Consider the following 72,089-nt stretch of genomic DNA (forward strand, 5'->3'; position numbering starts at 1 on the left):
ACCTTGGGTGATGAAAATGCTCCGGATCCACCGGTGAAATCTCAAGCAAATGGAGGGGATCTAGGGGGGGTTTGTGAGGGGGAGAGGGGCTGAGCACGGGGAAGAAGGTGAGTGGGGAAGAAGAGTGGTGGTGGGGCCCACAAACCATCCCCTCCCCGCCTTATCCAAATATCCAGGACCCTACCGCCAGCTCTTCTGGCGGTAGGACCTTTTCCACGTCAGCACGCGCCGACGGCCGTCAGTCGCCGTCAAAGGGCCTACCGCCAGAGCCTATGATGGTAGGACGTGCAAACCTACCACCACAACCCCTGGCGGTAGGCAAATGGGTCAGATCCCGAAATATTTTCAAACGAAGGTCAGATCCTGAAATTGTTAGCAAAAAGGATCAAAACACGAAATTTTGCCGTTATCTGTCGGGTGATCCCAATCATTTCGCTTTTCTTTTTGAATTTTTTAGATTGCTTAACACATGTGTCACGTGCACGTATCAAATTACGGACTATCTTATTAAACAGATGAAAAATAATTCCTAAGAAAAGAGTAAAAGATAAAACCGCCGCAAAAAATAAAAAAAATCACCAGGCGGGCATGATAAGACTTCCGACGCGATATACACACACATGATTAAATCGCTGGCGTTGGACTTTTTTTTAAGGAAAGGCCATCATGGCTAGCTTCATTGAATTAAAACACGCTTACATCATCCACGAGTTCCCTTATCAAGAAATCGGGAGGCTCGTCCAACCAACTAAAAGAGGACTTATTACGATAACTACGATTAGCTAGCACATGCGCTACATTATTACATGATCGTAAGCAATGCTTAAAGGTGGCCTTTCCAATAGATGAACCAATATCTATGCATTCTGCAAATAAGGCTGCAGCTTCATCCCACCATCTTGTATGTCCAGAGCAGAAATTAATGACTTGAAGGGAATCAGACTCCGCTTCTATCCTACTAAATCCAAGGGAATTAGCGAATAGTAATCAATCTCTCATGGCCATTGCCTCCGTGGTGATAGCATCGGCTGCAATAGCAATGAATTTGCAGTGAGCCGCAATAAAATTTCCCATGTTGTCTCTGAGAATAGCTGTAGTTGCACCAATGCCCTCATGTGCAAAAAAAACTGCATCAACATTAAGTTTTATGAATCTTGGGTCCGGTTTCCTCCATTTTGTTTCATGCAACTCGGTCATCCGGTTAGAGGCATTTTGGAAATTCCTCACAATGGACAGGACTGAGATAGGCCATCTCCATGAGGGTGGGTATGTTTCATTGTGTGTGGCCTGCCTCCTAATCCACCATAGGTACCACGCTCCCACCAAAATGGCCTGTTTAAAATTGATGTTCGGATGCATAGATAGATGACTGTCCGGAAGTGACAGTATATGCGCGACAATGATCGATCCCAATCTATCCACTGGCAATGACTGATTCACTAGTTCCAGCAAGCCTAGTCGGTCCCGCAAATCCTTTGCATGCGTGCACTGGAATAGAAGATGCTTGATGCCCTCCGCCCCCTGATGGCAGATTGGACAGGCTCCATTAGACCCGACATGCCTATTAGTGAGGATAGCTCGCAGCGGGATGATTCCTCATAACACCCTCCATCCAAACACTTGAACTTTACGTGGAATTGGAAGTTTCCAAAGTGTACTCCAGACTGCCAGAGGTGTGGATCCACCAGGGGTCTCCATCCTAGTTGCATGTGCTCGAAAAGTATGCATCTATTGCAAATGGTAAGCTGTGCGAACAGAGAAAATACCAGTCCGGCTTGGTTGCCACGCAATAAAATCATCAAAGGCGTGGAGATTGATAGGAATCTGTAGTATTCTATGGACATCTACAGGATAGAAAATATGTTGCAGTAAGTCCTCATCCCAAGTGCCCGTCATAGGATCAATTAACTCACACACTCGTGTCAACACTGTTTGGCCCCGAGGAGTGATAACCTTCAAATCAGAACTAGCTGGGATCCAAGGATCCTTCCATATATTCACTTCTTCCCCGGTCCCAATTCTCCAAATATACCCTTTCTTAAAAGTTTCCAGACCCTTAAGGATACTTTGCCAAGTAAAGGATGACCCATTCTTTGGAGTAGCAGTAAGAATGCTTCCATTGGGATAATATTTAGCTTTTAAAACTCTTGCCACCAAAGAATCTGGATTAGTGACGAGTCTCCAGCACTGTTTAGCCAACATAGCTAGATTAAAAGAATATAGGTTTCTAAAACCCATACCTCCTTCACTTTTTGGAATACAAAGCTTCCACCATGCCATCCAGTGCATTCTCCTATGATCTTCATCATCACCCCACCAAAACTGGGCAATAATATCTGTAATTTCTTTGCATATCCCCTTGGGCAAACTGAAGACAGACATAGCAAAAATAGGGATAGCTTGTGCCACCGCCTTTAACAAAATTTCTTTGCCCCCAATAGACAATTGTTTTTCCATCCATCCTAGTAATCTCTCCTTAATTCTTTCAACAAAATGCCTAAAACAATCACTCTTATCTGCACCAACTATAGCTGGTAGCCCAAGATATTTATCTGAAAGAGCTTCAGTGTCTATATGAAGAATTTGGCTAATTTCTGCCTTAGACACCACACTAGTATTAGGACTGAAAAATATACTTGATTTAGCCAGACTCACCATTTGCCCTGAACTTGCACAATAGGTATCCAGTACTTGCTGTAAGGAAGTTGCATTTAACACATCTGCTCTCATGAGAATTAGAGAATCATCAGCAAATAAAAGGTGTGATACCGATGGTGCATTCCTGCACACTCTAATTCCCTTCACGCCACCAACTTCTTCTTCAAACTGCAACATACTAGATAAACCTTCTGCACAAATGAGGAATAAATATGGGGAGAGAGGGTCTCCCTGTCTAATTCCCCTAGAAGGGGTAAAAATATCAGTTTCTTTAGAGTTGAATCTTACTTTATACCTCACTGATGAAACACAGGACATAATCATTTCAATCCAGAGGTCATGAAATCCAAGTTTTTCCATCATGTTTCTCAAGAAAATCCACTCCACACGGTCATAAGCTTTGTGCATATCCAGCTTCACAACACATAGTCCGGACTGCCCTGATCTCTTATTTTTTATTTTATGGACACACTCGTACGCAATAAGAACATTATCTATGATTAGTCTCCCAGGGACAAAGACACTCTGAGTGGGAGAGATAATTTCCGGCAATATTCCCTTTAGTCTGGCCGCCAACATCTTAGAGATTATTTTGTACAGTACATTACACAAACTTATGGGTCTGTATTGTGTAATTAACTCAGGAGAATCGGTTTTAGGAATAAGAACTATGCATGTATCATTCCACTCTGCAGGAATTTGTCTTGAGTTTATGGCAAAAAGAACCTCCTGGGATATGTCCTCTCCAATTATATGCCAAAATTTCTTGAAGAAAATAGCATGTAAACCATAAGGCCCAGGTGTTTTAAGATCACCAATACTAAAAATGGCCTTACGCACATCATCATGAGTATAAGGGGCCATCAACATCTCATTCTTTTGTTCAGTCACCTTACGTTGAACTTTATGGATAATAGATGGATCAACATGGTTCACCTCAGACGTGAACAAGTTATTAAAGTAATTCCAAATATGCGGTTTAAGAGCATCTGTACCTTCCATCTCATTGCCATTGCCATCTTTAAGCCTCTTAATAAGGTTTCTCTTTCGTCTAGCATTTGCATAGGCCTGAAAAAATCCCATATTACGATCACCACTCTTGAGCCATCCCGCTCTAGATCGCTGCATATAGTGTATTTCCTCCAGTTCAAGTAAATATTCAATTAGCTCGGATAACTCCTTTCTTTTCTCTTCTGAATCATCATTGATTGGTCCGGTCATGATTTTCTCGAGATCTTTCTATGCCTTCCTAAGCCTCTTCTTTGGTTTCTTAAGAACTCTCTGGTCCCAATCATGGAAAGAATTATGCATATTGTTTAACTCCTCCTGGAGAGTAGCAAGGGCTGGGTTAGACCGCGCCAAGTTCCATGCCTCTTAAACTATATCTGAGAACTCATGTTCCCGTAACCAGCGCGCTTCAAAACTCTGGTCCCAATCATGGAAAGAATTATGCATATTGTTTAACTCTCTGGTCACATGAGTAAAGTATTCTGTGTCCACACAGAGTGGACGGTGGTCAGAATGGTTATAGTGCATATTCTGTAGCGCAGCCGCTGGAAACATGTTTGCCCAGCCATCATTGATCAATCCTCGATCAAGTCTCTCCCGTATACGCCCCCTCTGCCAAGTAAATCGATCCCCAATGTAGCCCAAATCCCTCAGGCCACAGTCGTCAATGGCATTCTGGAACGCTTGCATGTATTGAGGTGGCCTAGGATTTCCCCCTTCTTTCTCACTAAGGAATTGGATTTCATTCAGATCCCCTACCAGTAGCCATGGTAGATTATTACTTTGGTGTATCTGACGCATTCTGTCCCAAGTTTTGTACTTGTTTTCCCATCTGAATTCACCATACATCCCAGTAAGCCTCCACTCATTATTCTGGCCCTCTACTCGCACATCAATGAACATGGGGTCAAGATGTAGTATGTGTATTTTCACCTCTTTCTTCCATAGCAAAAGCAGCCCTCCTTTTCTTCCATCGCCGGCACATACAAGTTTCCGATCCATCTTTAAACGTTTTCTCAAACACTCTGCCGGATAGCTTTCTAAGTGTGTCTCGGACAAAAACATGACATCTGGGTTACAACTCCGTTGGACGTCCAGTAGGGCACGGACTGCCGGGGCCTTCCGGAGGCCATTGCAATTCCATGCCAGTATCTTCATGGCAGTAAAAGAACGAAACAAAATACTCTCGGTCGACGGCGCCGCCGGAGGACAGCAAACCCTAGCTTAAAATTGCTAGGGGACGTCGATTCAGCGAGCCGGAGCCCCCTCACAGGAGGGTGTAGAACGCAGTCTAAAATTCTCAAAAAACTTCCAGGAAACAAACTTCTGATGTGATCATAACCAGTCAGGGAAGCACCTGATGCTACCTCCAGAGACCCACATCAGCCATCCTACTTGTCCGGAAGATGGTGGAGACCAACACCGACGCTCAAGCGCCGACGTGGGACAATAACGACGCCGGCCAGCGCGCCGCCGCCAAGGCGGCCGGCCGCGGACCAGCCGAAACCCTAATCGCCTGAGTACAGCCGATCTTCTTGTTCTTCTTTCTGTTGTGCGTAAACAATCGCTGGCGTTGGACTTGATGAAGACCTAAAAGTTCTATTTGTACTCCTTCGCCGAGGGTTAATCGATTTCATCATCAATAGTTTGGGAACCAGATCTGCCATCAGCCGGCACGGTGGCATGTCATCGTCGCGGTACCGGAGTCACAACCGCCCAGCGCCAGCGGCCTTGGCTACGCGCAACAGCACGCGCCGACAGGGCAGGGTCTCCGATGCCGACGCCGCCATCACCAGGGACGCATCCCCGTGGGCGTCGCTGCACCAGGAGCTATTGGACCTGATCGCGTGGCGGGTGTTGGCGGTCGACTTCCGGGGCTACGTCCGGTTCCACGCCGTGTGCGCGTACTGGCGCTCCAGCACCACTTGCCCGCGCGGTCGCGGCATCGTCGACCCGCGCTTCCACCCACCGCAGTGGATGATGCTGCCCGAGGGCCACGGCCTCTACCCGGGCCACGACAAGCTGCAGGGGCTCGTCCGCTTCTTCAACCTCTCAACCGGGGCGTTCGTCCGCGTCCACCTCCCGCTCTTGAGTGACCACAGCGTCCTCGACTCAATCGACGGTATCCTGCTGCTGCAGCGGGACCACGACACCGTCGTCCGCCTCCTCCACCCATTCACCGGCGACATCCTCGGCTTCCCGCCTCTCAAAACCCTCCTGAGTTCTGTGATCGGCTCGACATCGTTGGAAAGCAAGTGACACAAGTGGTGCAATAGTATCAAAAATATCAATGCTGCCGCCATGAACGTGGGCGCGGATGAAGTCGTCTCGCTCATGATTTTGGGGGCTTACGGTTGGAGTAATGTGGCCTTAGCTACCTCCGGGCAACGGCAATGGAGTGTATCAAGCTCGCTCAACCGCCGAAGCTGTAGTCCATTCTCGTTCCAAGGCAAGATATATACGGTGCGCTATAACAAAACTTTCACCGAATCAGAGGTCCTACAGATCGGCCCACCTCAGCTAGAAGGGGTGGAACCCTATCTGCCACCACCAAACGTGATTGCCATATGTCCGGCGAGCACACCCGGCACCACTTATTTGTACCATCTGGTAGAATGCGACCAAGTGATTCTGGTGGTCAGTATCTCTACTTTTAATTGAGCAGTTGGTAGTCTCGATTCCAGATTTTTTTTTCCGTCCCACCTCTCATGGTTTTTTGGTACCTCCTCCCACCTTTGCTGGTTTTTTTTCGTAGATTTATTTTCGTCCCCTCCCCCCGCTTCATCGGTTTATTTTTGCGTCACCCTCTCACACAACGAAAAAATCTGAACAAATCAGAGCTTTCCATACTGGCGCAAGTTATTTAGTAATGTAGAATCAATCACGAACAATCTCTAAAGATCAAATCTAAATTAATTAACCTTACCTTAAATCACTCAATCACATTAATTAGAAAATAAATAATTGATTTTCAGAAAAATCGCTCAATCACATTAACCTTACCTTAACTCACGGATGGTAATCTATATCCAAACAAAGAAACAATACATCCATGGAGCAGTAAATAAACTCCCTTTCTTATGACATGTATATGATCTTCCCTTCCCTCTCCGGTGTCGAGCGTTCTTGATTCTCGAGGCCGATGCTTGGGCTGTGTCACTGGGTCGCGACGGTGCCGGAGGACGAGGACAGCGAGGCCGGGTGCCGCGTTGGCCGCGGCCGGTGAAGGGGGCGAAGAAGGGTGTCTTCCCTGGCTGTGGCCATGGCCGTGACCCTGGGAGTTGGTGCGCTGGAAGCGGCACTTGAAGGACCCGGCATGGGTGGCCGGCACGCAGACGCACTTGGAAGCGGGCCCGTGGCCCGCGCCCGACGGCGCCGACGTCGACCCGAGCCACCTCCTCCGCGTATTCTTGGAGCTGTGGCTGACTGATTTACATGAAATTAATTTCCTCAATTGTGGTGGCAAATATAATACACATAATCCATATTGTTATGCACTAGCGTGTGTGTGTGTGTGAAATAGATGGATTATGGTCCCGTACCCAATAAGATGGATATGTGTGTGTGTTAGAGAGAGAGAGAGAGAGAGAGAGAGAGAGAGAGAGAGAGAGAGAGAGAGTGAGGAAGAGGAGGGAAAGAGTGTGTGTGAGAGGATTTGATGGTAAAAAAGATCGCCAATGTCACTTGATATGTATGAGAATATTAATATTGAATTCTTAAAGTTAATGTGACCCCGTTGCAACGCACGGGCGTTTTTCTAGTAAGCCATAATTATACTAAGAAGAGCCGTCCCGACGACATGCATTGGTGGCAACGCCCTCTTCATGGAAGGCAGGATGTTGTGCGTCAGTTCTAAGGCGTTTCCTACCATCATGGGTGACACCATTGTCTTTCTCGATTGTCAGAAACATTATCTTGCTCAATACCACCTCGGCAGCGGCACATTGTCGCCAGCAATAGATATATCTATGTATGATATGTCAGGTCCTTGTAGCATCATCTGTCATATATACATTCCACCATTATTCACCCTGATGATATCGTTCTTTTCCCCACAATATTTTGTGCTTCTAGGTAAACTCATTGTTTTCCCCTCTATCTATAGGAACAAAGGAGAAATAGCATGTCCGGGGCAGGAGGACAAGTGGCAGGTGAAGGAAAAGTGATGAATTGGGGTGATTGGTGAGACGCAGGAGGCCACAACCTCTTTTTTTTCATGTTTTTTTTGTCCTTTTTTACTTTTGTTTATACTTTCAAATGTTATACATAAATACATTACAAAAAAACACTTTACATGTTAAATGTATATAGAAAATACTTCTGATGTATACAAAAAATATACATTATGTGTGTAAAAAGTTGCGTAGGTACCGCTCATTCCGAGGGTTGTGCGAATCAAAAGGACCATATTAAAAAAAATCTTAATCAAGTACTTTAAAAAATGTTAATCAAGTATTTGAAAAATTACCAAATGACACATGTGGTAAGCAATCCAAAAAAAATCAAAAAAAAGTATTTGAAAAATGTTAATTGTGTATAGAAAAATTGCTGACCATGCATCCAAAAAATGTTAAACTTGTACCTGAAAAATGTTAATCCAACATTTGAGAAATGTTAAATGTATTTATATAAAAATGTTGACCATGTATTAAAAAAATGTTAAACTTGTAATTGAAAAAATGGGGAAAAGCATACATTCAGCCGGTGGATCAAACGCGAGCGATCCACCGCGTCCTCTGTATGACACGTGTCCTTTGTGTTTCCTCTTTTGTAATTTTTCCTACAACATCATGTGTGCTGCAAATTGTTTTCCGCAACAAGATCCATGTTGCAAAAAAATGAAGACGGAAAAAATTGTAAATATTTTCTGCAACATCATTTATGTTGCAACTTTTTTTTCACAACAATACCCATGTTGCAAAAATAGTGAAAAAATCGGCAATGTCACTTATGTTGTAAAAGGCTTTTACAACATAAGCTTTGTTGCAAAGAATTCTGCAACGCAATCCTTGTTGCAATGATGAGGACAGTGTTGGACACTAGATCTAACAACTATCCGCAAAAAAAAAACTATCAAGGCGATGGATCTTTAAAAAGCATCCGCCGACCGATGTGTAGATATTGTTGTGTCCCTTTTCCCCACTAATGCAACAAAGGCAGTGTTGTGGAACACTTTACAGCTGACCTTTTGTTGCAGAAACATTGCAACAGAGGTTCTATTGCAAAGTTTTTCGTCTTAACTTTTTTGGAACATGAGTGTTCTTGCGTAAGGACTTCTGCAACACAAATGATGTTGCAGAAATTTTTTCATCTTAACTTTTCTGCAACACAGATGATGTTGCAGGAAAATTGTCCAAGTGGCACAGGCACGCGTCAGAGGTTATGTGTTGTCAGATCAAACTCATATCTGGCGGTTGGGCGTGCGGCTGATCGGCCGGCAGATTGTAATCGTTTCCAAGGAAAATGCTTGGTTTCAGCCTGTGAATCGTACGCAAGCATCCGCCGTCTCTTCCGTGTGACGCGTGTCACTGATCCACTATAGCGAGTTTCTGCAACAATGTCTTTGTTGCAAAAAGAGGTGTAACAAGACATTTGTTACAAAAAAATTGGAACAAGATGTCTATTGTAAAAATAATAATAAATTGCAACAAGACCTCTGTTGCAAAAAAAAGACTATAATTAGACATTTGTTGCAAAAAAAATTGTAACAAGACATCTGTTGCAAAAAAAATCTACGACTTGACCTCTCTTGTAAAATTTTCTGCAACATGACTTCTGTTGCGGAGACTACTTGCAACACGCCCTGTGTTGCAATGATAGAAGGTGACGATTGGCGGCTCAATCAACCAAATCCGATGGCTCGCAAGGCAGCGTATCTTTTAAAAAGATCTGCCAACCGATGCATATCGGCGTCCAAAAAATGTAATCAAGCATTTATAAAATGTTAAATGTGTATACATTTTTTTTTGGTCATGTATTCAGAAAATGTTGATCATGTATTTAAAAAGTGTTAAATATTTGTTAGAAAAATATACTAGATATATATGCTAACAATGTGTATAAAAACAGTGAAAGATGAGAGAAAACAAAAAACCTTATAATACCAATAAAGAAACAAACAAAACCAAATTGAAACAAAGGAAAAAAAAGAAAGCACAAAAACCAAGAAAAGCAAAAACCAACAAATAAACAAAAAATAATATGATGAAAAGCTGTGATGAAACAAAGAAAATCGGTAAGAACCATGAAAATGTAAAAAAAACAATGAAAAACCAAAGAAAAACAGATAACCAAAGAAAGCTGTAAAGAAAATAACATAAAAGAAAAAAGAAAGGGAGAAATTTTTTTGGGAAGACAATCCCAGCGAACGGCACAACGAAATCTAGCGAACAGGAAAAAAACATTGCATATGGGCTGGACCAGTAGCTACAGGTGGGAGGGAATCCCCGAACAAACACTCACGTGTACCGAGATATAGTCGCCGCGCCGTGGGGTTACCTGTTGTTGCTTCCCCTAGGACCAGTCAGGAGCCAGAAGGCCATGCTAAAAGACTTTTTAGAGTTTTGAATATACCGATGTATATAGACGTATTTTAAAGTGTCGATTCACTCAATTTGCTCCATATGTAGTTCATATTGAAATCTCTAAAAGGTATTATATTTAGAAACTGAGGGAGTACATGATTTTATATACAAGTACACAAAAAAGAAAATACAATAGTAGATAGTAGACACATTGTTTGCCATTATATATAGACAACATTATTAATATGTTGCTCATGTTAAAGTATCTCCTAGTGAAACTTTACACATGTATAGAACATATCTATATACTGCATGTAAAATTATTATAGGAGCTTTTTCAAACTTTTAACTTTAATTTTTAAAAATCAGACTTACTGGAGCCCTCCAAATTGTTCACTCCATACATATGCCAGTGACCACTTGTGAGTGATTGCATATTCCTACGACGAGACAAAGATTTTGTATGTGCAAGTTATTGGAGACTAGATTGGTAAAAACATTAGAAAATAGTCTGACTCCTTCCACCCTTGAATCGAGAAATAAGAATGAGGAGGATCCTCCCGGCTCCGCAGCCGTTTCGATTCCTGGCCGTCGGATCTGGCTGCTTGATGCGAATCTGGCCGTCCGATCGAGAGGTGAAAGGAGTTGGGCCGTCGGATCAAAGTCGCGGCACTGTAGCAATGAACAGTTTCACCCCCCGCTGTAAAGATCTCGTGCCACCGCCGATATTCTGGTGCCCCCACGAGGGTATTTTCGTCATTTCACGTCTTAAGTCAACACGTGTCTTTCTCTGATTCGTTGCCTTCTCCCCAATCGGTGCTAGGGTTCGATCTCCTCGTTCCGATTCGCTGCCCCCTCAGTTCTCTCTCCCGCACATCTCTTCCTCTCAAGAGCCACCGCCGCCAGCCGCCTCCGCTCGCCTCCGCCTCCGCTCGCCCTCGCCGCCGCCGTCGCATGTTCTCCTCCTCCCCGCCCTCTCGGTGCTCCTACCAGGCAAGCGCGAGCGCGAGCAACCAGAGAGGAACGGCCACGGGCCTCTCCCTCAGCGGCGCCGGCGCCGGCGGCTCACTCTGCAGGCCCCCTGCCCCGTGGGCCTCATGGCCCCCTCCCTCCGCGGCGCCGGCGTCGGCGGCTCCCTCCTCTGCATGCTCCCTGCCTCATGGGGCCTCGCGGCCTCGCGCGCGGACGACTCGTCGCCGACGCCTCCTTCAACTAGATCCTGCGCGCCAAGAAGGCTGTTGCTGCCTCCTGCAAGGACGAACCAGACGCCGTCGCCCAGGTCCCTCCTCCCTCCTCCCAAACTTCTCCTCCACTCCATGTTGTACTTCAATCCCTCAACATTAGTAAATTTCTGTATATTTAGTTGATTATTGTTTCGTCTCCATTTATTTTTGATAGATGAGGACATGTTAGTGATGGATGTCGGGATGGTGGTGTACCCATACTTTCATGAACTTTTGTGTGATTAGTGGTTTGGAAAAGATGAATCACATGAATGATTGCTGGAAGTATATTGTCTGATGCTATATTGGTGATGTGGGTGAGCTGATTTGGACCTTTTCATCTTGGTCTGTGCAGAATTGGAGCCTTTGAAGTATTTAAATAAAGCATATGTATGCATTCTACGGTTCATCTTAGGTGAGTGCAAATCTTCAGCATCTGTCTCATGTCGCTTCTGGGAAAATGCTTTTAATTGTTTTATTATCGATGATATCAATTTGGTAGCAGCCTTTGAGTGGTGGCAAGATTATGTGCATAGTATACTTTCAGCACTGTAGGATCGAATAAATGGAGCGGCGGTTCACGCAGCACTCCCCGTCAATATGATGGAATTAGTCACAATGATGACTTGAACTGCCGATATTTGATCCGGGGATAGTTGCAGCTGCCACTAATGGTTTCTCCATCGGTAACAAGCTTGGCGAGGGTGGCTTTGGACCAGTATATAAGGTTAGCACTTTAGATGGCAGATCTATACAATATGCATATGGACGAAAGTATGAAACAATGAGTAGCATCAAGAACACTTTAATTCAAATGGAAGAGCATGGTTTCAACTGTTGAAATATGACTATTAGGGATTTCCTTTTCTTATTACCCCATGTGTTGCTTCAATAAATTAAGTCTATGTGCTTAGCTTGGTCTACTTAATTCGAGGTTACTATTTTTAGACCCGCGTGCAAATTTGCAGGTCAACAATAGGTATTTAGAATAGAATCCAATAGCTCATTCAGTTTCACTCCATGAACAAGCTTACTGTGGTTCCCCGACACAAAATGCAGCCGGCTTGCAGACAAGTATGCTTCTAGGCATGAATTCCCACACGTTTTCCCTGTTATGTTTCTGAAACATGTCACCATATTGTGTTTGGTTTCCTTATTATGTTTCTGAAACATGTCGCTATATTGTGTTCGTTCTTCGAATGTAATTTGTGGTAGTGAAGGAGGAAGTTGTCCATTTTAAGAAATGATCTTTTTTGTACCATGAGGTTCACTAGGCAATCTACCGCTGACTTTTTCTGTACCGTGAGATTCACTAGGCAATCAACCGCTCCTTGAAACATGGCAGTAGCTGCTATTGTTTTTGTGCTGCTTGGTGATGCATCTTTGTGGGTTCTTGCAGGTTAGATGTTCAACGAATTGATTCTTCGGCATCCAAGCTAGGTTTATGTGGCATCAAAGGCCACGGGCCCACGGTACATGCCGTACTGATATATATTCAGTCCATCGTAAATATTTACCCTCCATTTCTAGTGTAGATTTTTTTCTTCTCTTTTGAGGATATTCAGTTCAGAAAATTATTTACCATTATCTTGCAAAGTAGCATTACCATATGGACTAGGTATGCAAAGTTATTCCTCTGGTATGCTTTACTGTGGCCATACGACCTTTTATGTTTCATTCCTTTTGTGTTTCTGTCAACAAAAAATGTAGAGCCACACCTTAATTGTCATGGTGATGTTGGATGGCATGGCAGTTGTCCAGTTCTATTATTTAAGAAGTCGATGTGTGCATATCAATCAAAGTGATAATCACAGTAGACTCAAAATCTTAGAAGTAGAGTTTAAAAGAAAATTCAGAAGCATTGGAGGCTCATGCTTCTACTGTCGTGTTTTATGCTCCAGTTAGGAGTGGTGTTTCTAAAATATATATTATTGATTTTCACATATATAACCTGTGTTCATAGTAGCATTCCTATCTCATTCTTTCTTTTCCATTTTCTTCTCCCTCTAAATTGTAGAGCTCCTATTCAAATTAGTAATCTTTTCCATTAGTCACATCATTTCTGAATTCGGAATTGTGAAGGGTCCAATGAAAATCCAAGCAAGTTGTGGAGTGATATTATTGTTGTTTCTTGCAGGATGGGGATTGATAATTGGAATATTGAATGGGTACATTCACCGGACATGAGGGGTTGCCAATGTTATGGGCTTGATTGGTTTGTGAGTTGCACCAGGATTGTGCTTTGAAGGTATTATGCAAGAGCTATTTTTATTTATGAGAAAACTTGGTATTTCGGTTGCTGTTGGATCATTAGATTATTGCCGATGTAGTACATGATTTTACAGGTTAATTACTAGCATGTAGTTACATCAGGATTGTGCTTTGAAGGTATTATGCAAGAGCTATTTTTATTTATGAGAAAACTTGGTATTCGGTTGCTGTTGGATCATTATATTATTGCGGATGTAGTACACGATTTTACAGGTTAATTACTAGCATGTATACATTCATTGTTCTTTACAAAAAGAAACAAACGCTAAAACAGATCAGGGGAACATTCAGAGGAAAAAGATCAGTGATCCAAACCTAGCGAGTTAATGTTAACTAGGCTAAAACAAGTTTAATGAAGCTTTTGAGTTTTGATTGTTTCAAAATTAACACATCAAAGAAACTATTATATACCAGTGCCATTTATTTAGGGTGCTTAGAGAGTAAACAAGACTCTCCCTAAAAAAACAAAGATGATGTGGTTTCCTTTCAGTCCAGCAAATGCCAGTTTAACGAACCAGGATACTAACCAGGTGTCAATATAAAGAAAATTACTAACATGTATTAGTTCATTATTCCAAGTGAATGTTTGTCGAGCATCATTGCCTTTATCAAAAATCTTTTGTCTTCTTATGAACTGATAAAGCCCAAAAAGAATGTGTGCTGCTGTTGTGCTCACTGTCCAGAAAAAGAATCCATCCATAGTGAGGTGATCACAAATAGGAGTTGGGACAGAAAATTTTCCCTTGTATTTCTTCTTACGCGACTAGCCAATTTTTCGTTCATGCTGAGAGTCTTGCAGCTTGTCCTTCTTGCATGAACCAGCATTGCCTTCAAAACCGAATCGAGTTAACAGTAGATCCAACATATTTTTCTGTCATTTTGTTTGTCAAAAGGGTGCATGCCACATGTCATGGCCATCAAAAGCATATATTACTTATGTTGCGATGGGATGGTGCATGGCTATTCTCAGACTCTAATATACCGGTTAGCTTTGTTTAAGTGGATGTCCAGATTAATGGAGCCCATGCTGAAACTTGCCTTTTTTTGAAAAAAGGCATGTTCTCACATTTTCAATATAGATGCAGTTTGTATGAGAAGAAAGGCATGTGCTCATATATTTTTTCCATGCTCAATTATATGCATGTGGTTACAATTTCCTCTCTCCGATTTCACATGGATAGTTGGATTTTTGGGGTACATGTGTAGTTTCCGTCCCGACGTAGTTTTGATTGACTCCATGGTTAGTTGCTCATACACTGTTGGATGCTTAGTTCAGTTAAAAATATCATGTTGTATGAGTATAACTAAGAATACTAATGCTCTTTCGCTCATGCTAGGGCTCCAGTAAGAACTAAGCATCTGATATATATAGTAACATCATGACAGGGGCAAGGAGCGGCGATCCAATATACACCAACGATGAAGGTATATTCGTTTACAATATGTAGCAGCACAGTCATCTCGGGCGCCTCGTGGCAGAGAGAGTGAAAGTGATGTTTTTATGATGGTACGATGGCCTAGACCTGTGTTATTTTATTTATTATTATTATCAAACTTCTTTAGTTACACTCTTCTGGTACTAATGGTCTATATACGTGCTTTGTACTCTGAATCCATCATGTGCTTTGAATATTTATACAAGCCCCTTTATGCACAATTTGGCGATAGCATATGCCCGAGTAGTTTAGTTCAGTCGAGTTTCAGGAGTTATTCATTCGATTTTGAAAAAGCAATAATGATATATTCAACTAAAAATCTGTTCCAAAGAAAAAAAAGTTATGTACTAATTTACACTGCATAAAATGAGCATTACTATTTCTTGAGAATGATGTCAGGATAATGAAGTTCTGTTTGCAAAGAACTTTCTTCCATATGTTTCTTTATTTGCTTACTGTACTTTCCAACTTTTTGTTTGGAAAATAGTATACTTTGAGTTTGTTTTACTGCCTGGAGAAAGAATGAGAGCCCTTTCTCACAGAGGCGTTCACGTGGACGACCGAACTGAGTCTTCTTCTTTTTTATATCTCCAAATTCAAATATGGTTTGATTTGATAGAATATCAGTCTTTTTTTGAGCATCAGTACAGACACAAGCGCTCATATACACGCGCATACACTCATCCCTATAAACTCATACACGCACACCCTACCCCTATGAGCACCTCCGATAGACTGAGCCGGCATATCATCTTGAGATTTACGAAATCACCGTAGGCGCCTTGTCGTCGACGGGAACGTCTCCTCCCACTGAAAGCGCATCGCCGGAATCCTGAAATAAATCCAGGAATAATGCGAGCACCAGGATTTGAACCCTGATGGGTTGGGGATACCATTGTCCACCTAACCAACTCAATCACAGGTTGATTCGCAATAGAATATCAGTCTAACATGTTGAGATTGTGAGTCTACAAAAACAATTACAGATACTATCAATTCATAGCTCCCCTCATTTTTGTAAATTATTCTCACATGGAAAATACTGTTTGTTCCTCTCTTTTTTACTGCAAAACGCAAGGAGAAAGGATGATATGGTAGTCAAGTTCTTCCTGGAAATCTTGCCTTGGTTGATCTTGTGGGCAGGTAATAGCTATTCTTTTGGTCTGTTGTTTTCTTTTCACTCTGTCAGCAAAAGTAAACTGCAAAACATAATATTTTGAGCAGTGCGTGGGCTTCTGAACGAATAATCTTGGTCCGAAGCTCAGAGAAGCCAACATTAATCGGTCACTTTTAGCGTTAGCAAATTGCATTAACGCCATCGGCAAGCAAAATAAGAAAGGTCTAGCCCATGTTCCATATCATAATAGACATGTCAAGCGTACATTCTACTATCAGAACCAATATTATCCATTCTAGATGTGTGATAGTAGTTATTTGCAGCAAATTAACTTGAATTCTGAAGGATGGTCAATATCACCAGCACAATAGTATCATTTTGTTCAGTTCCATCCTGCGTTCTTCAGTTAGTATCTTTTTTCTTCCCACAGTTTGTCATCTAAAATGAATTTTTAGAGGAACCAGTAACTGCTTCCTGATTTGACTTTGTCCTCTTTGTTGATGATCCTTTTCTTCCTATGGTTATGCAGGCCTTAGTCTCAGTTTGCCATTCTGCGTCTCAATGTTGATGACTACCATGAGGCACTGGACAGTTAAGCTCCTCTGGTAATCAGCACCAACAATTGCCTTAAAAGTCCGCATTCTGCATTGTAATGCACTTTACTGGTTAGGTTCAAATTTTTGGAATGCAGGACCACGGTGTGTTGGTTAGATGTGCTCCCGCATTGATGGTCTAGCGAATGGACGTCTCGACGTGTGTTAGATGGTGATGCTTCTTCCTAGGTCCATCGTCCCTTTTGTCGTGCCGTATTGCTTGCGATGCGATGTTCTGTTACACCGACCCTAGAAAACTTTAATGTGGTGCTTGTGAAAGACCAACCGCTGTTGGTATTATGATCAGCATTGGCATTCTATTTTGTGTGGTGTTTGTTTAGCTCTTGGTTGCTAACGATGTATTGTCAGTGCCATGATATGGTGCTTCTGATGGATTAACTACTCCGTGGTTTTAATGTTGGTTTTCTAATCCGTTTACTGTGTCGTATCATATGTTTTATTTCCTGTATATGTTGTGTGCTCTGTTTTGTCTTCGGACTTATGCCGATACCATCAATAATAGACCTGTGTGTATCTTGCTTTCTTTGAGCAACTATTAAATTAGTACTTGAATTCATATGCTAACTCTGGGCTACCACTAAGCAAGGAACTAATGTTGGGACCGGCACCCCGCGCCAAGGCGCGCTCTCGATCTAGTTTACATGCAAGCAGCCCATGTCGGCAAGTCTTAGGAGTTGTTCAGAAATTCACCAGCTCCGTGAAATCCCAGGATCTGCAGAGAGCCTGTTTCCCCGCTCTGTCATTTTCAACTGTAGCCCCACCAACTCCGGGAGCGGACGGACTCCAAACAGTCCCTTAGCCTCTGTAAACAATGTATAAGTGTCTAAAATATCGGTGATCCTAGTAAAATACCATAACCGGGTTATTGCGGGATATAGCCGATTAATTGCTCATCGGCACTCCATATGGGCTGGTTCCATTGCATCGGTTGGCAAAATAATGTTCTGGTTTTCAGCGATTGTAATTTCTGATTATGGTTTACTTCGCTTTTCGGTAGATTTTTTTTATAAACTGTTCTTCCAATTTTTTGTCCTTTCTTTTATTTTCCCTTTTCCCTTTCATGTTCATGTTCTAGCTTGTATTTTTTTCCCTTTCTTCTTTTTTCCTTTTCTACTTTATAATTTGCCAACCTTTTGCCATTCAGCTTTTTTCGGTTTCATTTTTTCCCTTTTCTCCAATTTTCATGTTAAAACATTTCTGCATAAACTCGTGAACATTTATAAAAATGCATGAAAAATATTAAAAATTGCATGACCATTTTTAAAAGACATGAAGACGTTTTGAAATTACATGACATTTTTTTATAATGCGGAAACAATTTTTTTGAAATTTTATGGTATTTTAAAGGAGTGAACACTTTTTAAGCTAGCCCAAACATTTTTTTTAAAGTGAACTTCGTTTTAAGTAGGTGAGCACTTTTTAATTGTCAAATTTTGTTAAATAGGTGAATTCTTTTGAAAATTACATGAACAGGTGTGAACACTTTTAAAATTAGCCAAGCAGTTTTTAAAAAGTAGAAGAACACTGCCACAAGAATGGTCTTGTTTGAAAATTCTCCTCGCAACAAACACGAATATGCAAACGAAACATAATATTAGACTTTCAGTTCAAAAAATATACTAGATCTAAAATCGGAGCCAAACGAAAAAGCATGGCAGCTGGGGTGGCTGAGCATGCAAATTGTAGCAAAAACATGTAATATGCCCCCCACCCCCACCGTGAAAGTAATCAAAGCCTAAAACACATGTAGACTAGCCACCTTTTGGAATCGTGAGGCAAATGAACGACCGACCAACTGCGTGTGCGGCCGCTGTGTTCCACTTCAAAAAAAATCATTTTTCTTTTATTTTGACGCTAACTTTTTTTGGAGGGATTATTTTGAAGCTAACTTAATATCCTAGAGTGCTAGGAAACATGCAACACTATCAAAGGTCTAGTATAGGGGTAGAATATAAGGCTCTTGCATAGCGGAAAACTCAGCTCAAAAAGTAAGTGGGGGGCTAACTAGGACCTAGCTAGTAAAACATTGCGCTATTAAGCTACAAAATGTAGAAATTCACTGGGGCCTAGGCTCCTGGTTGGTCCAGCATAGGTTGAGCTTGCATATGGCAGTATCTCAGAGCCCTAGGACGAGGAGGAGGACCTCAAAGAGGGATGCGACACCCGTGAGAATCACCGTGATCGACATCAAAGCGCAGAGCTTTCTCTCGCAAGCTAACTCGCACGCACCACAACGAGGCACCTAGGCCACCGAGCCCACCCTGAGGGAAGGCCAGCAATGACAAAGTCAGGACCTCCAGATCCAGTTCTTAGCTTCACCACTATCGTTAGCAGTGACCTGGACAGGACCACTCGCCGCCACTACCCCCACCACCTGCACAAAACCAAGGAATATAGCCACATCCGCCGCCACGATGCTCGCAAGAGAGCCGGTCGTGCAACCTGATGTCCAGGGCCGCCAACCTGACGTTCGAAACCACCCTTACCTGCTTCCTACCGGGAAGGTGGACTGCTGACATGCAGTATATCACCCCCACACCGAGTCAGCCCTTGGAGTAAGACCGACCGCAACGACATCTTGCACTTATGTAAAGGCGCGGGAAGAGGAGCCGGATGAACGAGGAAAGAGGGAGGAAGGAGCCTTGCAACCACGAGTCAGGCGTCGACAATGACGGCGAGGGGAGGCGGGTAGAGCTGTGGTGGCGGCGGTGGGGAAACCATGTTCCCTCGAGTGGCTACAGAGAGAGAGGGGGGGAGAGAGAGAGGGGGAGAGAGAGCAACGACTAGTCAAAACCGTGCTTACCCATGTGGAACCACGTTATATTCGTCGAGGGAAGAAAGATGTCATGTGTGAATGGTTGAGGCTGCAAGATGTCTTGTTAGGGAGGTCGAATAGCTGAGGGATCAACCTTGCAAAAAAAAAAAGAATAGCCGAGGGATCAAAAATAAACTTTTCTCAATAAACTATAATAATATCTCTTTGGTTCTTTGTTTTGAACAAAAACATAACCACCCGTGTCAAGTCTAGAACTTGAATTCTAATGGATTGGTTCCAACAAAAAAACTAACCAACTGAGTTACGCTTAATTCGCAATATCTTCCTAGTTTGCAAATACAATGCTAGTTACGTGGCAAGACCACATCAAGTCAACTCTATGCAGAGCAATTTATTTCGTTCACATATTCGACGGTTGACACGATTAATTAGTGTATATATCCTCTCGAAATAAGCTAATGTATCCTATGAACAGCATCTCGTCGATCGTGCCATCCACCCATCTCCAAATAAAACAAAAAAAGGCATCCAAATGAGCTGCGAGCTAGTCTAATCTAAACACCAAGTCAACTCATGACTTCCACGAGATTCCAAATGTCACCTCGTAATTAACCTCGTCCATGATTGCTTACAATCATCTCATGAAATGGACAGCTTGTATATATGCTCACAAGGTCTCAGATGACTAGCTACGCGCCTAGCCCTGGCTTGTACCTGGCCACCAATCCAATGGACACCGCTGTCGCGGTCGTGTCGCTCCTGTTTCTTCAGCTCCTAGTGACAGCACTGGCCGCTCCGATCGCCTTGCCTGGCTGCCCGGAGACCTGCGGCGACATCGCCGTCCCTTACCCATTCGGCACCCGCGAAGGCTGCTTCCGCCAGGGCTTCGACCTCACATGCGACGAGTCGCGCCATCCACCGAAGCTGTCACTGGGCGGTGACCATGGCGCGGAGGTGGTCGGCATCTCGTTGCCGGACGGCACGGTGCGGATCCGCACCAGGATTCTCGACACGAGCTCCCTCCAGCAGCTCAACGGCACGTGGTCCGCCGGCCTGCGGCCCGGCGGGCCCCTGGCGTTGTCGGCCAGGCACAACCGCTTCGTCGCCATGGGATGCAACCTCCTCGCCAACCTCGTGGCGCACGACACGTATACTCCGCCAGCGACCGCATCGGCGTCTGCGCGGCGCTCTGCGTGTCCCTCTCCGCGCTGCCGCCGCCGAGGGACGCCTCCTCCGCCTCCTGCTCCGGCGTCGGCTGCTGCCAGACGCCCGTCGCGCGGGGCCTCTCGTCCTACACCATCCAGCTCAACGACCTAGCCCAGCGACCTGCCGCTGCCGCTGCCTCCCCACTACTAGTGCACGCGGCAGCGTTCATTGCTGACCAGAGGTGGTTCAGGGGCCAGCAGGACGCGCTGAAGAAGAACTTCCTCGACGATCCGCGGAGGCTGGTCCATTCGACGGTGGTTCCAACGGTGTTGGAATGGTCGCTCCACGTGGACGCCGATCAGGATATGTTCCTGTCTGATCCCGGTGTCTCCGAGTGGAAGAGATGCATCAGCGTGAACAGCGTCATTGTCGAGGCCGTCAATGGATATGCTTTCATCAGAGCACGGTGCAACTGCTCAAGAGGTTACGAGGGGAACCCCTACATCGCCGATGGATGCCAAGGTACCCTGTTTTTCTGCCAATATTACTGTAAATGCTACAAACTGAAGAAAAAATCATGGTACTTTTTTCCCATAAATATAAAAGTGAAGACAAAAATATAGTAGTACTTAACTGACCAGTTAGAAATTAACATCGGATAAAAAAAATGAAACAATAATGGTCGGTTATAAAACTAAAATTTACGCCAATATTATGGGTTTGACAGCAGTGGTGGATCCAGTGGTGCCGTGCCCCCTCAAAAAATGCAAAACTATTTTTCTATCTCACACTAGTTAGTCTAATCATGTGTGTATTATAGGGTTAGAATGACACTGACAATGTTTTAGGGTTATATGCATGGCATTTCTATTGTGAGAGATAAGGTTGGCACCCCTGTGGTCAAGCCTAGGTCCGCCACTGTTTGACAGATTCAGGAAAAGAACAAGGTTCTTGTATAATTTCATACTCCATATATGTCTGAAATATGGTGCGTATTAGATTTTCAAATCAAACCTTGTAAACTTTGACCAAATTTGTGGAGAACTTATTAACATCCAGAATACGAAAACAACACCATTAGATTCATCATGACATACATTTTCATATTATATAAATCGTCTTATCTATAAACTTGATCAAAGTTTAGGAAATTTAAACTTTTGCAAAAACCAATGCACACTATATTAAAGGAAAAAGTATATTTTTAATCTATCAGCCAAATGTGCACAAGCTTGGCTAACTCTATTTTCTTTAATTCCACATAATCTAGCCATCCCAATATGTGAACTAAGATCTTGTTAAACGAAACAGACAATCAAACCGTTCGTTGCGGTTCATTGGACACCCAATGGTTGAAATTCCCAGGAAATGAGATGCATATGAATGGATTACATGGGAATTTGGAGGACCCAATCCAATGATCCAAAGGGCTTCCATAGGAACAGGTTCTTGGGATTGAAATCATCCAAAATTTATAAAAAAAATCTTTCAACCCAAAGAGGCCCTTAGACACAACCGTTGGCAAGAAAATCTAGAACATGGGGGGGCAATTTGCCGTATGAAGAACCGACAATCCCAGGAGACCAAAACACCAGACTCCCGACGCCAGCTACGATCACCCATGATGGCCATAATAGAATCTAGATCTATATCCTTACCGATTTAAAAAGACCCAAAAAGTCAGATCCAATTGATCTCAGCCATCAAACCATGTTAATCCGACGATCTATATTGCTTAATGGTGAGTGCTCAACATGTTTAGCGTGTGATTAACATCATACCAAATATCAATGGTTGTACTATACTCACATAATTAATTTATAATTTATATTCTGCCTAATATCAATCAGTAATTAATTTCCTTCCTATTTTCGTAATATCAACATGCATTGCACGCACGTATTTACGAGTAGTAAGAATAAACACACTCGACTTTTATTCTACATGATTTCACCTTAAATTTTCTATTAATTCCATTTTACCCCCTAGTTTCACGTTTGTGACAACTTTTACCCCATGCAACCGAAATTCTTAATTTTTACTCAATCTAAGCAAACTTTTGCAATTTTTTACCCCATCTATTTTTCTTAATTTGACAAGTCATCCCCATGTTTTAGCGCCAATTTGGCTAGCTGCGTAAAAGGGTTAATTACTTTGGTGTTTTCCGTTTAGTTTACTTTTTTTGTAGCACAAACCACACTAAATACCAGCCCGTCAGATGTGCTCCACTAGCTCAGCCTCACCGGCCTTGAGGAGCGAGCCTCTTCCTCTCCCTCTTACGAGCTTCCATATCGAGGGAAGATCGAGGGCTCTTCCCTCTATACCTTGTAAATGTTCACAATATGAACAACTCATAATCATTGCTAATACGAAAGAGAGCACATTTCCAATCAAGAGGCTTGATTCTCCTGCTGTTTAACATGGTAGAAAAAGAAAAGAAAATCAATTGGATAGAGAACAACACAGATCAAGATTGATCCCATTTTTTTGTTTGCGGGGGTAAAAGGATTTTTTTTCAAAATGATAGACTTACAATCAAGAGGCAAGAGATCCTCGATACACCAGGGCCCTCTATGTTGTCAAACACAGTGGTGCAACATTCGATACAGCTATAACTTGCTAAACAATCTCCTACTCTATTTTGTTCAGAACTAAGCTTATGTGTTTTAAACTCCCACTCACCCATCAAGGCCTTATTCTCCCAAGCTAGCTGACCATATGCAGATTAATCCAATGAATGTCTAGAAAGATTGATAACACCATTGACGAATTTGATGGCACAAATACTGGAAGTTCTGGGTGTTGTATAACCAAAGCCACACCTTGCATCATCGCATGGATTTCCGTTTCGAATGCCTCATTGCGGTGAAACTAGTACCTGTAGGCAGTATAGATAACTCTTTTGTCATGTCATCTAAGGATCATACCGGCTCATGACGTATCGTCCGTCATCGAGAAGGAGCCATCCACCGAGAGAGTTGCCATATTTCACATGCAATGAAAAAATGAAAGCGAGAAGCAATGAGAATGGGAGACGGGAACATGGATCGAGATCAATCCCTTCATGGATTCGCTCAAGGAACTTCACAAATCTCGGTGGAACTCAAAGACGTTTGGTCCTCCTCCTCGCAGACGAACCTTGACGGACGGCGCTGAAATGTAGGCCCAATTGATCAGATCATAAAAATAATTAAGAGGGGTAAAAAAGTTGTGCAAGTTCGCTTAAAATGAGTAGAACTTAAGAATTTTTGCTAAATAAGGTAAATTCTGTCACTAACAGGAAATTAGGGGTAAAAATGGGATTCACTCTCAACTTTTTTCACTTCAACTCCATTGCTGACATATTCCCACGAACCACACACAAATCTAACATGGAAGAAACATAACTATACTACAGTGTTGACCAGTGGTTTCCTTACCTTCCAAGTTGTCCCTGAATGGCTACGATTTCTTTAGACCCTAGGCACAGGAAACCATCATATGATATCATATAATTATGGTTAAGCGGCATTGCTTAACTGAATCATGGTCATAACATGTATTGTAATGCCTTGGATATTTGAATTTGAAGTCTTTCAAAAACGAGTAGTTATTGACGGTGCTCGGGCATATCACTCGAGACAAAAAACAGCCACAGTGGGTGGTACACTAGAGTTCCACTCCATACAATTATTAGGTAAACATATTCGACCTATCCTGCCTAGTTCATGTGCTGCTGAGTACATTGTGCGCCTATATGCGCTCACGCTATGTTTTGAAAACCACATCTTGAGCTGATGTTTGAGGTCTTCAATAATCGCTGTGCGGATATTAATAGCATCCACAAGCAACTGTGGACCCCTTTCAAAAGCAACCCGGGTGGCTCCAAGTTCAACCACTATCGTCACTTTTGCCGCCATCGCATTGACCTCCACACCTAAGGCGTCCTGGTTGTGATCCTAGCGTCCAGCTCGAGCAACTATTACTTGTACAGTGCTATCACGAGCGATCACACCCCATCCGCCATTTGAACTTCTAGGGACGAAAGCTCCGTCGTGGCTGAACTTGAGCATCTCTATACCGGGCGGCTTCCATGCCCTAGAGGGTAGCTTCCTCTTCACCGGTGTAAAGTCTTCCTCGTACTCCAATGCATTGCATCGGATGTGTCTAACTAGTTCTGGCACTTGCACTGACAGCTCACCTTCACGTACTTTTTTTCTCTGGTTCCACCACTGCACACCATAGGGTAATAATGAGGACCCATTTCTTATCATTAATCCCCACAAAGCGTCTAGCATTGCATGCATGCCCTTGATGCATTCGAGTTGGCTACGTCCGAGCTCCAAGCCCAGCTGCCGCCACACTTCCTTAACCCACTTGCATTTTATAAAGAGGTGCCCGCCATCCTCCTCTCCTCTGCCGCCTAGGAAACAACTTGATTTCTCTTGTGGTATACCCCTTCTCACTAGGTTAGCACATAGGGCCAGGGACTCATGCCTAATTCTCCATACAAACATCTGGAATTTCGGCGGGCACGGTAGCTTCCATATGCGCTTCCAAGTCAGATCTTTGGTTCTTTCTAGTTGGCCGGCTCCAGAAGAGCTTGAACTCGGTGCTCCGTTCTTTCCATGTTTAGTTAACTCGACCTGAAGTTTGTAGGCACTCTTCATCGAGTGGTTACCCTTGCTATCAAAATGCCACGTTATGAAGTCATCCACCCCTCCCTCAGCGGGATGCTTAGTACATGGCGAGCGTCTTTTGCACATAAAGTATCCTTGACAAGGCGTTCATCCCAGCCGCTTGTAATTGGGCATATCAGTTCGAAAACATGAGTTAGCAAGCTGGTTCCTTTAGGTTTCATTACCCGTCTTGACCAGGGTCTTGGTATCCACGGATCCAACTAGATGTTCACTCTTGTGTCGCCGCCAATTCTCCATATGTAACCTTGCTTCACAAGATCCAGCCCATTCAGAATGTTTCGCCATGAGTAAGAAATGCCATGGCGAGCTTCAGCCTCCACAACACTACAATGGGGAAAGTATCGAGCCTTCGAAACTCTTGCACACAGGCTGGTTAGATTTTGAAGGAGCCTCCATCGTTGCCTCGACTACATGGACAAGTTAAACATACGAATATCCCGAAATCCCAATTCACCCATCTCCTTGTGTTGCTATAACTTCCCCGGCTAATCCAATGCATTGCATTTTGCTTGTCTTGTTGGCTCCACCAAAACTTACCAAGGAGAGTGTTTTCTTCTGCACAAAATGTTTTTGCTAGGTCGAAGCACGACATAGCAAATGTGGGAGTGGCTTGTTTCACGGCCTTCACCAAAACGTCCTTACTCTCCTTAGCAAGAAGTTTCTCCTGCCAACCATACACACAGCCACACATGTTGCGTTTGATATAGTTGAAAGCCCTCCTTTTAGAGCGACCCACATGGACAGGCTGGCCTAGGTATTTCTCATTCCAATTTTTTCTAAGTATTCCCAACGTACTGACAACAGGATTTCTGACAGTATCACAAGTGTTGGGGCTGAACATAACAACAGATTTATATTTGCTCAAAAGAAAGTCATAGTATATTTTTATGGTAGTATTTTTTGCCAAGTTGAAAACCGTTGATCCGAAGGTTACTATAATTTGCACTTTGTTCCCAAAACTGCACCCGCGCCCACCCTAGCATATCATTTTTTAGAAGGGCCCTAACGCATCCTATCTGTTGCTCTCTGCAAAATTGTATTGAGAAATTGCATAGGGGGAATCAAATGAATGAGCAGACTGGTCTGGCCCATTTAGCAGTAGCTAGTGTACACAATGTTATAGATTTTTTCAGTCTGTTTTTTTCCCTTTTCTATTTTTGTTGTTTTCTTTTTCGGTTTTCTTCCTTCTCTTGAATTTTTTTTAAAAAATTCCTTCTATAAGAATGTCATAAAGTACAAAAAATATTTTTTTTAAAGTTGTTCAAAACATTTCAAAAGATGTTTGGAATTTTACAAAATGTTTCTGAATTTAAAAAGTAAATCACGTTTTCACAAAATTTATGCTTTCAAAAAAATTATGTTTTTGAAAAATTGTGTTTAAAGACTGATCACATTTACAAAATCATAAAATGTTCAAAAATATTGAAAATGTTCATATTTTACAAAACATGTTCAAAAGAGTTTTAACTTTTTTCGTGTTTTTGTGAAATATCTTTACTTTCAGAAATATTGAAAAACATATGTGTTTTTAAAGATCAAAATTAGAAAATTGATTAAAAACCAAACCAATCAGGAAAACCACGCTAGAAAACAAAACAAATAGGAAAAAAAGAATTCTTGTACAGTAGCTTTGTCGCTACTATCAAATGTGTCGGCCCAATCGAGGTCTCGCTGTGCAGAAGCCCTCCTATTTGACCCAATAGGAGGCCCTTGGTGATCAGGAGGAACTAATCAGCGAGTGCTCTCCTTCGGGAGCCTCCGCAAGGGTCACTTTTAGTGGGTTGGGAGTGCGTCAATTGGTGCGCTCTTAGTTGCAGTCACGTGTCGTGCTCTGTGTGCTTCCTTTGGATTTTTTTTCTGTACGCGGTTTTGGCTTTTAGATGTTTTTTCAGCTTTTCATTTTCCCTCCGGGTATTTTAGGTTTAGGAAACACTCAATTTTTTTGCATGAAAAAATATGTTTTTTTTCTGCGAGAGGCATAGGTTTACTTTTCATGGAGGCACGGATTTGCTTTGTCGTGCATATAGGAAAAGGAAAAAAAAACTATTTTCAACTTTTTCCTTCCTCGAGAGACTCAGAATTTTTTTTCTCATGGAGGCACAGATTTGCTTCTGCGAGAGACATAGTTGTGCCTCTTCGGAAAGTAAAAAAAAATAAGCATTTATTCGCCTAGTTTTTTTTGTGAAAAAAGTTCATTGTAACCTATCAACACGAGATCTAGTTTTGAAGATATCAGCGCGAGGAATCCAATGGTGAAAACGGGTCGAGATTTGGATGCACAGTTTAAGATAAAACGTTTTGAATAAATGAATCTATGAAAAAGGAAAAACTCCAGGCTGTGACAAATGGAGCATATGCAGTGCGCCACTTGTCGCAACCTAGGATTACAGGAGTGATCTTTGTGATAAGTATTTCTTAATTAATGATTACGCTGGTGATCGCCCCTCTTTGTAGAAATTTCTAATATTTTTTAAAACATTTTAACTTAAGTGGGCTAGGCTTTTGGGTCATCTGAATTCCATTCTCGATTAAGTAAATGGGTTGTGGCATCTTAACCAACCGAAATGGTAAAGGCATGTACAATGGTTGATAAGATAGTCTTATCTTAAACCTTGCATGTAATTTAGAGATGACAATAAAACATATCTACAATGAGTTATATCTTAGCCTTCTTTAAGATTACTAGATATTCCTAAAAACATGGTGAGATATAAGAAAAGACAAGTCATTTCTTATAGATTCTCTCTCCTCGATCTCAACATTTATCCTATGTGGCACATCCAAGATAGCACCATTATACATGTCTTAAGTATAGGTGTGTGCTAAAAAAAGTAGAGGTGTGATGGCTCGTGTAATATGACCGGAAAACACCACGGGTTTGACAGATTACCGCTTAGGGCCTGGTCGGTGGCAAGGCGCCTCAGGAGTGGGACTGGCAGCGCGGGAGAAGGGTGTGGGCACTCAAACGTCTGGCAGGCGGCGCACCTCTATAGAGGTTCGTGCACTCGGAGGGAAGCTCACTTGTTTTAACTTCTTCCCGGGGGCTTAACCAATGGTGAACCACAAGCAAATGGTTAGCGACTTGATGTAAAGATGAGTTGTTCAACAAAATGCTCAAGAGAGTCCCCGCCGACACCAGGGTCGGTCACTTCTTTCCAACGATCCACTAGAAAACGTCAGTTGATCCGAGGCGTTATGGTAGAGGCATTTTCTAAAATGCCTTGTTACTTGTTGTTTTGAGGCATTTTGGGAAATCGCCTCACAAGGGCAGAGTATTTGGGGTGTTTTGGGGAATCGCCTTGAAACCCAGGCGCATCAGCAGCGAAATTTCATAATGCCACAGTTTATTTCTACATACATCGGCGAATTAGCATAAACGCCGTGAATTAGACCATTTTCATGAACGCCCTGCCCGTATTACCGCGTTTCCAGGCCGAACGCCTCGTTATAGAACTCGGCTGTAGCGGCGGAAATCCTCACTAACTAAAGTGTTTCAAGGATTTTGTTCGGAACACCAATGATGCATAGGCGCCATACAATCAAAGATTCATTGCCTGGTCGGGTAGAAATAGAGAAAATATGTTGACGATGCAGCCTCGCCGGAGTTGGGAAGGGAAATACAGGAAATCTACCTAGTCACTTGCCGAAAACAAAATTTTAATGGGAGTGTCATCTGATCTAGAATAGGCTAAACTAATGGTGCATGCCTCATCAAGTTTCATTAAATGGAATTGATGAATTTTGGCGGTTGCGTTGAATCTTCTAAATTTGGATGTTTTCCCTCGCCAGGTTGAGTGTACCGGCAATGTTGGAGTGGTTGGATTGATTGGCAATGAGGACATGTCGACATCGTTTGTCAGGCCAAAATCTTCTAAGTTTGGATGTTTAAGCTTGAAAATGATTGCTATTACTTTTTCGGAGATTATATAAAAAAGGATGGTGTAGCTGTTCTCTAGGATACGAGGGCAACCCATAAATTACTGATGGGTGCCAAGTTATGTGTTAGTAGGTAGTTCCTTACATATTTGCAGTAGTTATATCGTTACAAGAGAACATACGTGTCCTATCTTAGTTTATTTTTCCATTTGATATATAAAGCCTCCTACGTTTCAACAGTGTATTTTTCCCTTCAGATATCGACGAGTGCCTACAACCAGAAGCTTATCCCTGCAATGGTACCTGTATCAATATGCAAGGGACATACAGATGCTCAGCAAAGAAAAGCATCATTAACTTAGCAGGTACAAAAAAACACTCAATACAGGGCTTCGTTGGTGATAAGTGCAAAGAGAAAATTTCATGTTTTGTTCATCAATTGTGAGTTTAGATTTTTTTCTCCCTGTAATAAAATACTGAAAAGTATTGCTAGAAAGTTTGATTTTTTTAATACTACTACTGCTAGGACCTAGCTGCTTGATCCTTCAGTTATAATTATCTCTAATGCTAACTCAAAGCATTAGTAGTATTGTAGATCATTCAGACATGGATAACAAAGGAACTAAAAAAACATGTGTAAAGTACTTCCAATATCAATGGTCTAGTAGATATTCTTATTACAAGAAAACTTTTTCATCGCATATTTGAGAAGTCTAAAATAGATTTAATGTAGTAGCTTGACTTCTTGAAGTGAACACAACAAATATTGTTCTCAATCTTACGTTTGTTTTCTGCAGGTCCATTTACCATAACAGCAATTGTTGTTGGTTTTGGCCTACTGTTTTCACTCCTAGGTGTTGCCCAAGTCATGAAAAAACTCAAGAAACGAAGAGCCAAGAAGTTTAGACAAAAGTTCTTTAGGAAAAACCATGGATTGCTTCTGCAACAGTTGATCTCTTCAAACAAAGATATAGCCGAAAAGATGAAGATTTTCAGCTTACACGAGCTAGAGCAAGCAACCAACAAATTTGACCATAATCGGATCCTTGGTGGCGGTGGGCATGGCATGGTGTATAAAGGCATCTTATCTGATCAACGTGTCGTGGCCATCAAGAAGGCCAAAAATGTCGTGCAGAGGGAAATTGACGAGTTTATAAATGAGGTTGTCATACTTTCACAGACAAACCATAGGAATGTGGTGAAGCTCTTTGGTTACTTCCTCGAGACAGAAGTTCCTCTACTAGTTTATGAGTTCATATCAAATGGAACTCTCTCGTCTTATCTCCATGGCCAACTTGAGAACCATTTATCATGGAAAGATCGATTGAGGATTGCATTGGAAACTGCCAAGGCTATTTCATATCTACACTCAGCTGCTTCCATATCAGTATACCATAGAGATATCAAATCTGCCAATATACTACTTACTGATACTTTAACAGCAAAAGTATCGGATTTTGGAGCTTCGAGGTCAATTGCAATAGATGAAACAGGAATACTTACAGTCGTCCAAGGAACCTATGGTTACCTTGATCCTGAATACTACTACACTAGTCGACTGACGGAGAAGAGTGATGTTTATAGCTTTGGTGTCATCTCAGCAGAGCTACTAACGGGGGTTACACCGGTTTTTTCTTCTCATTCATCGGAAGCCACAAGCCTAGCATCACACTTTGTATCACTAATGAGAGACAATTGTCTGTTAGCTATTCTAGATACACAAGTTGTTCTTGAAGGAGTAGTTGAAGATGTTGAGGTGGTTGCAAGACTTGCACATGCATGCTTAAGCTTAAAAGGGGAAGAAAGACCTACAATGAGGGAAGTTGAAACAATACTTGAAGATGTGCAGAGCTCAAATATCCATCACAATTCTCAGACAATAAGAGTGAGCCAGAGTCCTCTGAAAGACCAGCCATGGAAGGGGAACAATGGTGGCGAAGGAACTAGAGTATATAGCTTGGAAAAGGAGTTCATCCATTCATTGGAAATTCCAAGATGAGTTTACTTGCAAGGCAAATTGTTGTAGTTATTATTAAGAGTTCTGGTACCATAATGTGGAATGTATGTTATGTGCTATAAGCCTATAACCATATGTGTATTTCCTATGCTAGTAGGTGATGTAGAACCAAATATGTGATAGTAAATAAAGTTAATTTAGCTGCAATTTATACCTGACATATAGTTTGTCTCACTGAATATTAGAAGTTTGCAATAAAAATATGTTGACAGGTCCAGGAATGTACACACTGTAAATAGTTCCCATTCAAGCACCAAATTAGCAACATGCATGTTACCTCATACCACTGAAAATGAAAAGACAATGCTTTGTTGCAAAAATTTATGTTGACGCTTTGTCGAAATACTTGTATTAACTTAGCTAGAAATACACCAGGCACACACAATATACATGGTCAACATCATACGTGACCAGCCTCATTGAGATAATATCACGGCGTTTTGATTGACAACCCTAACAAAAAAACATGTAAATCATAAAGAGAGAATGCCATTTGTATTTAATATATACTAATTTTAGATTTAGTTTCAAAAGGGCATCAATTTTGGTTACAAATGCGTACAGGTCAAAATAGTTGGAGATATTATGTTTGCATAGGGCATGAATTAGTACATCCAATTCGAAAAGTCTTTTAAAAATGGACAACATCACCACTCCATCCAGGTGGGGAAAATTTGAAAGAGAAAATTTAGCTAACCAACGAGCACTAAAATCTCACTAATTGAGCCGATTAATTACCTGTTCTCTGAACCTTCATCCACCATGTTGTCCCTGGTTTAATAAGTCTCTAAATGAATCTTCTATAATTTCAAGTTTGGGTGTGTAAAAATTAAGTAAATAATTTATGATAATTATGTTCGTAAAGAATATTGATGATTTAATAAATATTTCTAAATGAATATTATTTTGAGAACAATTTAACTTTTATAGAGATAAGAACAATTTTACTTTAATTTTGTTGGGGTGCACTAGCCCTAGCAGTAGTGCACCGCTAGGGTGATACTCGTGGATCCCTGTAGCAAGCTACATGTGGATCCTCTCCCACAAAAAAATAATTTAATATTATGTCGACATGTAAATCCACATATCTTTACCTAATAATAAAGCAAATATGTATTCTTAGTCCGTCATGACATTTTGCAAAAAAAGTACCTTGCTATTCTAAAAATCAACCTGCAATACATATTTCCTGGTGCGTGGGCTGCGCATTGTTTCTATTTTTTTTGTTTATCCCTTGCATGGGCCACTGGGCCTGCTATGTTCTACTGTTTGTGCCCTTGACTGCACATGTCAAGAGAAAGACCCGATAATTGAGGACATGAGCGCCCCAATAAAAGAAGGTTGGCTCTAATTAAAAAAATTGATTCAATTGCCAGAAATAAAGGAGCCTCCATTCAATGGAATTGTGGGTTGTCATGGCGCTAATTGATTCCCTAATAATTATCATGGGCTTTGATTATCTAGGATTCTGGGAAACAAAAAAATCAAATGCCGAAATTAAAGGAGGGACATGCATGCCTCCATTAAATGAAATTCCGGACTGTCATGCCCGTCAATTGACACCTAATTAAAATGGGATTAATAAAGGAGAAGATGTTGCACACCATATACATATTAAAGATAAAGTAAAAAAAGGCATACAAACATGTCCACACCAGAAATTTGGAAATATCTAAAGCTGAAACCCGTGTAAAGGCACCTCCAACTTTGTGCATCAATTTTTTCATAATCTCTTCTCCATCTCTATCTCTACTACTTAAAAAGAACATAAAGTTCCCATTTCACCTTTTTTCGCCCACTCTTTCCTTCTCCTCTTTGACCTTTTCCTCACATCTATGATTTTTCTCCCATCCATTCTACCTAAATAGGATCAATTGTTTCATTTTTCATTAACTTACCGAAATAAAAACTTATTTTATTTGGTAAGTCATTAAATTCTTACCAAATAAGTGCTTACACTAAAATGGTAGGTAAATCATGGCGATTGCATAAAGAAAACTTGCTAAGATTTTAGCACATCAATCTCTACTACTACTTAAAAAGAACATAAGTTTCCCACTTCACCTCTTTTTCGTCCAACCTTCCTTGTATATGTTCCGCTCTTTCCATCTCCTCTTTTAATTTTTTTCTCTCATCTCTGATTTTTCTCCCATCCATCCTCCCTAAAATAGAACCAATTGTATCATGTTTTATTGACTTACCAAAATAAAAACATATTTTGTTTGGTAAGTCATTAAATTTTAATCAAATAAGTGCTTAACAATAAAATGACAAATAAATCATGGCGATTGCATACAAGAATTTGCTAATATTTTAGCGCGTCAATATAATAATGGACGCGCCGTCACGGGCTAATCTACTAGAATGTTTATACTCTCGTTGTAACGCACGGGCAATTGTCTAGTTAGATATTAAATTGATAAGAACAGGTACTACATTTGATCATAGCCAAAAGACCGAGAAAGGTATGACTTGTCGTGAAGGCTTGCTCCTTCTTTTGTATCCTTCCCCACCGACTCTTCTTTCATATCCAGGCAATGTGGTACTAATCAGAACTTAAGACACTATATTTTAGAAACTACCAGGAGTTGGCCGTATCCTATGTGCTAGGCAAGTCGACAGGGCCGTGCTTCCACTTTGAGTTTTGAGTTTTTGACAGACCGCCCAATTCCGTAACGTGTAGCGCGGCACAAATTAGGCCCAGCTCGTTGGCAAATTCTTCGAACTTTCAGCACACTAATTGAAAGATCTGGTTCGTCTGGAAGAAAATTAAAAATCAGATCATCAAACTTATATAGTGCACAAAATCGAGTAAGATGCATCCACACTCAAGCAGCTTCATGTGATCTTATTATTCCTTGTTTGTTATCATTGTATTTGTAGTACTGCAACCGTTGGAAGCAGAACTCATCATCACACACACAACATGACAGTTGACATGATCACCATACTGAGAAGCCTGGCACAGTTGACTACTTCAGTTGGCCTTCCTGCAGTTCACCCTGACCTGCCCGCTCGACCCGGTGAGCACGCCGATGCCGCCCATCTTCACCATGGCGTCGCGGAAGTCGTCGAAGAAGCCGGCACCCATGCCGGACGCGTAGGCGGTGGTCTGCGCGTCGGCCGAGCCGCCGCCGCTGAACAGCTGCTGGTCCGAGTGCAGCAGGCCCTTGTTGCGCAGGAGGTTCTTGTAGTAGAAGTTGTCGAACACGTAGGACGTGGAGGGGTCCAGCGGCGAGGTGTTGTCGTCGCCGGTGCCGTCCGTCGCTGGGCACCTCGGCTTCAGCGACGTGGCGAGCGTCGCGTCCAGGCTGGGTGCGGTCTCGTTGTAGAGGCGGCCGCGGAAGTTGACGCACCGGGCCTGCCCGATGGTGTGCGCGCCGGAGAGCGCCACCATGTCCTTCTGGGTGAGGCCCTTGGTTGAGAATGCCTTGGTCAGGGCGCCGAGGTCGGAGGTCGGCGCCGGGAGGTCGCTGTTCGCGGCGTCCTGGCTCGTCGTCGTCCCGTCCCTTCTGCCTAGCTCCACGTCCCAGGTAGGCCCGCCCAGCTGCAGTTGATCGGAGTTCATAACAGAATTAAGCAAGTACGTAGTTTTGAGCTTTGATCTGAATTGTGAAGCTTGTATGGTGCTGCTTACCGCGACAACGGAGTCACGGGCGGCGACGGCGAGGATGTCTGCGCAGGACACCACCTTGGCGCACGCTTCCTCGAGCTGCGCCTTGATGTCGTCGACCAGCTCGAAGCCGCGAAGGGAGTTCTTGTTTGGCACCGCATTCTTCTCGCCGGTGGCGCCATCGAGCAGCACCGACCCGTCACAGCCCTGTACAAGTCCGCCGGTCAATGGTTAGTCCTGCCGGAAAGAGAAATCTTATGAAGGCGACGAGCGTATGAAGAAGACACTTGCATTGACGAAGCAGTCGTGGAAATGGAGGCGGAGCAGCGACGCGCCCATGCGGGATTCTTTGGAGACGGCGGCCCTCACGGCGTCCTCGATGATGTCCAGAGCGTCCGGGCAGCTTTCGTCGTAGAATTCAGCGGAAAGATCCGCTGTAACAAGAGCCGCGGCGAAGAAGAGCAACGCCATGATGCCGTAGGAACCGAAGACATGCTTGGATGATGTCATCGACATTGATGATGCCTAGAGCTAGCTACGTACACTACACAAGAGAAGTTTCTGACTTGAGTATGTAGTGTGGTGTGTAGTGTGTGCCGGCTAGGATAGCTAATTAGCTACGTGCCCCGATGTATTTATAGGGGATATTTCCGGTTATGTTGCTGACTCGCTGTACCCAATTAACAGAGGTGGCACCACCAGCCAAATGATGTTCTACCATACCGTGCATGCATTCGTCGTTCGTTGCTTTGGGATTCATACTATGTTTTCCGAAATTTTGCAATGTTTGTTTGTTTTACAGTACTGCATAATTTATGTTACGTTAGTTTTTTTTAAGGAAAAAATAGCATGGTAGTATCACAAGCGCAGTCCTTAAAATTCAATTTAGCGAAGCTATATCACGCTATAATGAATGATTTTACCCTAATTTTATTTAGCGAGACGTTGCTCAGAACACTATAGCGCGTTATTTTTTTAGTGACCTTTTCTTGCTTTAAAATGCATCATAAGGTTTCATTGAATACCAACGAATATGAGTGAACTTGTTTCTGTGTGGATTTGCTGGTACCCAACAAATCGCTATGATACATTTTAAAACAAAAATGTAACAAAAACAAGATTTTATACACGAGACAACCATTGTCAAAAACCAGAAACGTAATATGAACCTTAAACAACATCGGACGCTGGATATCATGTGCATGATAAAAATCCCACTCTCGGTGCCACCATTCCTATTTCCTTGGTGTAGTGTGGCCATCAAAATCAATGATGATGTAGGCCATTACTTTCAACAAAAAAAGGATTACGACAGGGTGACTCCATGTCTCCAATGTTATTTAACATTGTCGCTGACATGTTGGCTATTCTGATTGAGCGCGCCAAGCAGGACGGCCGGATTGCAGGAGTAGTGCCACACCTTGTGGATGGCGGTCTTTCTATTCTGCAATATGCAGATGACACGATTCTCTTTATGGAACATGACCTGGACAAGGCTCGAAACCTTAAACTCTTGTTGTCAGCGTTTGAGCAAATGTCGGGTCTTAAAATAAACTTCCATAAAAGTGAACTTTTCTGCTTTGGAGAAGCCACTGAGGCGGTGGCCGAATATGCTGACCTGTTTGGTTGTGCACATGGCCAATTCCCGATTAAATATTTGGGAATACCGATTCATTATCGGCGTCTCACCGTTGCGGAGTGGAAGCATGTAGAGGAGCGGCTAGAGAAACGATTGAGCAGTTGGAAAGGCAAATTGCTCTCGGTTGGAGGACGGCTGGTTTTGATTAACTCTGTCCTCACAAATATGGTTCTCTATATGCTTTCTTTCTTCCAACTCCCAAAAGGGGTCCTCCAAAGACTGGACTATTTTAGATCCAGATTCTTTTGGCAAGGAGATGGTGAAAAGAAAAAATATAGACTGGCCAAATGGAGTGTGGTTTGTAGGCCGAAAGACCAAGGTGGCCTTGGAATTCATGACTTGCAAATCAAGAATGAGGCCTTACTTAATAAATGGTTGTTCAAACTTCTTACTGAGGATGGTGTTTGGCAAACCATGCTACGCAACAAGTATCTAGGCCAAAAGGCAGTGTCTCAGGCATATTGGACACCTGGCGACTCGCACTTTTGGGCTGGCCTAATGGCGGCAAAGAAACATCTCTTTCGCTTTGGGTCTTTCGCGATAAGGGACGGGTCGGAGGTTCGTTTCTGGGAAGACATCTGGCTAGGCAATGCCAGTCTTCGAGAACAATATCCAGCCCTATACAACATTGCTCGCGAAAAGAATAATACTATTGCGCAAGTGCTCAGTTCATCCCCACCCAATATTTCGTTTAGGCGGGATTTGATTGGCCCCCGACTTATGTCATGGCATAATCTTTTATCTCGTCTGGATTCGATTAATATTAGACAAGGCCGGGATGTGTTTCACTGGAACCTTACTACATCAGGGTCATTCACAGTAGACTCTATGTACCGTGCACTCATGCATTCTGAGGTACCGGTGAGTAACAATAAGAAAATCTGGAAGTCGAAGAATCCACTAAAAGTTAAAATCTTCATGTGGTATCTTCGTAGGGGAGTTGTTCTAACCAAAGACAACCTCGCACGACGCAACTGGCCAGGGAGTAAGAAGTGTTGTTTTTGTACTCATGAAGAGACAATCAAACACCTCTTTTTCCAATGCAAGTTTGCACGTACTACATGGTCAATCATCCAAATAGCGTCAAATTTGTATCCGCCCACAAGTGTCGCCAATATTTTTGGTCACTGGTTGGACGGTATTCCAAATAGATTCAAAACGCTAATATGGGTGGGAGCATACGCCTTACTATGGTCGCTTTGGCTATATAGAAATGATTTGGTTTTCAATGATAAAAATGCTTCTCCTTTGCAGGTTATTTTCCGTTGTACGCACTCGCTTCGTACGTGGTCTACGCTACAACAAGTGGAGTACCAACCGCTATTCAAGGCGGTGTGTACGCGGTTGGAGCAGGTGGCTACGGTGGTTTTTACCCAACATGGGTGGCAGCATAATCTCCGGATCGGTCCACCATCCCTTGCGACATAGGCATAGTGTCGGTCTATAGGACTCTACTGTCGCCGATTTGTCGTTTTTTTCATTCATTTTGTCAGACTTTTCGTGTTGGGCTGTGTGCATCCTAGTTATGCAGAGGCCGGGTGTTACTCACAATGTTTTGTATCCGCTTGATGCTACATTTCGAGATAATAAAAGCGCCCTTTATCGAAAAATTCCTATTTCCTTGGTAGAAAGATAGGAATGGTGACACTTATATGTCTGTCTCCACTTTTATTAAGATTGCTTGAGTTTGATTGAATGATTACATAGAGACCATATCTACAATAAGGGACAGTTTCATCATCTCTTCATTCATTATCTGCTACATACTCCAACATTGAACATGGGGAGTAGATAACCACCTGATTCAACGAACTAAGAGACGACGCCAACATTGAACATTGGGAGCAACCTAATAGCTTAATTGGTGTCCCAGATCAAAATCAATTGAGAATCAGCCACTTGAAGTTTGGATAAACCATTGCTTTGTCCGGTGTCTACAATACTTATGCCTCATTTCACTCATATAGCACTAATTTCACTTTTACCAGATCGAAAAAATTTATGCTGAAAAGAAAAAAATATCGATCGACATTCCAACTCGGGACACGATTTCAAAAGCCACAATTAACATGTAGCCATGTGGGTCAGGTTCGCATTATGGAGTTTAATGTTGGACTTAGCGACAACATTAAAAATCAATTAAGCAATAACCCTACAAATTATAAGATGTAAACCTTCATTTACTCTTAAGCCCAGGTGTGAACAGCGCCGCAGCTGGCCATTCCTAGCTAGCCTGACCTAGGTCAACAAATTAGGCCGGCGGCATGTTTGCCTTAATCAGTACTACTACTTTGTTAGGCTGGCCATAGTGGGGGTAACATAAGTAGTATCATGCACTTGGGACCCGCAAACATGCTTATGTGGCAGCCAATTAAAGAAGAGAGAGATGATCATAGTAACATAGGTAGATACCGTAACATAATAAATGTAATGCTACTATGTGTCATGCATGATAATAAATGAGATCATCTATGATACTAATCTATGATACTATGCACTATGGATATAGTATCATACACTAGTATCATATGCATGATACTAGTATATGATACTCCCCACTATGACCAGCCTTAGTGACAGTGAACTTTAACTCTAAGCTAAGAAAAGGGTATATACTTAATTTGGATTTTGGAATCCATGCATGGATGGGGATCTCCCAAACTTTGTTGCTTTTTTCAGCATTGTCGTCAATGCTGCTTCTTTGTCTTGGCTCCTCACCTCTCTGCGACGTGGAATAATTTCCATCTTGTTCTTTGGAAGAAAAAGGGTATGTTTTTCATATTAATTTATTCCACTTCCGTATCTTTTGTGATTTAACAACTTGCATCGTCCATCTGTGGAATAAAACAAGTACTAATGCTAAAGCTTGTGTGATTAAATATTGGATTAGGCAGTTCCAAGAAAGGATTAGGCGGGTGAAAAGTCTTGACGTAGAGCTGTCCTAGCACCGATCACGGCGGTGTCTGGCGTGGCACACACACAGTGCCTGCCAAACTTCTGCCTCTATTGTACTACTGTTTTTGCGACTGCTCCAAGAGTTAAACAACACTAAAGGAAGGTTGTCGCGCATGCCATCGCCAGTGGCTCGCGCATGATCATGACAAGCTCTGCTAGTTTATACTCCAGTGGTGAATGATTGCAAAGAGCAGGCCAGTTTGCCGGAGTAGTCAAACCACTTGGAAATTAGTTGATGAGTCGTCTCCCTTCAACACTCATCCATACACAACGTCATGGCTTTGGACTCTAGTGTAGAAGTCTCTTGATCACTGATGGTAAACTTTCGATAAGAGTCTAGAAGATTAACATATATCAGACTCACTTTAGGGAGAAGCACATCGGCTCACTAGCTCATAGTTACCTGTCGGATGGCACCGGATCAAGATGTCAAACGGAGTATAAAGGGTGGTAAAAAAGCAGTTCAACATTAGAGAGAACAACTCAAGAACTAAGCACTAATGCTGCTTCGATCTTGAGGCTGGAAGTTACCGAAGCAAAGTTGTGCACTACCCAGTGATACGGTATCCTAGTTAGACAATTGTGGCATAATATGAGCTAGAGAACTGAGCTTTTGATCGGTTGAGCAATATTGGGTGGGTTGGTGCGGGTTTTGAGTTGTCAGGACTCAGGTCGGCACTGCATCCATCCATTTCTGCGCATGCAATGCACTTTTGACATCCGGACCGGCGACTAGTACGTGTGCTAGGGCACTCCAGTGCAGCGTGTCCAGCGATTTCACCGAGCAATATTGCAGTGTGTCCGGCGATACGATTGTTGTTGCAACACCCATCCGCCACAGGTTACAGCCGCCAACGAGATTTTGTGGTGCAACACCGACCGTATGCTAAAACAACCTCGACAAGATCTCTGTAGTTGTAGCACTGGCCGTAGGCAACCTGCAAGGCTGCAACACTGGCGTTGCTGCGACTACCCCTCCTGCAGCACCAATCATGCTTGGAGCCGGCTGCGAGATGCCGGTTGGAATGTTGAGCAACGTAAAAACTTGCCGGGTGGTCGAGGATATGCTTGACAGAGCGACGGCTCGGTGGAGCGACCGTTTTTGGGACCCACAGGGGGTTTTGTTGAGGGGGCGTCTGGCCCGGGCTATCGACGGCGGGGTGGTTTCCGCGGTCATCGCGGTGGTCGAGGTGGTCGAGGTGGCCGGTACCGCCCACGACAGCCTCCTCCGCCTGTTGTCGAGCAGATGGCCGTTGATGGGACTGTTGAGGAGCCGGTGTTGTCAGGTCAGGCTATGGAGGTGGTGTCGGCGCTTGCTAATGCTGAGATACCCAGGACTGAGACCGTGTTGACAGCGTCAGTGGAGGCGACAGACAGGGCTGATTCGGAGAGGGCGTCCAAGTGGGCGCGTAAGAAAGAGAAAATGTTGTGCTATAGATGTGGTGAGAAAGGTCATTTTATTGCTGAGTGTGTGGCTGAACTTTGTGGCACTTGTGGCAAACCGGCAGATGATACGGGGATTCTTCGATTTTGCGAGACCAGGCACCGTCTCTCATGATGTATGGAGTGTACTGTGTTGAACTCGCGTTCTTTGAGTCTCCTACTGAGAGGGAGGTTCCTGACGAGACCCTGAGTTTGACAACTGGGATAGTCAAAGTTACCAGAGGAGAGGTCTCTGAGACACAGATTGTGCAGAGGCTGAAGGAGTTAGCTCCAGGTGACTTCCAGTGAGAGCTTGTTAGTCTCGAGGAAAAACTATTTAGGGTTGAGTTCCCTTCGGTTGAGGACCTGTAGAGACTTCTGAGTTTTGGGATGTGCAAAGTGCTGGGTACAGATTGTATCCTTGAGTTTCATGAGTGGAAGAGGGCCAAGCCTTAGGGTAAGCCTCTTACTCAGGTTTGGCTGCATTTTTCCGGGGCTCCCTTGAAGCCGATGCAGGATGCTCGGGTCGTGGCTAGTTTGGGCATTATGGTGGGGAGACCGGAGAGAGTGGATATGGCTTTTACTAGAGCTCACGGGATAGCCCAACTGCTGGTCAGTGTTCTGGATATTGAGTACGTGCCTGAGGTGGTCAAGTGGGCATATCAAGGCCAAATTTATAACCTCGTGATTGAGTTTGAGGATGAGAGTCTGTTCGCCAAGGCGGTTAACGGGACTGATATTGATATGCACGAGGGAGATGATAGTTCGGGGCTTAAGGAGACGCCGGTTGATGATGCTGGACGAGAGTCGTCCACTGCACCGGGATCCGTTTCTCAGACGTCCGGGGATGGGACGGTACCACCCTCCTCGGTGCCTACGACTACTCTAAGATTTGGGTCCTTCGAGCCGGCTTCTGCGCCTCCGAGGCTTTGGAGTGAGCGGGTGGAGTCTGATGAGGTGTTTGAGCACGCGTTACCTGTTTTGGATTTTGAGGAAGCTGTGAGTCCTGTACTTGGGGCATCGCCGATTCCGGTCAGGGGTGTGGAGGAGGAGGATCCCTCCCATCTGCCCGTTGATTTTCCTCAGGTCGAGGGCCCGACGGTGGAGGTCTTTCACTCAGGAGGGGGTCTGGGGCTGGTGGTCTCGGTTCCCTCTCCGTCTGTCGCGATGCCGGAGCTGCAGGTGGCGGTTCCGCCTTTTGAAGGGGGCTCGGGGCAGGTGGCCTCGGCGCCCTCTTCTCCTCTCGCGGTGGATGAGGTCTCGGTGATGGAGGTTGTATCTTTGGGAGGAGGTCTGGGGTAGGTGGCCTCGGCACCTTCTTCTCCTCTCGCGAGGCCGGAGCTGCAGGTGGCGGATCCGCTTTTCGGAGGGGGCTCGGGGCAGGTGGACTCGGGGCCCTCTTCTCCTGGGGCACCCAGGGTGGCCGGCCCTCCTGGGGCGCCGGTGACTCCTTCTGGCCGAAGGGCCGGGGTGGATGGGGAGCTCGGGCAGGTGGCCCAGGATCCTCCTTCCCCCGGCATGGTGCAGTCTCTCTGTGGTGGGGCGCGACAGACGCCGCCGGTGCCGTTGAGCGCCCCTTTACTTTCCGGCGGTCCAGCTGGTTCGTCAATGGAGGATGACAGGCTGCATGTTCGGGGTGGGGCAGGAGGCCCCACAATGAGCAGGGTCACTCGAGAGGAGGTTATTGCGTTCGGTGGTATTCCAGATCCGGTTTCTGAGGGGCGACGGTTGAGCTACCGTCTCCAGGATCATCCGGAGGTGGACGACATACAGCAGCGGTGCGCCATGAGTTCGGCCAAGCTTCGTGACGTTGAGGTCACTACTGGTATGTCGGTTAATACCTCAAATTCCATCTTGCATTTTTCTAATGATGAGATTATTAATAATGCAAACCAGTTAGGAATTTCACTAGGTAGTAATGATAGTGAGATTTCAAGTTCTGTTAATGATATCCTGGATTTAGAGGCAGAGCGGGCTTTAGAGATGATTCACAACTTAGCTGTGGTTAAACCCATAAATGATTCCGATATTGATGCTTTGGGGGTCAGGGTGCTCGATAATTTTTGTGTGGATCTTGGTCCTCCTCTTCCTGAGCCTGAGGAGGAGGACGGGGTGTTGAGAATGTTGTGGTTCGAACTTCTGAGCCTGGTTGTGAGGACCGGATGGAGAGTAAGAACATTCCTAAACGCAAATGGAAGCAGAAAATATACCCGGTTTCCGCAGTGCGTAGGAGTGCTCGGATCCGAACGGCTAAAAAATTCCATGACGAGATATGAAAGGAATCTTTCGGAATAGCAGAGGTCTAAAAGACTTGGCTAAAAGAAGGTTTCTTGCAGAGGCCTCTATTGAGCATAGGCTGGACTTTATCGCATTGTCGGAAACTGGTAGAGATAACTTTTCTCCATAATTTCTTAATACTTTATCAAGCGGTATTGATTTTGACTGGCATTGTCTGCCACCGTGAGGAAGATCGGGTGGGATCTTACTCAGAGTTAGATGCGATTCGCTAGAAGTATGAAGTGTGGTCATGGGAGATTTTGCTGTTAAGTAGGTGAGGTCGAAGGCTGATGGGTTTAACTGGGCTTTGGTGGCGGTATATGGTACCGCACAACCCGAGCTAAAACCGGATTTCTTGGCTGATCTGGTTAGGATTTGCGGTTCTAAGCAACTTCCTATCCTGGTGGGGGGTGATTTCAACATCATTAGAAGGCGTGATGAGAAGAATAATGATAACTTTGACGGCAGATGATCGTTCATGTTTATCATTGAAAGCTTGGATCTAAGAGAGATAGAGCTTTCGGGAAGAAAGTTTACCTGGGCTAACGCGATGCCAAATCCGACGTTTGAAAAGTTGGATCGAGTCCTGGCTAGTGTCGAATGGGAACAGAAATTCCCGTTTGTAACAGTTCAGGCACTTTCTCGTGGTATTTCTGACCACACGCCTTTATTTCTTGACTCTAGTGAGGCCACCCACTTGGGAAACAAAAACACATTTTCGTTCGAGCTTGCTTGGTTTGAGAGAGAAGGCTTCTTTGATCTCGTAGCCAGAGAATGGGCTAAGGATGCAGGAGGTAGGACTGCGCTTGAGCGTTGGCAGAATAAGATTAGGCACTTGAGAAGTTTCCTACGTGGGTGGGCTAAGCATCTTAGCGGAATTTATAAGGTCGAAAAGGAACAGCTCCTTACCCTTATTCAGTCCCTAGATGTAAAAGCAGAAACCACGGTTCTGCCACCCTCGGAGCTTCATGCCAAGCTTGACGCGGAGATGAGGCTGAAAGAGCTTCTTCGTGAGGAAAAATTAAAGTGGGCGCTACGGGCCAAGGTCCGAAGAGTAGTCTAGGGGGACGCGAACACTCAATTCTTCCACATGATCGCTAATGGCAAGCATAGAAAGAAGCGGATCTTTCAGCTTGAGCAAGATGAAGGAACGATTCTTGGTCAGGAGAACCTAAAATTATACATTACTGAGTATTACAAGCAGTTGTTTGGGCCTCCAGAGAATAACTGTGTGTCGCTGGATGAGTCTAGGATTGAGGATGTGCCTCAACTTACTGCTGTTGAGAATGATATTTTAGCTGCTCCTTTTTCTGAGAAAGAGGTGTTTGAGGCCATTTCGCAGATGAAAAATAATAAGGCTCCCGGCCCAGATGGATTCCCGGCTGAGTTTTATTAGAAGTGCTGGCATATTATTAAAGGGGATCTATTGCCGTTGTTCCTTGATTTATTCTCTGGCCAGCTTCACCTTTTTCAGCTGAATTTTGGAATGATAACCTTGCTTCCTAAGAAGACAGAGGCTGTGAGAATCGAGCAATTCAGACCCATCTGTCTTCTTAATGTTAGTTTCAAAAAATTTACCAAGGTCGGGACGAATAGGCTCACACAGATTGTGAATGATGTGGTGCAGCCTACTCAAACTGCTTTCATGCCGGACAAGAACATCCTCGAAGGGGTTGTGGTCCTTCATGAAACTCTCCATGAGATTCACACGAAAAAACTTGATGGTGTTGTTTTCAAGGTGGATTTTGAGAAAGCGTACGATAAAGTCAAATGGCCTTTCCTTCAACAGGCCTTATGCATGAAGGGTTTTGATGAAGCTTGGCGACGCCAGGTAGAATCTTTCACGCAAAAAGGGAGTGTTGGAATTAAAGTGAATGACGACATAGGTCATTGTTTCCAGACACACAAGGGCCCGAGACAAGGTGATCCAATGTCTCCTATTCTGTTCAACATCGTCGTTGACATGTTGGCAATCTTGATAGGTAGGGCAAAGGAGGCCGGTCAGGTGGGTGGCTTGGTGCCTCATCTAGTTGATGGTGGTGTGTCCATCCTGCAGTACGCTGATGATACAATCATCTTCATGGAGCACGACTTGGCAAAAGCGAGAAATATGAAGCTGGTGTTATGCTTATTTGAACAATTGACCGGATTGAAGATTAACTTTCATAAAAGCGAGTTGTTCTGTTTTGGCTTATAAGCAATTGTTCGGATGCGAATTGGGAGCATTGCCTTTCACGTACCTAGGTATACCCATTCACCATCGTAAGCTGACAAACAGAGAATGGAAGTGCATAGAGGATCGGTTTGAGAAGAAACTGAGTTGCTGGAAGGGCAAACTCATGTCATATGGAGGCCGATTGATTCTTATTAATTCGGTGCTCACATGTATGCCTATGTTTCTCTTATCTTTCTTTGAAATCCCAGTTGGGGTTAGAAAAGGCTGGACTTCTATCGATCCCGATTCTTTTGGCAGAGTGATGAACTAAAGAGAAAATACCGAGTCGCCAAATGGGATATCATCTGTCGACCAAAGGACCAGGGGGGCCTTGGTATTGAGAATCTTGAAGTCAAGAACAGATGTCTTCTCAGTAAGTGGCTGTATAAGTTATCCATTGAGACTGAGGCAACTTGGGCGCAGATTCTCCGTAACAAGTATCTGCAGTCCATGACTTTGTCCCATGCGACAGTGAGATCGACTGACTCGCCGTTTTGGAAGGGGCTTATGAGAGTCAAAGTTGCCTTCTTTAATAGAACAAAGTTTATTGTCGGTAATGGCAACACCTCTCGCTTCTGGGAGGATACTTGGCTTGGTGAAACGCCGTTGGCGCTTCAGTATCCGTCCCTGTATCGTATTGTTCAGCGACGTGATGCTCTTGTTGCAACGATTATGCAGTCCATTCCCATTAATATTCAGTTTAGGAGGGTGCTTGTTGGCGACCAGTGGGAAGCATGGCTTCATCTGGTGAGTAGACTGATGGAGGTTCAGCTAACTCATCAGTCCGATCAGTTGTGTTGGAAGCTTACTAGATGTGGAGAGTTCTCAGTCAAGTCGATGTATATCGACGTCATTAACTCTAGTATAATTCCTAGTTCCAAACATGTTTGGAAAGTCAAGGTTCCTTTGAAAATTAAAGTGTTTATGTGGTTTGTACATAAACAAGTCATTTTAACAAAGGATAATTTGGTTAAGCGCAACTGGACAGGATCTACTAGGTGTAGTTTCTGTGATCGGGACGAAACTATCAAGCACCTATTCTTTGATTGCCCATTGGCGAGAGTTTTGTGGCACACGGTGCAAATTGCCTTTAACATTACTCCTCCGAATTTGGTCAGTTCGTTATTTGGAACGTGGCTTGTTGGGATAGAGTCCGAAACAGCTAGACACATTCGCGTAGGAGTATGTGCGTCGTTATGGGCAATGTGGAACTGCATAAATGATTTGGCTTTTAACAGAACAACAACTATTCATTTTTTGCAGGTTTTATTCCGAGCTACTGGGTTGATCCGTATGTGGTCCTTACTCACTCCTACAGAGGCCAGGGAGCATTTGGTTACTGGATCTGTCCGGTGGGAGATGGTAGCGCGGGATATCTTCAACCGGTTTGGATGGCGGTCATGTAATAAGATAGACGATTAGTTTACCTATCTCTGTTTTGCCAGCCGGTTGTGGCTTTTGGGCCTTTTATTTTTGGCGTTGTGGCTCTTTGTGAGCTAGCCGTTTATTTGTTTTCAGACTTTAAAGACCTTGTTGAACATCTTTATTTATCTATAAATGTGGTTGTATGTGTCGTTCTGATGCAGAGGCCGGGGAGTCCCCCCTTTTTGAAAAAAGAAAAAAAGAAAAAAAGAAAAAAAAGTAAAAACTCTTGCATAAATTAGTATATCTTAATATAAACTAGCAAAAGAGTCTGTGCGTTGAAACGAGAAAAAAAAATATCACATGCCTCTAACCCAATAACTATGAGTCAAGACCTCAATATGTCCACGTTTTTTATTATAAAACTCTTGAATAAATTAGTAGTATATTTTTAATATAAAATTAATTTAAAATAGTCAGTATAGAAAACGAAATTACTCAAGATTGGAAATGTAAGATTAATTTACAATTTGTGATAACTTTGATTATGTTTATTTACAAAAATGTATTTGATGTTTGAGTAAATATCTACAATTCAACTTTTCTTTGGTTGGGGTGCATCAGACCCTAGCAATAGTGCAACGCTAAGACGACGCGCAAGGACCCATGTAGCAAGCTACATATGCAGACCCCCCCCCTCCCATTGATGTGTTTGAACTACCAAACGGACAATGCCACCGTCAGAACAAGGCATCGACGTGCCGCTATCACCTCTCCTATACCAAAGCCGATCCGACCTTGCCAATGACAGCCCGGAAATCTTTGGGCGTGCCCTGGAGCCGCAGTCGTCGTTGTTGAACTCTTGAACTGGTATGAACAACCTAAACCAAATCTCACCGTCATGCACGCATGGCGAGTAACCCTAACCTCACTGCCTGAGGAGACGGCGGGAAGCTACACCGAAGCTCCGTCTAATCCGTCCCGAAGAACGAAGTGGAGGAGGATCGGAGCCCGAAAGACTGACTCATGAAGCATCACCCTCTGCCCCAGTGCTGCTCTTGCAAGGACTAAAATCCTATTCTATCTACTAGTCAGAGTTGAGGCACCAGGATTCCCCTCCCCACCACTGGTCGCCAGAGTGGCAGGTAGAGGGAGGTGAATCCACTGGCTCAAAGATGAAGATCAAGGAAGGAGGACTTTGCCCTAATCGCTTTGCGAGGTGGGGGGGATACTACTTGAGATATACTTGCAAAACTTTATGTATAAAAATATATATATATATAATTCCATGCACCATATACAATATAAAAAAGTTTTGTATGTATGAATATTGAGGTTATGACTCATGAATTGTTTAAAGAGAGAACATTGATTTCTTTTATTAATTGAATTATATGTGTGCTCTCACTTGTTAAATTAAAATCAATTTCTCACTAAATGACATGGCAATAAAATGATACATGTTATTTTGTGCAAGTTCTAATTGGTCGTTTAGTCGTCTTAATATATTTTATAGAAAATAGAATAAATATTTTTAACCAAAATTACCAAAAAACCTAATGAGAAAGTGCAGTGTTTTGTTTTTCATTTCACTCCTATCAATTCACAAATAACTACTACGTCTTAAATATTAGGGAAAAAATTTATTTAGTTTTTATTTTTCAATTATTTGTTTGATTGATCCATAGTAATTTTGGATTATCATGTTCTCTCGCATGTATTACTATTTATTTAGTAAGTTTGATGTCGAGCAGCTTGATACTTAAGCCACTAGGTTGAAATCTTAAAACTAGAAAAATGTATTTGTTAATGAATTCTGTTACTCCTGAATATTTTCAACACATTGTAGGGTTTGGAGTTTGAATTACCAAATTTGTAGTGTATATATTCACACTTTTTCTGTATTTTTGTGCCTATGTTAGGTGGAAATCAAGGTATAAAGAAAATTTTCAATTAGAAACACCATGACCTCGCATGCTTACATTTATGGCAAGTTTAGTGGGGAGGCTCACATTGATCTACAGAAAGAAAAGAGTAACACAAGTTTCCCATTCTGTGTAAGCAATGTATAATTATGACATGATTATTTTTCTGCTGTATATATATTGTTCAACCCCTCAAATAAATATTTTAGTGAAAGACCTAGAGTGCAGTAGTATCTAGCTAGGTCATTATATCTTAACAACCCCCTCCCCTTATGAATTTGAATTTTAACCCCCAAAAAATCAAGCCACGCCCTCTAGCGCAAAATATAGCACTCACCTTTGACTATTTGAAGTACATGAATTTGTATTTGTATGTGCCATTATGCATCTATGTTAATTTTTTAGGTGCGTGATGCTAGTCATAGTGAGAGTAACTTAGTTAGTAACATAACGCATCTCAAGATAAATTTGCTTATGTGACATGTAGTTAATGAGGAGTGTTACCGTAACATAACACACCCGGAGGCAAAATGAGCCTACATCTAAATAATTTTTTTTTTGAAACGAGGCAAAAGATTTGCCATTTTCATTAATTAAGAAGGAGTGAGGATTGCCCGGTTAATTGACGGAAAATCGGGCTAAAACCGATACAATCCAACCCACATAAAATGGGTACCACCGGCCAACCTGGCCACCGACATGGGATCACAAAGCTACAGAGAGAAAAGGCATCCGCCGAGCAGTCGCAAGCATCATCATCATCACCGGCTACCTCCGAACGGGCGACTCCGACTTCACCGTAGACCTTCATCGTCAAAGCCAACCCGCAAACAGCTGCACAGAAACCATGACGGCACATGCCAACAGAAGGCCACACGCGCGAACAACCGACAGCTCCGACTCTGACGACGATCATCACAAGGGAAATATGCAGGACTTGCGCCGACCGTGCCCTAAAGAGCACATCGGACACGCAGGGAAGATCCGACTACCGAAGCCCGAGCCGCGACCAGAGTTCCTCTCGACGCCATCATCGTTGCCAAACAGAAATCAGCACCCCTGAAAAGGCCGCCTCAGCAAACTACGCGGCGAAGATGCCGCAAACCACGCGGCGAAGATGCCAAAACCCATGCGGCGAAGATGCCGCCATCCACCGGTCTCCCCGTCGTTGCCGGCTCCGAGACAATGCCCCCAAGGAGGAGAAAGACGCGAAGACGCCTCCATCGCCCGATCCAGCGGATCTGAGGTTTCCCTCCGGAGCCAAAGCTGTGGGGAGAAGCAGGAGCACCTCCACAATGACGCTTCCAAGAAAGATCGCGGCACCCGCGGGTGCCGCCGTCACCGGCTCCGAAGAAGACCGGAGCAAGGATTTCTCCCGGAGATGACCACCTGCACCCACCGACCGCCGCCCATCAACCACCACCTGCCGAGGCCGACCTCAATCTGCCACGGGATCCCACGATCCACCATGAGCAGACACGCACCGCCCCCCTGGCCATAGCCGCCATCCACCACCGCAGCACCACCGCGACCACCACCACCGCAGCCACCAAAGCCGCAACGCGAAGTGCAGCACCCAAATCGAAGAGCTAGCACACACCAGATCCAGATAGGAGCCGCACAAATAGAGCAGCTCCTCCATCTGCAGCGCACCTCGCGCTCCAAAGCATCACAGCCGCCACGCCCAGCCGGTCGCCACGCCCGCCGCGCGCCAGCCGCTGCCGCGTCCGGCCTTCAAACCGCGCCCCACACGCGCATCTGGGACCGAGCGCCGCCGCGCGCACGCACGCCGTCCACGCCCAAGTCACGCCGGAGCCCGGACCGAGGCCGCCGCCCCGAAATCCCATCCGCCGCCCGCAGCCGACGCAGCCAGATCCATGCCGCGCCGACGTGAATCACCGCCTGCTCGCGCCGCACCAGCACACCCCCGCGCCATCCAGCCCCGGCGCCGTGCGCTCGCCCGCGACCTCGCCACGCTCCGCCCCGCCTGCGCGCTCCGGGAAGACGCAGCCACCGCGTGCTCGCGCATCGCCGCTGGAAGGGGAAAAATGCCCCGCCGCCACCTTCCCTGGGGCACGCGCGGGCTTCGCCGGCGGCCCCTCCGGCGGCGGCGATGCGGGGGAGTGGGGAGAGGAGGGCCTTGCGGTGGCGGCGCTAGGTTCCCCCGTGCCGCCCGAGCAAGGCGACGCACATCTAAATAAATGAAGGCTTGCATGTTACCACACATATGTACTAGCCATTAAGCATGTAGTAATGTAGACTAGTAACACTGTGACCAACCAAGTGTCCAGTTTAGTTGCATTTATCCACTATTCTGCACTTGAAACACGGAGGAAGAGAGGGAGGAGGTGTATCTACGGATTGCGCCCTGTTACATTTTATTTTGTCATTTAGCATTTATTATGGAACATTCATGTTGTGTTTGCCCCTAGGTAGATTGTGACACAAATATTTTTTGCAGGGAGATTATGATACAATTTGTAGGGACCTAAACCTCCCTTTAGTCTCAACTTTAGGTGTGAATAGCGTCACAGCTGTCCACACCCAGCTAGCCTGACCAAGGTCAAAAAATTTGGCCGGCAGCATGTGTGCCTTAAGCTGCACTACTACTCTATGCAGTGATGTGGAACTTTCACTCTAAGCAAAGAAAAGCATGTACTTAATTTGGCTTTAGAATCCGTGAATGGACGCATTTATATGGTTGCCGATCTCCCAAACTTCGTGGCTTTATCTGGCCTGCTCGTTGTCATTCGTCAATGCAGTATCTTTATATTCGCTTCTTCAGTCTTCACTTCACCATGCGCGGAATTCTTTTGATCTTGTTGCTTGGAAACAAACGGTATGTTTTCCATATTGTTAGTTTGTTCCATTTCCACCCCACTTTTGGTGATTTAATTATTTGCATTGTCAATCGGTGGAATAACACCAAGTTGAATAGCAAAGCTTTTGTGATCAAATTTTGGATTAAGGCACTCCTTTTGTTAAAAATATACTATTGGATTGGACAGTTTCAAAGAAGGATTGGGCGGTTGAAAAGTCTTGACCTAGAGCTGTCCTAGCACGGATCACGGCGATGTCTGCCGTGGCACACATGCTCTGCTCGCCAAACTTGTTGGCCTTTTTAGTATACTGCTCCAAGAGTTAAACAACACGAGGGTTAGCTCCACCACAGCTATGGACGTCGTCGTGCATGCCAACGCTAGTGGCGCGTGCATGATCACGACAAGCTCCGGTATATGTTATGCTATTTTATACTTCAGTGGTGGATGATCGTATGGTATGAGTAGCAAAAAGAGCCGGCCAGATTGCCGGATTAGCCAAACCACTTGGGAATTAGTCTGGCTAATTTCTCCCTTCAACTCTCATGCACACTACGTCATGGTCACACACTCACACAACTTTGACTCTTTGATGTACCAGTCTCTTGATCAGTGATGGTAAACTTTGGATAAGTGTATAAGATATATCAGTCTGTTTTGTGGCTTTGGGTACAGAAACTAGCCGTGTATAGGGTTCACTAGCTCAGAGCCAGTTGTCGGATGGCACCAGATCGATCAAGATGTCGAGCGGAGTATCAATGGGCGGTAAAAAGCAGTTCAAAGTGCAGTACTTCCACGGGAGTATAAACTGGCATAATAATATACTGGAACTTACCAATGTCAAGAACTAATTGAGTAGTGCAGTGGTGCAGGTTTGCTTCGTGTTGAGGCTGGAATTTACCGAAGCAAAGTTGTGCACTACCTAGTGATCTAGATAACTACGACAAAACGTGCCCAAGTGCGCCGGCAAATCAAGATGACAGTGCGCACAGATGTATCCGGTATCCTATAACTGGACAATTGTGGCATAGTATGAGCTAGAGAACTGAGCTTTCGGTTGCAACGATATTGGGTGGGTTGGTGTGGATCTGGAGTGGTCAGGTCAGCAGTGCATGCCTTTTGCGGCTGCACTTTTGACATCTGGACCGGCGACAAGTGATCGCATGCTGGGCCACTCCAGTACGCACGAGTAGTACCTACTAGTGTGTGGTGGACTCGCGGGAGACTTGGGTTGTGAGTGGCTCGGTGCAGTACACAAGTTTCTCGATTAGATTGCATTCGTACTACCTCCTAGCGGCTAAATTCGGTGTTTTGATCCTTTTGTGGGAGTTTAACTAGATCTGATCTTGATTCAAAAAAATTCAGCATCTCACTCTTTTCCTACCGCAAGGGTCTATGGCGGTAGGATATATAACGCCTACCGCCGAGGCCCTTGGCGGTAGGCAACTTATCCACATCATCACAATGCAGACCTACTGGCAAATAGGCTGGTGGGAGCCTGTGCAGCCCTACCGGCAAGATGCCCGGCGGTAGGTGAGTACAACCACTGTATTTGATACTTAGAAATTATTTGCTGTGGGGCGTGCACCCATACCACCAAGGGCCACGACGGTAGGCTGTTATACCCTATCCCCATCAACCTGCCATCGACCCTGGCGGTAGGAAAAGGGTCAGATCTTGAAAAAAAAATAAACCAGGGTCAAATCTGGCTAAACTTTCGTAAAAGGGTCAAAACACCAAATTTGGCCCCTCCTAGTCCCTTTGTAGAATCAAGTCTTGACGTTTGATTTAAGTACCAAAAAATAAGTTATATACCATAATTATCTGATGGGTAAAATGCATGGGCAGTCCTAATTCTTCGACCAAAGTGTCGATTGGGTCCTGATTCTTTCAAAATGGACGTCTAGGTCCTAAATATTTTTAAATTGTTCATCCAAGGTCCTAAATCTGTCTAACCTGCGCCGACCTGCCTGCATGGCGCTTTGACCATGGCCACATGGACAGGAGGGCCTAGGCGGAGTAACGACCGGCCGTGCATATTTGCAAAAAATCCCTAGAACACTAATTTGTTCACAGTCACAATCCCTTTCCTCTTGCCCATCCCTCTCTGGCGCATTAATGGATAGTTTTCCGATAAGTATTTTTGGATGGAGGGAGTACAACTTACGTATATTTTGTTAGTCAAATCTACCATCAAAATATGATTGGGACCAATAAATCACATAGTAAGTGGTAACCAACGGGCGCGGCTAGTTGGGCTTGGCCCATGTTGCTTTCCTCCTTCTTCTATTAGAAAGGAAGAAAAGAGCGCGCCGTGAAGGATTCGAACCTGTGACCTCCTCGTTGAAGGTTGGTTGGTGTAACCACCCCGCCAACCAGCGCGGTTGTGCTACCCTTTTAACCTATTTGTCTTTTACTCGTTCTTTTTTCCTTTTTCTCTTTTTTCGTTATCCTTTTGTGTTTTTTCTTCTTTTTCCTTGCCGGATGAATTTTTGGCAAATATGAGAACTTTTTTAAAAAAATCGATGAACTTTTTTTGAATTCGATAAACTTTTCCTCCCAAAATCCATGATTTTTTTTGAATTTTTAGGATTTTTTTCCAAAATCAATGAACTTTTGGAAATTTGATAATTTTTTTAATTTGGATGAACTTTTTCAAATATGTGAACTTTTTTCCAAAATTGATGAATATTTTTCAGAATCAAATGAACTATTTTCAAATCTAATGAACCATATTTCAAATTCTATGATTTTTTTTTCAAATTCAATGAACTTTTTTTTAAAATCGATGAACTTTCCAAAATCAATTAATTTTTTCCAAAAATCGATGAACCTTTTTTAAAGATATGAACTTTTTTTCAAATGGATGAAGCTTTTTCTTTAAATCTGTAAATCTTTTTTATTTCACATTTTTATTTCATAAGAAATAGAAAAAATTGGGTTGCTAACGAGCGACCGAACTCAGCAGTAGCAACAGTTTTTGTTTTTTCGAGCGAGCGAGCGTGCTTGTGGGCCGGCCCATGCTAGTGACGGTGCGAGAGCCAGCTCATTAACAGGCGCCTGCAACACTGACTAGGAGCTCCCGAGCGCAGAGCGACGCTGCTGCCGGTGTTGAAGCGGAGTTGGGACCAACTTTTAACTTGGCAAATTATAGCCTTCGCCCTACTCCTATACAGCGCTTCAGGTGACAGTTTGCCCCTAAGCGCCCCAAGCCACTTGTATGGGCCAACTCATCTAACGTTATGTGTGTTTCCTCACCTGTTTATTTTATCAATTGATCGGTTCATCGTTGACTTTTGCAAACAGAATCATTGGTTTGAAAAGTTTACTAGACGTGAACAAAAAATCATAAATTTGGAAATACTTCATCAATTTGAATTATTATTTTAATTTGAAGAAAGTTCATAAACTCCAAAAAAAATAAGAACTTGAAAAAGGTTCACAAATTTGGGAAAAAGTTCATCATTTTGACAAAATGTCATAAGCTTGAAAAAAATAAATTTGAAAAAAATTCATGGATTTGAAAATAATTAAATCTCAAAAGGTTCGCGCATTTAAAAAAACACGAAAAAGGAAAAACAAAAAAAATCAAACATAACCTTGTCCAGAAAACATAAACGAAAAATAATCAACATGAAGATTCGCAAAACCGGTCCAAGAAGCTTTCGGAAGCTTCGCACAACCGGGAGGGAGCTTCTTAGCTCGTGGCTTAGATGGGCTGGCCTATATATATTCTATCGAATGGGACGGGGTGAGCATTGTGTACTACCAAGCCTTCAATGGGTGCCGTAAGCTCCGAATAGAAGGAATTGGCATCAAAAGTAGTCTTGGTTATCTACCAAAAAAGTAGTCTTGAGCCTCTAACTTCCCCACTCTAAGCCCAACGAACTTCAGCGGGATCTACTTTTTGCTATTAAAGTGCTTTGCAAACCAATTCGTTAATAGGGAGTACTATGACACTGCAAACAACAATCACTAGTCCACACGAAGGTCGAGGGTTAGCGACCGAATGCGGACCCACTAGGCTTAATGGGTGGGATACTCGTGCCGATTTTTCTTTCCTGGCTGATTTTGGAACTGCATTTTGTTTCTTATTCTTCTTTACTTTTCACCTGTTTTATCAAGTATTCTATGATTTTATTTTATTTTTGTTTTTTTTCCTTTTATTGATTTTAAAATTTAAGTAATTTTTTGAACTCATGAACATTTTCAAAAAATTGTATTTTTTGAAATTCAGGAATTTTTTGCATCTTGAAAATATTTTTTCATAGAAAAAAAGTTTAATTCATGAAATTTCCTTAAATTTCTGAACATTCTAAAAATTCATTAAATATTATAATATTTTTATATATTTTTTGAAATTCATGAAAATAAATAAATTAATAATATTCTTTATTTTTTGGCATCAGACAATTTTAGGAAATATGGTTTAAACGAGAGCAACTAGTTAACTTGGAAGACTCACAACGATCAGCGCCATTTGGCGCTCTCGGTCGCCCGCCATGTGTCGTGTCCTAGGCCCTCCCACCGGATTTCTTTTTCGCACGCGTTTTCTACTTTTAAACGGTTTTTTTTCGACATTTCGGTTTTCCACCGGTCTTCCTTAACTTTTCGAACAAAAAAGAACTTCAAAAAAAATGTTTTTGCACGAAAAATGCGTTTTTATTTATTTCACAGTAGTCACGCTTTTGCTTTCGCGAGAGTCATGTCGTGACTCTCGGAAACGAAAAAGAACGCGTTTTCTATTTTTTTTCCTTCCGCGAGAGGCACAGTTTTACTTTCGAGAGAGGCGCAGGTGTGCTTTCGTGAGAGGCACGGCCGTGCCTCTCGTAAACGGGAAAAAAAACATGTTTTCTATTTTTTTTTTCTTCCGAGAGAGCCATGGTTTTGCTTCCGCGAGAGGCACCGTGCCTCTCGGAAACGAAAAAAATGTGTTTTCTGTTTTTGTTTTCTTTCGCAGGAGGCACGGTTTTGCTTCCGGAAGAGGCGTGGTTGTGCTTTCACCAGAGGCACGGCTGTGCCTCCACGGAAACAAAAAGAAACGTGTTTTCTTTTTTTTCTTCCGCGAGAGGCACGGTTGTGATTCCGCGAGAGACCTCTTTCAAAAAGAGAAAAAACCAGTGCTTCCGGTTCGGTTTTTTCGTCCGTTTTTTCGCAAAAAAAACATCAAAACCTATCAACATGAGATCTAGTTTTGAAGATCTCGACGCGAGAAATACGACGGTGAAAACGGTTCGAGATTTGGACGCATGGTTTAAGAGATAAAACGTTTTGAATAAACGAATTTATGAAAAAAGGAAAAACTCCCGGGTTTGCAACCTGGAAAATTTGGAGTAATCTTTGTAACGAGTACTCCTTAAGTAATGATTTCGGGTTTAAACTGGCCACTCTTTTGTTCCAACAAAGTATATGGCAAATAGAGAAATATCCACCTAAATGGGCCGGCCCACTAGGGACCTAACGTGCGAGTTTGCTTGCTCAATCGCATCCTGCACGTGCAACAGGACCTCGCATTCCAGAGGCTCTCGAATTGAAAAATATATTGTGAACATTCAGGAATTTTTTTCTCTCGATCTCACATGCACTCGTGTGAATAGAAAATATATAAAAATCTGCCTTCTTTCAACAAAAATGGTTGATCGTTCTATTGATGTCCGAATATTTGTGAGAAAAACCTCTTGTGTACCCGCAAAAAAAAGAGAAAAAACACTTGTGGTGCTGTATACAGAATAAAAATAAATGCAATGCTCTGAAAAGGTCATTTTTGAAAACATTTTTTAGGAAACCAGAAGGGACATACATCATCGAGTAAATTTATAAGTATACAATGAAAAACAAAGTAGACGAGGCAGTTGACAAAGCAAAACGGCAAAGAAAAAGGGAAACCAAACGGAGATATAGACTTGAAGATGATTGTTCGCTGTATACTCTTCTATTATTGTTTTGATGTCAATTTGATAGACTATTGCCGTGAATCACTCATTTCCTAATATTCATACTGCAAATGAAATACTTGATCAAGTACATGTTAGGGAACATTCAACATAAAAAAATCTTTGTTTTATCATTTAACTAATTGAGAACGAGTAGGAATTAAGCTTGGGGATGCTGACACATCTTCAACGTATTTATAATTTTTCATTCTTAAATTATATTATCACTTTTGTATGCTTTATATGTTATTTTATATTATTTTTATGGACTAACCTATTAATTCAGTGCCCAGTTCCAGTTCTTGCTTTTTTGTGTGCATATTTTCTGTTTTGCAGAAAACCAGACGGTGAAATATAGCAAGCAGACGGTGAAAAGCTTACAAATAGCTCTCGATGTCCGCCTCGTCAAGCGCTCATTTTCCTGGCGCTGCGCGCTCAGCTGCTCACGTAGGTGGGCGACCTTGGTCTCGAGGCCCTCCTTCTTCTACAGAAGGGCTAAGAAATGGCAGAAAAACAACCGAAGAGCTTCAACCCAAATACGGGAAACAACAAAGCCTAGGTGCAAGTCTCCAACAGACATCACACCCAACCTCGGGGTTATTTCCAATACTATAGCTACTATAAGAAAGCATAGCGGTCCAAAGATAGCTCACCTAGCAGTTCAACATAGCGGTGCAATAACTGGACCAATTTGTGTAGCAGCAGAGGTTGTGGTGTAACAGTGATAGGGATGTCCTCATCATTGACCTATTGCACACCCGACACATATTCCCATTTTTACAGTTACTGGTAGATAGTCCTGGCCATCTCAGGCCCGACCCTGTCGGCCCACCCAGGCCCGACCCTAAAATCCAGGGCCTAGGACCGATGGGCTTGCTCGTGGGCCGGGCTTGGGCCTAAGTTTTAAGCCCACCAACAGGGCCTGGACGGGCTTGGACTTGGCATATTGGCATTTTGAGGGCTTTTGACCAGATGGGCCGGGCTTGGGCTTAAAAAGTAGGCCTGATGGTAGGGCCTGGAGGGCCTGGGCCTTAGTTTTATGTCGTGGGCTTTTTTAGGCCCGGCCCATGGCCAGATATACTGGTAGAGAAGTTTGCTAGTAGCGTAACATGTCTACTCGATCAACAGAGAATACCCATCCTCTACTTATATGTTTTTCACTACAACAAGAGGTTTATGTGAAGCGAGGAAAGTGAGCTGCCATAGATTTTATACAAAATGGACGACACTAGGAAAACTCATCTCCTTGAGGCTTTCTTGGCGAGCCCGTAGATTCGCCTTCCCTATGGTTGTCGTACCTACGGTGGCACTCGGATGGATGGCGACACTTCTTCTTCAACTTGATCTTCCGTCTGATCCTCTTCAAGTTCATTGGTTCGGATAGAGTCGGCGGAGCTCTAGCGAACATTCCTGCCATCTCCTTGCAGTGGCGAGGTTAGTGTTTCACGTCATGTGTGCATGATGGGGAGATTTGTTGTTAGGTGCTTCGAATCAATTCAAGGGTTCGATGACATCGACTCTCCAGGGTGTTGGTTCTTAGGGTATTTGCATGAAGGCTTTCCCGACTGCCATCGACTAGGTTAGGCCGGCTCTGATAGATGAGCAGCGACATCGGTGCATCAACAACTCATTTTGACGGTGGTGGTGGTCCTTCGTTGGTTTAGAGACATCTATGTAATTTTTATTATGTTTATGATGCAAGGTACTTCTAATGAACTTGTATATTAGGAGTGTTTTTTTCACAAAAATAGAATATATTTACAAACAATAGTTGAAGTCTTTGAAAATAATGACGGTTAAAAGGTAGTATAAATAGTCCTACTACTAATATTATGAGATAATTCCTTATTTGGCCCTTTTTTAAAGTTTGGTTCTCTTTTTGGCCCAGAGTTTTATTTTCTCCCCTTTTTGACACCCGAACTTCATTTTGTTCCCTATGTGACACTTTCGTCAGTTTTGGCTAGTAACGGTATTAAGCCTGACGTAAAAAGACTGTTTTACCCCTAATGTAGTATGTTAATAGATTATTTACATGCAAACACAAAGGTAATGTGAAATATTTTGTCCTGTTTGAATAAGTAAAAAAGAAAACTATTTATATGACTAACGCGGCATTTAGCCTCTACTGTAACATAGTGACGAACCCATTTAGCCTGCCTATAAATTTGTAGGCATTAATCTAGCGTGTGATAAGTTAGAACGCGGCATGTCAATGGGTCATGTCGCATAGATGTGTTCATGCCTCAAGTGCTGCACACGCACAGGCCATTGCGATACAGATCAGCTCTCAAGGATCGAGCTGCAATACGTGGCGGGTTGTGTTGGCCCAGTACAGACTACGCGAATACTTCGGCGACGGCAGCGCGCGACGATGACGGACGAAGCAACAGACTTCCGACCGAGACCGACCGAGACTAGCAAAGCTAGCTACGTACCCATGCAAAAAAGAAAAAAGAAAAAAAAATAGCTACGTACGCCACACACGTACGTACACCGGCCGTAGACAGAAGCATCTGACGCATGTATAAAACAGCAGACTAATCGATCTTTGCTTGATCGATCCGGCTAACTGCACACACAGGAAACACATGCAATAGCTAGCTTGTTTGATACCCTCTTTGTGTCAATTTGAGATTGCTTTTACCACACTTGCCGCGTGGTGTTGGGTTGATACCCTAAAAATAAATAAATAATTAAAGCTAGCTTGTTTGATGGCCGCACGAACGTACACATGTACACTTGTATCTAACCGGACATGACACATGTGCACTTCGTCATATTTTTTGTTCACGCCCCTTCTCTGCCCTTTTCTAATGACATATTATCACGAGGGGCAAAATTATCTTTACACGTGTCAGTTAACACCGTTGGATGAAAAAAAAAGGATGAAAGTGTCATAGAAGGCACAAAATGAAGTTTGAGTGTCAAATAGGGAAGAAAACAGTTTTCTAGGCCAAAAAGGGAACTAAATTTTAAGAGTGGGCCAAATAAGGAATTCTCTCTAATATTATTGTGTCGATGCGGACCAACATGTGATTGGATGGTCAGGAGGACAGTGGTATCCCATCTCACCAGGGTTCAAGTCCCGATGCTCGTATTTTTCTGGATTTATTTCAGGTTTTCCGGCGATGCACCTTCAGTGGAAGGAGACGTTCTTGTCGACTACGAGGCGTTTGTGCTGATTTCATAAATCTCATGATGATATGTCGGCTCCATCTCTCGGGAGTGCTCACAGGAATAGGGTTTATGTGTATGTTCGTAAGATGAGTGTATGCGCGTATATATGAACGTCTGCATTTGTCTTAAAAATAGGACGCTGATAACTTTCACGCGTGTGGCATGTAGTAACACCGCCCACATGTTTTAACACTAAAGTTGTCATAAAAGAACAAATCTAAAAAAACGGAAACTTGCCATCCAAACAGAAAATTGCCATGCTTCACAATTAAAGTTACCATCCTCTTGTAACTAAACTTGTCATTAAAAAACGTGTGCGCAAAATTGCTTCATGCCACACGTGTGGGCATTGTCATTTGGGTAAAAACATATATTATTATGCCGATTGAAATTATAAACTGCCTCCTCCTGGGGAAATCTCTCGCGAGCCGCTGTTGCGCTCACGCTGCAAGCTAGCCACCTAACGCTAATGACAATTTGAGACTTGTTGGTTAGGGTCAGTGCATTTCCACCAACTTTTGACAATCGTTCAACAAATATGTTTTGGGATGGCTAGATAAGAGGGGCATGGGTGCTTGTGCTCTAAAATATGTTTTCGGACTCGCTCCTCTATCGAGCAAGGTTTGCAGCTGCTAAATGATGCTGCCTCCATCTGCTCCTTCCACAAAATCAAAGATCGGCGCCATGATTGCACCACTGACGCTTCACCTCATAGCAACCACAACACTAGCCGCCGCTCCCCCGGTAGTCTTGCCTGGCTGCCCCGAGGCCTGTGGCAATGTGACCATCCCGTACCCCTTCGGCATCGGGCAAGGATACTTCCACGAGGGCTTCAACCTCACCTGCGACGACACGAGCCAGCCACCGAGGCTGTTCGTGGGCGGAAACGGCGCGGGGGCACAAGTGGCTGGCATCTCTCTCAACGGCACCCTGTGGATCAACACAAGGATGGTCAACTTCTCGCTGAGCGAGAACCCCGAGAAGTTCAACCACACGTGGTCTGCCGGCCGTGGTGTCCGTCAAGCGCAACTGGTTCGTGGCCTTGGGATCCAACCTCGTGGCCAGTCTTGTCGACGACGCGGGCCGCTTCGTCAGCGTCTGCACCGCGTACTGCTCGGAGGCGCACGACCCTGGGCGGGTGAGCGACGCCTCCTGCTCCGGCGTCGGCTGCTGCCAGACGCATGTCCTGTGGTCGGGTCTCTCGTCCTATGGCATCCAGATCAATGATCTGGCCCAGATCAAAGTGAGTCCCAACAATTCCTCCAGGTGCGGAGCGGTGTTCATTGCCGATCGGGACTGGTTTGGCGAGAAGGGGCTCAACCTGCAGGTGGATTACTCGGCGAAGCCGCAGATGATTGCTGACTCGACGGTGGTTCCGACGGTGTTAGAAGAATAATCCTAGACACACGGGCTAACAACAGAGCTTTACGGGGTGCCTTAACACTAATTTACTTCTCTTCCCTGATTTTCAGGGGGGTCCGTGAAGGAAATATGCCCTAGAGGCAATAATAAAGTTGTCATTTATATTTCCTTATATCATGATAAATGTTTATTATTCATGCTAGAATTGTATTAACCGGAAACTTAGTACATGTGTGAATACATAGACAAAACATAGTGTATGATACGTCTCCAGCGTATCTATAATTTATGAAGCATTCATGCTATTATATTATCTATTTTGGATGTTATGGGCTTTATTATACACTTTTATATTATTTTTTGGGACTAACCTATTAACCGGAGGCCCAGCCCATATTGCAGTTTCTTGCCTATTTCAGTGTTTCGAAGAAAAGGGATATCAAACGGAATGAAATGTTCGGAAAAGTTATTTTTGGAACAGAAGCAATCCGGGACTTGGAGTGCAAGCAAGGGAAGCATCGAGGAGGCCACGAGATGGGGGGGTGCCCACCCCGCTAGGCGCGCCCTCCACCCTCGTGGGCCCCTCGAGGCTCCCCCGACCGACTTCTTTCGCCTATATATTCCTATATACCCTAAAAACATCGGAGTTTTTCCCTTTGAAGTTATCTTGTCGGATTGAGTCTTTAAGGATTTGAGAACACTTGATGTATGTCTTGCCGTGCTTATCTGTGGTGACAATGAGATATCACGTGATCCACTTGATGTATGTTTTGATGATCAACTTGCGGGTTCCGCCCATGAACCTATGCATAGGGGTTGGCACACGTTTTCATCTTGACTCTCCGGTAGAAACTTTGAAGCACTCTTTGAAGTACTTTGTGTTGGTTGAATAGATGAATCTGAGATTGTGTGATGCATATCGTATAATTATGCCCACGGATACTTGAGGTGACAATGGAGTATCTAGGTGACATTAGGGTTTTGGTTGATTTATATCTTAAGGTGTTATTCTAGTATGAACTCTATGATAGATTGAACGGAAAGAATAGCTTCGTGTTATTTTACTACGGACTCTTGAATAGATAGAACAGAAAGGATAACTTTGAGGTGGTTTCGTACCCTACCATAATCTCTTCATTTGTTCTCCGCTATTAGTGGCTTTGGAGTGACTCTTTGTTGCATGTTGAGGAATAGTTATATGATCCAGTTATGTTATTATTGTTGAGAGAACTTGCACTAGTGAAAGTATGAACCCTAGGCCTTGTTTCCTACCATTGCAATACCGTTTGTGCTCACTTTTATCATTAGTTACCTTTCTGTTTTTATATTTTCAGATTACAAAAACCTATATCTACTATCCATATTGCACTTGTATCACCATCTCTTCGCCGAACTAGTGCACCTATACAATTTGCCATCGTATTGGGTGTGTTGGGGACACAAGAGACTCTTTGTTATTTGGTTGCAGGGTTGTTTGAGAGAGACCATCTTCATCTTACGCCTCCTACAGATTGATAAACCTTAGGTCATCCACTTGAGGGAAATTTGCTACTTTCCTACAAACTCTGCACTTGGAGGCCCAACAACGTCTACAAGAAGAAGGTTGTGTAGTAGACATCAAGCTCTTTTCTGGCGCCGTTGCCGGGGAGGTGAGTGCTTGAAGTTATCTCTTTAGATATTGCAATCGAATCTTTTTGTTTCTTGTTTTATCACTAGTTTAGTCTATAAAAGAAAACTACAAAAAAATGGATTTGAGTTTGTTTCATACGCTTCATCTTTTTAATATCTTTCGTGAGAATGATGGTAAGGAAATGTGTGCTCAATTGCTAGAAGAAGAATGCATTAAAATTTTTGGTACTAGATCTTTGTATGATGAAAGCATGCCTCCTATCTATGATGATTATTGTGATGACATGTATGCTCTAAAGAATAAAGATAACCATGAAACTTGTCATCATGATTTTAATTTCCAATTGATTTATGCTTCACATGATAGTTATTTTTTTGAGTTTGCTCCCACTACTATTGATGAGAAGAATTTTGCTTATGTGGAGAGTGATAAAAATTCTATGCTTGTAGATCATGAAAAGAATGTTGTATGTGTTGGTTATATTGTTGAATTCATTCATGATGCTACTGAAAATTATTATGAGGGAGGAATATATGCTTGTAGGAGTTGCAATGATATCAAGTTTCCTCTCTATGTGCTTAAAGTTTTGAAGTTATGCTTGTTTTGCCTTCCTATGCTAGTTGATTATTGTTCCCGTAAGTTGTTTGCTCACAAAATTCCTATGCATAGGAAGTGCGTTAGACTTAAATATGTTAGTAATATTCTTCATGATGCTCTCTTTATGTTTCAATTCTTATCTTTTATGTGAGCATCATTGAAATCATCATGCCTAGCTAGAAAGGCATTAAAGAAAAGCGCTTGTTGGGAGACAACCCAATATTTATCCTTACTATTTTTGTGTGTCCACATGATTATTCTACTGTAGTAATCATGTCTTATAGCTTTTGTTTCAATAAAGTGCCAAGTAAGACCTTTAGGATAGCTTACGGTGATAGTTGTGTTGATCCTGCTGAGAATCAGAAACTTTTGCACCCAGTAAATTAGTTTTGTTAATTCACAGAAACGTAGTTTTTATCTGATCTTTTTGCTATGGATTGGTACACAAATTTCTTAGGACTTCCTAATTTGGTAGGATTTTTGGAGTTCCATAAGTATACGTTTGATACAGATTACTACAGACTGTTCTGTTTTTGACAGATTCTGTTTTCTATGTGTTGTTTGCTTATTTTGATGAATCTATTAGTAGTATTGGAGGGTATGAACCATAGATAAGTTGGAGTACAGTAGATATTACACCAATATGAATTTAGAATGAGTTTATTACAATACCTAAGTGGTGGTTTTATTTTCTTATACTAACGGAGCTTACGAGTTTTCTGTTGAGTTTTGTGTTGTGAAGTTTTCAAGTTTTGGGTAAAGATTTGATGGACTACAGAATAAGGAGTGGAAAGAGACTAAGCTTGGGGATGCCCAAGGCACCCCAAGGTAACATTCAAGTACAACCAAGAGCCTAAGCTTGGGGATGCCCCGGATGGCGTCCCCTCTTTCGTCTTCGTTCATCGGTAACTTTACTTGGAGCTATATTTTTATTCACCACCCGATATGTGTTTTGCTTGGAGCATCATTTTATTTTGTTAGTATTTGCTTGATGTTATTTAGAATAATGTTTTGCATCTTTATTTCCAATAAAAATGTCAAGGATAGCCTTTACCATGCTTATTTTGCGAGTATACATGTTGCTGTTTGAAAACAGAAAGTTTACCGCTGTTGCAAAAATTCCCTAGAAAAGATAGGGAATGGTATAATGTTGAAACTTTTTGCATATTGAGCTCTGATAAATCTTCTACAGCATAGTATTTTTCTAATAATTTTTGGATTTAGGAAAGTATTTATACTCTTGCACTCTTTACAGACTGTACTATTTTGGCAGATTGTTGTTATGTTTGCATTGTTTGCATATGTTTGATTGTTTAATGATTCTATTTGAGGATAGGAGTATTAAATATGGAGAGAAATTTAGTATGCAATGTTGAATAATAATTTTAGTGATTTGTTACAGTAGAAAATGATAAGGTTTTGCATTGGTTTATACTAACCTATCTCACGAGTTCTTGTTGAGTTTGGTGTGGATGAAGTTTTTGAGAATTAGAGAAACCATGATATGAGAGGAATTAAGGAGACACAAAAGTTCAAGCTTGGGGATGCCCAAGGCACCCCAAGATAATATTTCAAGAATTCTCAAGCATTTAAGCTTGGGGATGCCCCGTTAGCCATCCCACCTTTCTTCTTCAACAACTATTGGTTAGTATCGGTTGAGCTTAAGTTTTTGCTTCTCCATATAAGTTGTGCTATCCTTGAAATGTCATTTTATTTTGCTTTGCTTGCTGTTTGAATAAAATACTAAGATCTGAAATTCTTAAATGAGAGAGAGTCTTCACATAGTTACATAATTATTTAGCTACTCATTGATCTTCACTTATATCTTTTTGGAGTAGTTTGTCATTTACTCGTGTGCTTCACTTATATCCTATGAGTAAATGGTTGAATGAGTTGATTGTCATAAAGCTGAATTTATATATGTTTCATTTGCTTATACCATGGGGAGTAATGACTTCACATCTAAGAAGTAGAGGTTGTAAATTTATTGAAGGTTAGCAAGCATTGTATTGGTCATTTGAACAATTCATGAAAGAATATTGAAGGAAGAGAGATACCACATATAAATATACTATCCTAGACATCTTTTATAATTGTGAGCACTCATTAAGTATGACATGCTAAAGAGTTGGTGTTGGACAAGGAAGACAATGTAATGGGTTATGTTTTCTCACATCTCAGTTAAAGTATATTGTCATGGATCATTCAAACATGTTGAGCTTGCCTTTCCCCCTCATGCTAGCCAAAATTCCTTGCACCAAGTAGAGATACTACTTGTGCTTCCAAATATCCTTAGACCCAGTTTTTGCCATGAGAGTCCACCATACCTACCTATGGATTAAGTAAGATCCTTCAAGTAAGTTGTCATCGGTGCATGCAATAAAAATTGCTCTCTAAATATGTATGATCTATTAGTGTGAAGAAAATAAGCTTTATATGATCTTGTTATGGAAGCAATAAAAGCAACGGACTGCATAATAAAGGTCCATATACAAGTGGCAATATAAAGTGACGTTCTTTTGCATTAAGATTTTGTGCATCCAACCATAAAAGCGCATGACAACCTCTGCTTCCCTCTGCGAAGGGCCTATCTTTTACTTTATGTCTTTTACTTTATGCAAGATTCAAGGTTTTCTTCACCTTTCCCTTTTTCATTTTATCCTTTGGCAAGCACCTCGTGTTGGAAAGATCTTGATATATATATCCAATTGGATGTAAGTTAGCATGAACTATTATTGTTGACATCACCCAAAGGTGAATACGTTGGGGGGCAACACTATAAGCCCCTATCTTTCTCAGTGTCCGATTAAAACTCCATAACCATAAGTATTGCGTGAGTGTTAGCAATTGTAGAAGACTGTATGATAGTTGAGTATGTGGAGTTTGCTAAATCAAAGCTCTGACATAGACCCTTCCTGAAAATAAGATGAATTGTAATTGTTTGATGACTAAGAATGAAGTTTGCTAGTTTTCAAGAAACTTTATGGTCTATGCTTCAACATGTGAATTGATTGTTACTTGTTCGTGAGAAGTTTTATGAGATGAACTATTGTTATGACATATAATCATGCTAGAAAAGGTGACTGAAATTATCATTGGTCAAACTTGTGCACCTGCTAGCATTCACACTTCATAAATTCTTTCTTTTATCATTTACCTACTCGAGGACGAGCAGGAATTAAGCTTGGGGATGCTGATACGTCTCCAACGTATCTATAATTTATGAAGCATTCATGCTATTATATTATCTATTTTGGATGTTTATGGGCTTTATTATACACTTTAATATTATTTTTTGGGACTAACCTATTAACCGGAGGCCCAGCTCATATTGATGTTTTCTTGCCTATTTTAGTGTTTCGAAGAAAAGGAATATCAAACGGAATCCAAACGGAATAAAACCTCCGGAAAAGTTATTTTTGGAACAGAGAAGCGTCGAGGGAAGTGTCGAGGAGGCCACGAGATAGGGGGGCGCGCCCACCCCCCTAGGCGTGCCCTCCACCCTCGTGGGCCCCTCGAGGCTCCCCCGACCGACTTCTTTCGCCTATATATTCCCATATACCCTAAAAACATCGGATAATAAGATAGATCGGGAGTTCCGCCGCCGCAAGCCTCTGTAGCCACCAAAAATCTCTCGGGAGCCCGTTCCGGCACCCTGCCGGAGGGGGGATCCCTCACCGGTGGCCATCTTCATCATCCCGGCGCTCTCCATGACAAGGAGGGAGTAGTTCACCCTCGGGGCTGAGGGTATGTACCAGTAGCTATGTGTTTGATCTCTCTCTCTCTCTCGTGTTCTCTCTATGGCACGATCTTGATGTATCGCGAGCTTTGCTATTATAGTTGGATTTTATGATGTTTCTCCCCCTCTACTCTCTTGTAATGGATTGAGTTTTCCCTTTGAAGTTATATTGTCGGATTGAGTCTTTAAGGATTTGAGAACACTTGATGTATGTCTTGCCATGCATATCTGTGGTGACAATGGGATATCACGTGATCCACTTGATGTATGTTTTGGTGATCAACTTGCGGGTTCCGCCCATGAACCTATGCATAGGGGTTGGCACACATTTTCGTCTTGACTCTCCGGTAGAAACTTTGGGGCACTCTTTGAAGTACTTTGTGTTGGTTGAATAGATGAATCTGAGATTGTGTGATGCATATCGTATAATCATGCCCACGGATACTTGAGGTGACAATGGAGTATCTAGGTGACATTAGGGTTTTGGTTGATTTGTGTCTTAAGGTGTTATTCTAGTATGAACTCTATGATAGATTGAACGGAAAGAATAGCTTCGTGTTATTTTACTACGGACTCTTGAATAGATAGAACAGAAAGGATAACTTTGAGGTGGTTTCGTACCCTACCATAATCTCTTCATTTGTTCTCCGCTATTAGTGGCTTTGGAGTGACTCTTTGTTGCATGTTGAGGGATAGTTATATGATCCAGTTATGTTATTATTGTTGAGAGAACTTGCACTAGTTAAAGTATGAACCCTAGGCCTTGTTTCCTACCATTGCAATACCGTTTGTGCTCACTTTTATCATTTGTTACCTTGCTGTTTTTATATTTTCAGATTACAAAAACCTATATCTACTATCCATATTGCACTTGTATCACCATCTCTTCGCCGAACTAGTGCACCTATACAATTTGCCATTGTATTGGGTGTGTTGGGGACACAAGAGACTCTTTGTTATTTGGTTGCAGGGTTGCTTGAGAGAGACCATCTTCATCCTACGCCTCCTACGGATTGATAAATCTTAGGTCATCCACTTGAGGGAAATTTGCTACTGCCCTACAAACCTCTGCACTTGGAGGCCCAACAACGTCTACAAGAAGAAGGTTGTGTAGTAGACATCAGTGTCCCTAGTATGCCTCTACTTGACTAGCTCGTTAATCAAAGATGATTATGTTTCCTGACCATAGACATGTGTTGTCATTTCATGAACGGGATCACATCATTAGAGAATGATGTGATGGACAAGACCCATCAGTTAGCTTAGCATAATGATCGTTAAGCTTTATTGCTATTGCTTTCTTCATGAATTATACATGTTCCTCTACCTATGAGATTATGCAACTCCCGAATACCGGAGGAACACCTTGTGTGCTATCAAACGTCACAACATAACTGGGTGATTATAAAGATGATCTATAGGTGTCTCTGAAGGTGTTTGTTGGGTTGGCATAGATTGAGATTAGGATTTGTCACTCCGTGTATCGGAGAGGTATCTCTAGGCCCTCTCGGTAATGCTCATCACTATAAGCCTTGCAAGCAATGTGACAAATGAGTTAGTTGCGGGATGAAGCATTACGGAACGAGTAAAGAGACTTGCCAGTAACGAGATTGAACTAGGCATGATGATACCGACAGTCAAATCTCGGGCAAGTAACATATCGATGACAAAGGAAACAATGTATGTTGTTGTGCGGTTTGACCGATAAAGATCTTCGTAGAATATGTAGGAGTCAATATGAGCATCCAGGTTCCGCTATTGGTTATTGATCAGAGATGTGTCTCGATCATGTCTACATAGTTCTCGAACCCATAGGGTCTGCACGCTTAACGTTCGATGACGATTTGTATTATGAGTTATGTGTTTTTGATGACCGAAGTTTGTTCGGAGTCCCGGATGAGATCACGGACATGATGAGGAGTCTTGAAATGGTCGAGACATAAAGAATGATATATTGGACGATGTTATTCGGATACCGGAAGAGTTCCGAGAGGTACCGGGTAAAAATGGAGTGCCGAAGGGGTTACCGAAACCCCCCAGGGAAGCAATGGGCCATCATGGGCCATAGGGGAGAGAGGGGACAGCCCACAAGGGGGTGGCGCCCCCCTCCGACATGGGGAGTCCGAATAGGACTAGGGGAGGGGGCGCGGCCCCCTTTCCCTCTCCCTCTCCCTCTCCCTTCCTTCTTCCCCCTTCCACCAAAGGGAATCCTACTAGGACTTGGAGTCCTAGTAGGACTCCTCTTGGCGCGCCCTACAAGCACCGGCTGGCCTCCCCCTTTCCTCCTTTATATACGGAGGCAAGGGGCACCCTAGAACACACGATATCAATTGTTCTCTTTGCCGTGTGCGGTGCCCCCTTCCATAGTTTACTCCTCCGGTCATAGCATCGTAGTGCTTAGGCGAAGCCCATCAACACCGTCGCCACGCCGTTGTGCTGACACAACTCTCCCTCGAACCTCTACTGTATCAAGAGTTCGAGGGACGTCATCAAGCTGAACGTGTGCTGAACACGGAGGTGTCGTACGTTCGGTACTTGGATCGGTTGGATCGTGAAGACGTTTGACTACATCAACCGCGTTTACTAAACGCTTCCGCTTTCAGTCTAAGAGGGTACGTGGACACACTCTCCCCCTCTTGTTGCTATGCATCTCCTAGATAGATCTTGCATGATCGTAGGATTTTTTTGAGATTACATGCTACGTTCCCCAACAGTGGGGCCATTTCTCTTCCTAACCCCAATCAAACTATGCCACATGTGCCAGCCCGTAGACCCTGTAAAATTTTGTCCGTATGTGTAGCATCCCGGTAGAAAAAAATGCTAGACCCATGGAGTTTTACAGGGCAAATATGGACTCATTCCAACTAATTACACTAGCCACCCTGATTTGTAGGGGTGTGTGGGCCGTTTTTCTTAAATGGCCAATCACAATGGGCGTGTTTGGTTGCCTGCATATGGCCCAGCCTAGCCTGTGCGGGAAGAACTTGGCCCGTTTGGTTGCCTGCTTTTAATATGCAGCCCGCATCGCACGGAACTTAAAGCACGCCCAGGCCAGGCCCAGAGGAAACACCCGTACCGCAGTAGCTCACAAGCCTAGCTCGAGCGAGGCAGGGGAGGGCGACGCGCTTCACTCCTTGTGCGACCAGGGAGATTGCGCGAGCTCGCCCGCGTCGCCGAAAAATCAGCGGGAGGATTTCGGCTCACCTCCAGCCGAGTCCACCCCTATTTAGCCCCTCCCTCACCTCCCTAACTCCCGCCACCATTCTCCCTTCCTTCGAGCTCCCCGCCAACGCGCATCGGCACCGACGAGCAGGTAAGTGGCGCTTCTTCATCGGTCGGCGGTCCAGGGCGTCTGCGCTCCTTCACCGGTCAACGGTGATCTTTTACAACCGTCCCCCTCGTCCTCGAGCTGCAGCCATGGCATTTATGAGTTCAATCCCCCTTTCTCTCTGTTCCTTCTAGCTAGATCAGAGCACTACGCCGGCCATGTCGCAGTTAGCTCACAACCCTCTTCCTTTTCATACTATCCACCATTGCCTACTCCTAATCGCAACTAACAACACTTGTGTTTCATTCTTAGGACCACCCAAGGGACGCTGAGTTCCTCAACACACCCATACAGAACTACAGCTAGATGTAGCACATATTCTCCTTCAGGCTGGCAACTGGGAAGCATGCCATGGGCTCGGGGGAGCCTCTTAGTTCTCCCATGCTAGACTTCCCTGGGACCCCGGACATCGAGGTCCTTGATGGCCCTGACAAGCCCTTCGTGAAGCCCTTCAACAAGCCATTTGAACCCGTCCATGATAGGAAGAGGAAGAGAGGAGGCCTGATGGAGGAGGATATCAATGTCTTTTGCAGCATGACTGAGGCGGTGAAGGAGGTGTCAACAACTATCAGGGAGTGCAAGCCCCTCGACTGTTGGGGAACGCGGTAATTTCAAAACTTTTCCTACAATCACGCAAGATCGATATAGGAGATGCATAGAAACGAGAGGGGAGAGTGTGTCCACGTACCCTCGTAGACCGAAAGCGGAAGTGTTTCAATAACTCGGTTGATGTAGTCGAACTTCTTCGCGA

The 72,089-nt window shown here is 43.3% G+C and overlaps 2 protein-coding genes and 3 pseudogenes across 2 annotated transcripts; 2 read left to right on the forward strand and 3 right to left on the reverse strand.

The window, feature by feature from the left end:
- The first annotated feature begins 5,349 nt into the window (after nucleotides 1–5,349).
- Nucleotides 5,350–5,925, forward strand: LOC123039529 (uncharacterized). The gene has a single exon (XM_044462660.1). It carries the CDS (start codon nucleotides 5,350–5,352, stop codon nucleotides 5,923–5,925), a length of 576 nt encoding a protein of 191 aa, XP_044318595.1.
- A 14,383-nt stretch (nucleotides 5,926–20,308) lies between these two features.
- Nucleotides 20,309–31,327, forward strand: LOC123039530 (wall-associated receptor kinase-like 8; annotated as a pseudogene).
- Nucleotides 31,328–32,303: 976 nt separating this feature from the next.
- LOC123047693 (uncharacterized) lies at nucleotides 32,304–32,458 on the reverse strand (annotated as a pseudogene).
- A 1,195-nt stretch (nucleotides 32,459–33,653) lies between these two features.
- Nucleotides 33,654–33,814, reverse strand: LOC123047694 (uncharacterized; annotated as a pseudogene).
- Nucleotides 33,815–34,166: 352 nt separating this feature from the next.
- On the reverse strand, nucleotides 34,167–35,548 carry LOC123042395 (peroxidase 2). The gene is made up of 3 exons (XM_044464860.1): nucleotides 35,250–35,548; nucleotides 34,983–35,165; nucleotides 34,167–34,892 (listed from the first exon to the last, which is right to left on the reverse strand). Exons 1-3 carry the CDS (start codon nucleotides 35,472–35,474, stop codon nucleotides 34,323–34,325), a joined length of 978 nt encoding a protein of 325 aa, XP_044320795.1. The 5' UTR covers nucleotides 35,475–35,548; the 3' UTR covers nucleotides 34,167–34,322.
- Between the last annotated feature and the right edge of the window lie 36,541 nt (nucleotides 35,549–72,089).

The sequence above is a fragment of the Triticum aestivum genome, chromosome 2B, assembly GCF_018294505.1.
Source record: "Triticum aestivum cultivar Chinese Spring chromosome 2B, IWGSC CS RefSeq v2.1, whole genome shotgun sequence".
In the NCBI taxonomy this organism is placed as follows: Eukaryota; Viridiplantae; Streptophyta; class Magnoliopsida; order Poales; family Poaceae; genus Triticum; species Triticum aestivum.

Coding starts and splice junctions, on each gene's coding strand:
- LOC123039529 (XM_044462660.1), top strand. CDS start 5,350: ATGTCATCGTCGCGGTACCGGAGTCACAACCGCCCAGCGCCAGCGGCC.
- LOC123042395 (XM_044464860.1), bottom strand. CDS start 35,474: ATGTCGATGACATCATCCAAGCATGTCTTCGGTTCCTACGGCATCATG. Junction 35,166..35,249: donor TCCACGACTGCTTCGTCAAT/GCAAGTGTCTTC, acceptor GGACTTGTACAG/GGCTGTGACGGGTCGGTGCT. Junction 34,893..34,982: donor CCCGTGACTCCGTTGTCGCG/GTAAGCAGCACC, acceptor GATCAACTGCAG/CTGGGCGGGCCTACCTGGGA.